Source organism: Gobio gobio, assembly GCF_949357685.1.
Source record: "Gobio gobio genome assembly, chromosome: 11".
Classification (NCBI taxonomy): domain Eukaryota; kingdom Metazoa; phylum Chordata; class Actinopteri; order Cypriniformes; family Gobionidae; genus Gobio; species Gobio gobio.
The window spans coordinates 34,509,303-34,581,391 of record NC_137104.1 but is presented as its reverse complement, the minus strand read 5'-3'; the positions used below and the strand labels follow the sequence as shown (position 1 = coordinate 34,581,391).

At 39.3% G+C, this 72,089-nt stretch overlaps 1 protein-coding gene across 1 annotated transcript; it reads left to right on the top strand.

Moving 5' to 3' along the window:
* The first annotated feature begins 22,268 nt into the window (after window positions 1-22,268).
* Window positions 22,269-68,001, top strand: topaz1 (testis and ovary specific TOPAZ 1). The gene is made up of 9 exons (XM_079828979.1): window positions 22,269-22,379; window positions 22,490-22,556; window positions 22,717-22,888; window positions 48,363-48,463; window positions 48,550-48,715; window positions 48,800-48,952; window positions 57,791-57,994; window positions 63,209-63,386; window positions 66,986-68,001. The coding sequence occupies exons 1-9, from the start codon at window positions 22,309-22,311 to the stop codon at window positions 67,194-67,196; spliced, it is 1,323 nt and encodes a 440-aa protein (XP_079685105.1). The 5' UTR covers window positions 22,269-22,308; the 3' UTR covers window positions 67,197-68,001.
* Window positions 68,002-72,089: the final 4,088 nt, after the last annotated feature.

The window sequence follows — 72,089 nt, the reverse complement described above, 5'->3', positions numbered from 1 at the left end:
CTAATAATTCTGCACTCCCTGTATATGTTGCTCACATATTATGGTAGTCCAGTTTGTGCTGAATACAGTGTAATTACACTTTTGCCATTAATGTGTTTATAAGCAGTCCTTAAACCAGGTACTGGTTGCTTTGGCACTGTGTGCAGGTGCCAAGTCCTGTTGGAAAATGAAATCTGCATCTCCATAAAGTTGGTAAACAGCAGGAAGCATGAAGTGCTCTAAAACTTCCTGGTATACGGCTGCGTTGACCTTGGACCTCAGAAAACACAGTGGACCAACCACTACTCACAGTACTGATCCATGAAAATGTGCTAAATTAAAAACATTTAAAAATTTGAATATTAAACTGAGATGTTCTAACAGAACAAATTCTTCAGAAAATAATTTAAACATTAAAATATTACAGGTCAAATTTGTTTCTTTACCTATAACCTAGAAACATGCGTACATTTCATAGGTTATACTATGCAAGTCCCTATGCAACAAGGATGTATTAGCTTACATGAACTATAAGCAATTATGCAATATACATTGAATATTGTATGTATTAATAGGAGCAATACAATTGTACCTTGATCATTCATGTTAGTTCATAGTTCATTTACCAAGGTTAACAGATAAAAATAAAAATTCAAACTCAATTTAATTTTGAAATTAACATACTATGGATGAACAATACTTCCACAGCATTTATTTCCTTAGTTAATGTTACAAATGTTACCATTTCATATCCAAACAGTCTGCTTTTTTAGAAGGAGATTATCTAATAATAATAAAAAAAGCGCTTCTGCTTTATGTTTCTGTCGGTGGCATGATGATACAGTTTGCCTTCTCACATCACTAATTTTATATATGCAACATTTGGGTCGGACTTGCGTGTGTTTTTATCACATTGTTTTAACTGCTTGAGGCACTGCTAATGTTAGCGTCCTCTCAGTTGACAAACATACACACTGCTGTTCTTTACCTGTTAATGCAGCATCTACTCAAGAAAATTACTTTATAATGATTTGGCAACAAGTATTGTAGTGTTCTGTATTCATACCGTTTCGTTGTCATGTTTAAACGCGCATCTGATGTGCCAGCGCTCTCCATGCAGCGAGCATGAAGCCTCACGTGTAGGGCTGCAACAAACGATTATTTGATCGATTAATTAACTAATCATCGATTATTGTCATCAGTGGCTAATCAGTAAAGTTTTGAACGATTATTCAGCTTTCCCAATTAGTTAAAACATTGAGTTATACATATTCTAACTATAATATATACAAAAGAAAATCAGTTCAACTTTTGAAATGGATGTTTTAATGAACTTTGAGCCAAGTTCTCAGAACTCAAATCACACACAAATGCTCTCTGAGCATTGTTTAAATATTCTGTTCTCTTTCAATTGAAAAAATTAGCTGCATTACAGACAAAAAAATATATATTTTTGAATGTAAACATCTCTTGGCAGCAGTATTAAAGGCATAGCTCACCCAAAAATGAAAATTCTGAAAATGAATAATTTACTCGCCCTCAAGTTGTTCCAAACCTGTATTTGTTCTGCTGAACACAAAGGAAGATTTTGAAGAATGTTTGTAACCAAGCTAGGGATGAAACGATTACCGGTTTCACGATAAACCACGATCAAATTTAGTGACGGTTAGTAATATTGTATAAAATTGTATTATCATTAAAACCGCGTGTGATTATCACGGTTGTGAAAACTCGCGGTAAATCCTGTGTAGTCAGCGTCAGTCTGACGCAACGCACCGCTGTTTTTTGAATGAGAATTAATGGCAGAAGGCAGTGACAGCACTCGGGGGATTGTTCAGATTTCTAAAAGGACCAAATCTGAGGTGTAGTCATATTTTGGCTTTTACAAAAGTCCTGAGGGAAACTTAATCTAAGATGGTCACCCTGTCTGCAGAACATGCCAGAAGAAAGTCAAACTACGAACCCAAGGCAAGTGGACTTTAACCTCAATACCAAAACTACGTCTGGCAAATTATAACGTGAAGCGAACGAACAAATTCAGACAAGACTAGGGTGACATTTAAGGGATAATCAGGGCTTGACATTAACAACCGCCATTTGCGGGTGTAACTTAACGTTATTTCGGCTGCACACTAGCAAATCTGACTGTTGAACTTATTATAGTCTTCTCAAAAGCCACCTGTTATAATCGCGTTGCGCATTATAACCACTCACACGTGTTTCTATTGAGTTTATGAATGCTATGTCTCATAATCAGGCGTTCAGAGCGCGCGCTGCTTTCACTCGCTGAAATCTACACACAAAGCAGAGATAAACGTGCGATGTACGCAAGAGATTCACTCATCATACAGTGGTTGACTGTTTTTGTTTTTGTTATACACGTTTCAAACTTCAATAGCATTTGAAGAGAATGACAGTCATAAAACTGACTGTAAAGTGATCATTTAGTGTCAGGTATGATGCACACATTTTGATATTTAATCAAATAAACTGTCAAATCATATGGAAATATGGATATGCATTATTTCACTAGGATACTGTTTGGGCTCTAACACAAAATATGCTAGATTTAAATGCATCATTGCTGAACACTGATGAGAATATTGCTTGAGAATATATTTACAGAGATAATATTAGAGATTATATTTACGACAAATTATTATTATTTATGCGTTGTGTTGCTATTGACGACGGCCATTAAGAAATCCCACAGAATCTAGCTTAAAAAAGTGCATAGAGCTGCTTGATTTATTTGTTGTTTGTTGATTTTCAAATATAAAACTTGTTGAAATGTTTTAAGTGTGTGCATCTGTTCTTTTTGAACACTTTCATCTCGTTTGAACAAAACCGTGATAATATTGATAACCGTGATAATTTGGGTCACTATAATCGTGATGTTAAATTTCCATACCGTTTCATCCCTAAACCAAGCAGATTACCATAGTAGGGGGAAAATACTATGGTAGTCAATGGTTGCTCCATCTGCTTTGTTACAAACATTCTTCAAAATATCTTATTTTGTGTTCAGCAGAATAAAGATCCTCATACAGGTTTGGAACAACTTGAGGGTGAGTAAATGATGAAAGAATTTTCATTTTTGGGTGAACGATCCCTTTAAGAGCTTCATTTGGAAAACAATAATAGGCCCACTGCTTTTCTTAGAACTGAAAAAGAAAAAGAGGACATTTACTTCAGGACACAAAGAATGGTAAAATATTAATCTGCAACTTTGCAGACAAAATTACATATTAATCTCTTGCATGACAATTGAGCTGACAGATTCTCATTCACCTTTTAATTAACCGTATGGAAAAGTAACTGACATGATATTCTTCCTAACATCGCCTTTTGTAAGTCTTCATGCATATGGAACAAAATACAGGCAAGTGATGAGACTATAATACCTAATAGTGTTATAATAATAAAAACAGTCCTGACTCCAAGCTCGATCAAACTTTATTCTATGCTAAATAAATCATCACATTACTGTAATTATATTATTATTTTTAATATCATTACAATTATTATTAGTATTGCATTCTCTAATAAAGAGATTTGCCGCTAGTTAGTTGTTTCCTCTTTAAGTGCTCTAACATGCACGTTGTGCTCCCGTGAAAAGTTTCACCACATCTCAGTCAGCTCCCTAGTTCAGTAGACAGGGCGCTGATCAGGACAATAGTCAATGGGCTAACTCCCTGATCAGTGCCCTGTCTACTGAACTAGAGAGCTGATTGAGACGCAGCCTTAGTTTGAAGTTTTGTGAAACTTTCCCACATCTTGCTAGTTGGGATTTGTTTGCACTCCGTCATTCCGTCCGTTTTCTTTTACCGCAATAGCGTTTGTAAGGGCTGCATTACACTCTAGCGCTACAGCGCCGTAGCGGTCAAATCGCGATATTGCAGGCCCTTACGTTAGGTCACGTGAGATCAAACGACTACTCGACAGCAAAGATATTTGTCGACAATTTTTTATTGTCGACGTTGCCGACAATGTCGACAAATCGTTTCAGCCCTACTCACGTGTGAAAGTTTTTATTTGGCCTCTAGAGGCCGCTCTCATGCTATATAAATGCCAACAGACCCTTCTCTGAGCTCTCGTACTGTGTAATGACAGCACACCCTTCTCAGCCGCTCCAGCAACAGACACAACCGGAAAAACTATCGGTGTGGATTTTTGCTGATAACCGATTGCTCCACCAATCAACTATCGGTGCCGATTAATCGGCAAAACCGATGAATCGGTCGACCTCTAGTTTTGAGTTAATTAGCTGATTAGAGTGTGGCACCAGGTGTCTTCAATATTGAACCGTTTCACAATATTAAAATTTTCTGAGATACTGAATTTGGGATTTTCCTTAGTTGTCAGTTATAATCAACAAAATTAAAGGGGTGGTAAAACACATTCTTTTGAAGGCTTGGCTGTGTTTGTGGGGTGCACTGTAGCATGTGTTCATGCTTCGTTTAAAAAAAAATTGCCTTATTTTTCATATATTTGATCTTTATTCTACACTGCTCTGTCCCTCCTTGTAAAACGGTCTGATGCTTTCCGGGTTGTATGAAGCCAGTCCCTCAAAAATACGCAGTGGGCTCAGATTGGTTAGCTGGCCCAGTGTGTTGTGATTCGCTAACCGCAGTGCACGTCGGAAGCGTCACGCCCCTTACCGGAGGCTGTTCAGTATTAGAAACAACGGCGTCAATAAAACCATATGAGCTCGAATCAGACCCAGAACATTTGAGTGAAGATGATCGAGCAGAACCTGCTCAGTCCTCGAGAGTAAAGACTGCGGATCTATAATGATCGCTACTGAATGGCACTTTAACTTTTGTATTTTTAGAACGATTATAGCCAAATATCTGTCGCAAGAACTAACGTTAACCCAAAACGAACACTAAGCACTGGCTTTAACTAGTAAGTTAGCCAAATCACACACAGAAGCATGTTTAGCAAGCCTGTAGATAAACAATACATAAAAGCTCTAATCAAAGAATCATTTACACTAATGCCAGGTTCGCTGTTGAGATTTTAACGTTAATGTTTGTAACGTTAGGTGTTCGTCGGATAACGTTAAGTATGAATGAGCATTTAACAGACTGGTTTGCAGAACAGCGTTGTCATCTGTTTACTTCCTTGCTACAACCTATTACAGGAAAACACATCGATGAAAAATAAATCAGACTTACAGGTTGTGGCCCGTAAACAGCTTCTGTTTGTAAATCCAGCTTTCAGGACAAGCCGTTGTGCATATCCTGTATTGAACTCGCGAAGTTTGTGGAAGTTTGTGTTGTCCTCCGTGAAATGTGCAGCGCGCGCGTCGTGCATCCACGCACCGGCAGTGTTTTTTTTCACGCAGCTGACGTTGTGCAAATCTGGCATTGAAATCGCGAAGACGGTGGATGTTTTCCTCTGTTAGATGTGCTGCAGGGAGCCCTGCGCGCGCCTGATTCCCCGCTGACTCAAACACACGTGCATATAACATGCTGTATGTTAAACGCTCTGCAACGCACCCCCGTCCCAAGGAAGGCTGAACAGAGCAAGTACCCCAGACCTGCAATCCGGATGAAAATAACAGCGTTTCCTCTGCATCGCGGCAACAACACTCCAGCCTACTAACCACAACAGCGCCGCGATACAAAATGGCCTCACCCCCCCCCCCCCCCCTTATTTAATATTCTCGGAGGAGGGGTTTATGTAAATATTGAGCCTGTTGATGTCACCAACCCTGGAGGAATGTGTGTAGTCGCCTACTGGCCGTTTGCTGTAGTCCTTAGAAACTGATTTCTTTAAAAGCAAATATCTCCCTTTGCTTTAAACTTTGAACGTTGTAACTTTGCAGATGTTGTTTATGCTCAAGCAGCAACATTACACGCTAGCTAAAGTTAGAATAGTGAAATCGTTGTTTACCACCCCTTTAAAAGAAATAAACATTTAAAATATATCAGTCTCTGTGTAATGAATGAATATAATATACAAGTTTAACTTTTTGCATGGAATTAGTGAAATAAATCAACTTTTTGATGATATTCTAATTAAATGACCAGCACCTGTATTTTGTAGAAACGTTTAAAGTTATCTGGATAACTGTCAGCTTTTACCATCAGGTAGGAATGTCATATTGAGGAAATTTGCCTAACTAATATAAATGTAAAGCAAAATAAAAAAATTAATAAAATATAAAACTGAACAAAGATACAAAAAAAAGTGTTTTAAGATTTTCAGGTAGGTCTAATATTCAGGTACAGAAACTAATAATTTTTTATTCCCAACCCTAGTGTTTTATGGAAGGGATTTCACAGCATTCAAGCTGAACACCAACACTGCTATGCTTTTTGCCACTCAGTAGGTGTTTAGGACATGATGTCATGTGCATACCGTCTATACTTCTCTTTTTATGCTGTCAAACAGATAAATAATCCAAGGTTGACTAAATGGCTTTTCTGTCTGTCTTTTCTATGTGAAGTGGAAGTGTTTATGGGATATTACAATAAATGTTCTCCCAGCGTGAGTTTCAGCCAGGAGACTGTCAATTCTCTGCTTTCGTCTCTCCTTAATATGTGTTTGCTGAGAGAATTTGAGGCAGTCATTTACTTGCTTCTCAGACACAAGAGGCTGGTGAGTGTGGTTGTTTGTGGTCAGTTCCTTTTGTGGAATAAGTTTTTATGTGTGTACTCAACCAGAATGTGTGTTTTACCGCTGTGGGTACATTGAATAATTCATTCAAACAGAACATTAAATTAATTCAAACAGAACAGTAAATGTCAAAATTGTGTTTGATCTGTGTTTACAGTAGGGCTGAACCAGAATATTTGAATATTCGTTCGATGGGTTGGTATTTCATTTTCAATTTTGGGATTCGAATATTCATTTTTTTTGGTTGTTTTTTTTTCGGCCACCTGGCATCGGCACACCTGGCAGGTCCGTGTACTTTTTCGTTCATTCGATTTTCCTAATGGAAACGGGGTATTAAAAAACAAAAAACTGCTCCTTTTTTCATTTTTTAAACAAAACGAAAAACAAGAATTCAGTTTGATTTTTCGTTCAGAGGTGGAAAATTAATAAACGGCTTGAATATTCGATTTCTAGACGTGGGCGGGAATTAATACGCCCCGTTCTGCTGATTGGTTAGCCGAAGATCAAATTGTTCCTTCATCAGTTCTTCCTCAGTTCAGCACAGCAGAATAATAGTCCTGTGCTGCTACGGATTCTTAACACGTTTATTGCAGCTACATTTAATCTTTTATTCATAAAACAATCAGACTAACGAATGGCTCGACACAACCCTTCCTGGGGCAGAGCCTAGACAGCGCTTTCTCTTGTGTAGATATAAATTCACATACATTTCGCATCAGCTGGGTATGGCAAGATATATGATAGCTGTCATAGCCTACCCTGGTTGCCCAGTAAAAATAAATAAATTAAGTTTTAAATTAATTTAATTAGTTGAAAATGTAATAAACACTATTAAAAATAAATAGATTAAGATATAAATTAATATCAATAGTTGTAAATTAAATATTTTAAACTTTAGACTTGGGTATATTGGGCCTATTCACGCAAGAACTGTCATTCTGACTAACTGAAAACCGGAGAACAACAGTTCACACAGTTTCAATAGCCTAAATTGCAATGGGTTAATTAAACTGAATTAACTAAATAAGCATATAAACGCCAACAGTCAAGCAAAGACCAGTAGGCCTATTGAAATATTTTACGGTCTATGATTGAAATGTTCAGGAGATACGCAGCAGTTATAGCTACCTTTTGGTTTTGAGTTTATTTCATTAATAGTGAGAATTAATTGATGTCAAACAAAACAGCGCATGTCATTTTCTCTAACAAGTAAACTTCCAAAGCACATCATGTGCGTTCTCTCCGCGCTGTCCTGTGTCCCGTAGCTTTCACGCAGATTGTGAGAGTTGGTCATCCAAACAAAACAGGCCAAATATGTAGCTAATAACAGTTATTCAGGCCTATTAATGTGGTGGGGGCAATGAACACAATGTTTTTTGTCTGTGTGCACAAAAAAACGTATTGTATTCATTGCCTCCATCCTATGATTTTTATAATCGACCGTCGCTATTTGCCAGAAAATAAGTCGCACCTGAGTGTCATGTTGAGAGAGACGTGCATGTCGCATCGTTGTTAAAACTGCATTTTATTATTAGCCTACATTCAGAATTAGTATAAAAAACAGGTAAATAAAATACAACAACACTAGGTTATGTGCGTTCTACTTGCCCAACAGATCAATTGCAACCATTGACCATTGTACAAAAGACCAAGCAGAATATTTTGTTACAATGTTTTTATTGAACATTATTACTAAAGTTTTATTTTGATAATAATGTACGCGTGAGTCGCCGGCGCCAACGTGAATTTTTTTTCCTCAGCAGAGGAAATAACTTAATTTATCATCATAGGCCACTGATGAGTAGGACATCATAATCATCATCGTAAAATGTATACTTTTATTTGTGGACATTCAAAATGACTACAATATGTCATGCCTTTGAAAAATAAAGAAAACAGGATGCGCTGTGTGCGGGTCTCGGTCTCCTTGAACATCTTCTGGCGCACACCACAACATTACCCAAAATACAACGAATACTTGACGAACCTACTTTTAAAAGTTTAGATTATTTTACCTTAACTGCATTATTTAAGTCACTTTGGAATAAATCACAGCAGGTTTCATGATAATCTATATTTTAATTGTTATTGCATACTCTGAATTGTACCACAATGTCAAAATTTCTGTTTTGTACTTTGTAATTGAACTAATAAAAAAATAAAAATCACGATAATAAAAAAACGTGACGGAAAATACTGTATGATAAAGCAAATTCGCGGACCCCCTGGCACTTTGCGCAGGACTAAAGCCACTGGTCTACACAGAATAAATTCCTGTCTAGGCTCTGCCCCGGGACGTGTTGTGTCGAGCCATTCGTTAGTCTGGTGGTTTGATGAGAAAAATATGAAGTAGCTGCAATAAACACGTTAAGAATCCGTACAGCTGTAGAAGCTGTAGAATGCGGAACTGAGGAAGAACCGATGACGGAATAGTTTGATCTTCGGCTGACCAATCAGCAGAAAGGGGCGTATAATTCCCGCCCACTTGTAGAAATCGAATATTCAAACTATTTATTAATTTTTCTACCTCTGAACGAAAAACGAAAAATCAAGCCGAAATCTCATTTTTCGTTTTTCTGAAAAAATAGCCTCATATATCCTGCCAGACCCAGCTGATGCGAAGGGTATGTGAATTTATATCTACACAGGAGAAAGCCCTGTCTAGGCTCTGCCCGGGAAGGGTTGTGTCGAGCCATTCATTAATCTGATTGTTTTATGAATAAAAGATGAAATTTAGCTGCAATAAACGCGTTAAGAATCCGTAGAAGCGCAGGACTATTATTCTGCTGTGCGGGACTGAGGAAGAACTGATGATGGAACAATTTGATCTTCGGCTGACCAATCAGCAGAAAGGGGCGTATAATTCCCGCCCACGTCTAGAAATTGAATATTCAAGCCGTTTATTAATTTTCCACCTCTGAGCGAAAAACGAAAAATAAAGCTGAATTCTTGATTTTTGTTTTGTTTAAAAAACTAAAAAGGAGTCGTTTTTTTGTTTTTTAATACCCGTTTCTATAAGGAAAATCGAATGAACGAAAAAGTACACGGACCCAAATCTTTCTTTTGTGCAGCTTAACATGTTTCACAAAAAAAAAAAAAAATTCAGAAATATGAAACTAATCTGCTCCCAGCCTGTTTTATTTAGATGCGTGGAGTTAAACCTGTGTGGTGAAGCTGCGCTAGACAGCAAAGAGCAGATGTAAAGCACAGACCAATGTTCAGTCAAGTGTAAATACAGCAGTCATAACCTTTCTTTAAAATATGTTCAGTTTTGGACAAGGGATGGTCATTGCAAATACTGTCATGAAAATCAGCTGAGGGTGGGCACCGATGATGGTGAATTAAAATTTTACTGTAACTGTAATCATAGCCACGAGCGAGAGTGAGACAGATGAGCAAGATGATTGACAGGAAAATAATGGTGGCAAAAGCGCAAGATACCTTTTGTTAATAAAAAAGAATATATATATACACTCACCTAAAGGATTATTAGGAACACCATACTAATACTGTGTTTGACCCCCTTTCGCCTTCAGAACTGCCTTAATTCTACGTGGCATTGATTCAACAAGGTGCTGAAAGCATTCTTTAGAAATGTTGGCCCATATTGATAGGATAGCATCTTGCAGTTGATGGAGATTTGTGGGATGCACATCCAGGGCATGAAGCTCCCGTTCCACCACATCCCAAAGATGCTCTATTGGGTTGAGATCTGGTGACTGTGGGGGCCATTTTAGTACAGTGAACTCATTGTCATGTTCAAGAAACCAATTTGAAATGATTCGACCTTTGTGACATGGTGCATTATCCTGCTGGAAGTAGCCATCAGAGGATGGGTACATGGTGGTCAAGGGATGGACATGGTCAGAAACAATGCTCAGGTAGGCCGTGGCATTTAAAGGTCCCATGGCATGAAATTTTCATTTTATGAGGTTTTTCAACATTAATATGAGTTCCCCTAGCCTGAATATTATCCCCAAGTGGCTAGAAATTTTGATCGGTGTAAAACCGAGTTCTGGGTGTCTTTCTCTGCCTTTGAGAAAATGACAGGCCAGACTAGCCAATCCTGAAGTCTCCTGTTATGAAGTCAAAACAGGAACGGTTACCTCCCTTTCCTCCACCCAGAGAATTTAGCACGCCCATGCGAGCGCCATATTTGTTTGTCCTCGAGAGATCATGGCTTGTGAACGAGTGAATGCTGGCAGTTTCTCAGTGTTTGGATGTATAAATGAAAACAGAAGTTTTTTTTCTGTTCCTTCTGATCTGTGATCAGTGATTTTTGATGTGTAGCTAATTATTTATTATTCGTGCACACGCTGCGGCTTCTCTCTCTCCCGACAGAACGGTGTTTTCGTGTTTTCTATCTTGTGAGTCAGTGTTTTTTTACGTCCTCGTCGTGTCTATCTGTTCTAAAATATGCATATAGTAGTGAGTTTCTGGTCAACATCGGCAGAGTCACATCTCTTTAGAGATAAACCTCACACACGCCGAAGCTCGGGCTGCACTGGCCGGTCGGCCTTCAACATCACCGACCCCCAGTACTGCATCTGGCCCACAGCGGAGGCACCAAACGCGGCGTGAGATTAAGCAGAAGGGGGTAAGCGTGAGCGTATCTGGGCTAGGCTAGCCAGCTTTCCCCACAATAAACTGGATTACATTCGGTTACTGCTGTTGTGTCTTTGTTTGCGCTGTGTACTCAATGCGCGTCACTGACGCTTTTCATATGATAGGAACATATCTAAATATAATGCTATAATCAACACTTACTCGTTCATATCGACAGCTGTAATGGTACATTGCGTGTGTTACAACGTTGGTAGAATAATGATGAAGACGGACTCGGTGTGACTGGGACTCGTGTTTATTCAGAACTCTCAGATACAAAGAAAATGAACTCGCGCTGCCAGCGCTCTCACAACTCAGTAATTACTATAAATAACTTTGTTAGCAATCGATCCGTCTCTGGTACATTAGTGATGTCCGGTTCGCGAACGAATCTTTCTTTTGAACCGGTTCTTTTTAGTGAACCGAATCAGTTCACCAAATCGGACTGAATCGTTCTAAACGGTTCGCGTCTCCAGTCAGCTCTGATCCATAATTTACTAGAGTTACTAACTTTCTGACATGAGTGACAGCCCCTCCGACTAGAAATAAACAAATAACCTGAAGTATATGCTAGTAACTACAACAGTTCACTGAACTGAGACGATGAACTGATGAGAAGTGAACTCCGGTCCATCCGTCTCTCTTGCAGGCTCGTGCCTGCTTGTGCCTCGTAGACCTAGTTAAACCACGCCCCCTCCGCTACAAGATCTGATACTCATTCAAATGCAAAGATGTCAGCCGATCACAACAGTGGGCGTTTTTACTGAAGTCTCACAGCAGACACGCCCCTTGAAACAGAGCATTCAGCCAGAGGGCAAACATCGGTATAGAAAAAATGCCTTTTATTTCTAAATTATGACATTTTATGATGTAAAAATCATACTAACAATATAAGTACACATCAGGACACATTATAAAATAATAGAAAAATGCCATGCCATGGGACCTTTAAACGATGCCCAATTGGCATTAAGGGGCCTAAAGTGTGCCAAGAAAACATCCCCCACACCATTACACCACCACCACCAGCCTGCACAGTGGTAACAAGGCATGATGGATCCATGTTCTCATTCGGTTTACGCCAAATTCTGACTCTACCATCTGAATGTCTCAACAGAAATCGAGACTCATCAGACCAGGCAACATTTTTCCAGTCTTCAACTGTCTAATTTTGGTGAGCTCGTGCAAATTGTAGCCTCTTTTTCCTATTTGTAGTGGAGATGAGTGGTACCGATGGGTCTTCTGCTGTTGTAGCCCATCCGCCTCAAGGTTGTGCGTGTTGTGGCTTCACAAATGCTTTGCTGGATACCTCGGTTGTAACGAGTGGTTATTTCAGTCAAAGTTGCTCTTCTATCAGCTTGAATCAGTCGGCCCATTCTCCTCTGACCTCTAGCATCAACAATGCATTTTCACCCACAGGACTGCCGCATACTGGATGTTTTTCCCTTTTCACACCATTCTTTGTAAACCCTAGAAATGGTTGTGCGTGAAAATCCCAGTAACTGAGCAGATTGTGAAATATATCATTTTTTTAGATTGTGATAGCATAATACCGTCTGGCACCAACAACCATGCCACGCTCCAAATTGCTTAAATCACCTTTCTTTCCCATTCTGACATTCAGTTTGGAGTTCAGGAGATTGTCTTGACCAGGACCACACCCCTAAATGCATTGAAGCAACTGCCATGTGATTGGTTGATTAGATAATTGCATTAATGAGAAATGGAACAGGTGTTCCTAATAATCCTTTAGGTGTGTGTGTGTGTGTGTGTGTGTGTGTGTGTGTGTGTGTGTGTGTGTGTGTGTGTGTGTGTGTGTGTGTGTGTGTGTGTGTGTGTGTGTGTGTGTGTGTGTGTGTGTGTGTGTGTGTGTATGTATATGTATATATATATATGTATGTATATGTATATATGTATGTATATGTGTATATGTATATGTGTATATGTATATGTGTATATGTATATATATATATATATATATATATATATATATATATATATATATATATATATATATATATATATATATATATATATATATATATATATATATATATATATATATATATATATATACAGTGAGGAAAATACGTATTTGAACACCCTGCTATTTTGCAAGTTCTCCCACTTAGAAATCATGGAGGGGTCTGAAATTGTCATCATAGGTGCATGTCCACTGTGAGAGACATAATCTAAAAAAAAAAAATCCAGAAATCACAATGTATGATTTTTTTTATATTTATTTATTTATTATTTATTTATATGATACAGCTGCAAATAAGTATTTGAACACCTGATAAAATCAATGTTAATATTTGGTACAGTAGCCTTTGTTTGCAATTACAGAGGTCAAACGTTTCCTGTAGTTTTTCACCAGGTTTGCACACACTGCAGGAGGGATTTTGGCCCATTCCTCCACACAGATCTTCTCTAGATCAGTCAGGTTTCTGGCCTGTCGCTGAGAAACACGGAGTTTGAGCTCCCTCCAAAGATTCTCTATTGGGTTTAGGTCTGGAGACTGGCTAGGCCACGCCAGAACCTTGATATGCTTCTATACGGGCCTGGCAGGGCTCCAGACTGCGACTAAAACGGTCGCATTTGCGACCAAAAAAATTAATTTGCGAGTGATATTTTTGCTGAGATCGCCATTGGCGACCAGTCTTGTTGTGTGTTGACATAATAAAATGAGACGACGCGCAGCAAAGTTACAGAGGAAAAAACCTCGCTGAGTCGGAGCGCCAAAATACGCGTCAGAAACAGATGTCAAAACGGAAAATATCATGCTTTTTCAAAGCCCTCATCTCTATTAAGCAACAACACTGACGGCTGTGCCAGCCGGAGAGAGATAGAAAGAGACAGAGACGTGTCAATGAATGAATATCCAAGTACCCTACTCTACTTGTAAAAGTGCAGGAAGGCTGTGTGGACGCCAACTAATCCATAACAATTCTCGTTTTTAATTGATACTGATACTTATTCTCAATATATTTTACTCTTGTTAAACTTTTCTGTTACTGCCTTAACTTCACAGGAATACGCAAAACGTATCACCGCCCTGCCCGACGGACTATTTTAAATAGTGAATAAAATTCCTTTCTTGCTTTGCATTGTTGACTCTCTTAACTTGTTGTCTGAAGGAAAAATTGTTGTCTGAAGGAAAAATAAGATCACGGATGTTTTTGATCATGCTTATTTGTCCGCAGTGAAGTTTAGCGGATGTATGTGTGTGCGTGGATATTTTTGAATGTGTTTGTGATGAGCGGATCATAACATTGTAAATAATTACGGGTGGATGAGAGATAAATAATTAATGTGTTGATATTATTAAAGACACGGAACTCTCATTTCACTGTAAAACGCAACGAACGTGCGTCACTCAGGGAAAACAAATCAAGGATAAGATATGCTTAGAGCACCTCCTAGTGGACAGTATATATAACGCAAAGGAAAAATCCTACATGAGATCTTGCTTGAAAATGTAACAGTTTTACCTAAAAAATATACACTTAAAACTTAATAGAAATGATTCTGATAAGAATTGTCCAATATAGGGATTGGAAATATCAACATGTTTAAAACTTTTTTTCTTCAGGTTCTAATTTGCCAAATTTACCAAATTAACAAAAGGAAGGAAATAAAGTAAAGTAAAATGTGGGAGCGTTTTAGTGAAGTAGTTTAACAAGACAACTCAAGTGTTGGGTTGCCTATGTGATGTGTAACAGCTGTGAAGCGCTCTATATATATGACAATAAATTAATAAAGCCTATAGTGGAGAAAACTGCGAAAATCGCTCTGTGTGTGGTGTTGTTAAAATGTTACGAGGCGCATAGATTTAAGTTGTTTCAGTTCTACACAGGCAAAAAAGACAACACAATTTTTTTTTTACTTAACCTGTTGTCTTAATGAGAAAGAATGGAAGAAGCCAAAAATGAAATTCAGCACCGCCCATATAATTTCACATGAAAAATTAAAATGCGTTTATTCTTTTGTGGCACTTGAAAAAAATATTTGGCGCCTAAGTTTTTCCCTTATAGGAGCCAATGGCTCCTTAATTGATATTTTTGTCTGGAGCCCTGCCTGGACATGTGCTGGTTTAAGCAGGGGAACCTTCCGTGCCATGCATGATTTCAAACCATGACGTTTTAGTGTATTACCAACAGTAACCTTGGAAACGGTGGTCCCAGCTCTTTTCATGTCATTGACCAGCTCCTCCCGTGTAGTTCTGGGCAGATTTCTCACCTTTCTTAGGATCATTGAGACCCCACGAGGTGAGATCTTGCATGGAGCCCCAGTCCGTGGGACATTGACAGTCATGTTTAGCTTCTTCCATTTTCTAATAATTGCTTCAACAGTGGACCTTTTTTCACCAAGCTGCTTGGCAATTTCCCCGTAGCCCTTTCCAGCCTTGTGGAGGTGTACAATTTTGTCTCAAGTGTCTAGCTAATTCTAGCTGATAGACAGGTGTTCAAATACTTATTTGCATCTGTATCATACAAATAAATAGTTAAAAAAGCATACATTGTGATTTCTGGATGTTTTTTTTTTTTAGATTATGTCTCTCACAGTGGACATGCACCTACGATGACAATTTCAGACCCCTACATGATTTCTAAGTGGGAGAACTTGCAAAATAGCAGGGTGTTCAAATACTTATTTTCCTCACTGTGTATATATATATATATATATATATATATATATAAAGTATTTTTATAACTATTTATTTGTATAATTTATTTGATACAGCTGCAAATAAGTATTTGAACACCTGTCTATCAGCTAGAATTCTGACCCTCAAAGACCTGTTAGTCTGCCTTTAAAATGTCCACCTCCACTCCATTTATTATCCTAAATTAGATGCTGTTTGAGGTCGTTAGCTGCATAAAGACACCTGTCCACCCTATACAATCAGTAAGAATCCAACTACTAACATGGCCAAGACCAAAGAGCTGTCCAAAGACACTAGAGACAAAATTGTACACCTCCACAAGGCTGGAAAGGGCTACGGAGAAATTGCCAAGCAGCTTGGTGAAAAAAGGTCCACTGTTGGAGCAATCATTAGAAAATGGAAGAAGCTAAACATGACTGTCAATCTCCCACGGACTGGGGCTCCATGCAAGATCTCACCTCGTGGGGTCTCAATGATCCTAAGAAAGGTGAGAAATCAGCCCAGAACTACACGGAAGGAGCTGGTCAATGACCTGAAAAGAGCTGGGACCACCGTTTCCAAGGTTACTGTTGGTAATACACTAAGACGTAATGGTTTGAAATCATGCATGGCACGGAAGGTTCCCCTGCTTAAACCAGCACATGTCCAGGCCCGTCTGAAGTTTGCCAATGACCATTTGGATGATCCAGAGGAGTCATGGGAGAAAGTCATGTTGTCAGATGAGACCAAAATAGAACTTTATGGTCATAATTCCACTAAACGTGTTTGGAGGAAGAAGAATGATGAGTACCATCCCAAGAACACCATCCCTACTGTGAAGCATGGGGGTGGTAGCATCATGCTTTGGGGGTGTTTTTCTGCACATGGGACAGGGCGACTGCACTGTATTAAGGAGAGGATGACCGGGGCCATGTATTGCGAGATTTTGGGGAACAACCTCCTTCCCTCAGTTAGAGCATTGAAGATGGGTCGAGGCTGGGTCTTCCAACATGACAATGACCCGAAGCACACAGCCAGGATAACCAAGGAGTGGCTCTGTAAGAAGCATATCATGGTTCTGGCGTGGCCTAGCCTGTCTCCAGACCTAAACCCAATAGAGAATCTTTGGAGGGAGCTCAAACTCTGTGTTTCTCAGCGACAGGCCAGAAACCTTACTGATCTAGAGAAGATCTGTGTGGAGGAGTGGGCCAAAATCCCTCCTGCAGTGTGTGCAAACCTGGTGAAAAACTACAGGAAACGTTTGACCTCTGTAATTGCAAACAAAGGCTACTGTACCAAATATTAACATTGATTTTCTCAGGTGTTCAAATACTTATTTGCAGCTGTATCATACAAATAAATAGTTTTAAAAAATCATACATTGTGATTTCTGGATTTTTTTTTTTAGATTATGTCTCTCACAGTGGACATGCACCTACAATGACACACTGTATATATATATATATATATACACACTGTATATATATATATATATATACACACTGTATATATATATATATATATATATATATAATATACAGTGATATAATTTTTTTTAAAAATGTTTAACAAAAGTTATCTTGCGCTTTTGCCTCCACTATCCTCCTGTCAATCATCTCGCTCATCTGTCTCACTCTTGCTCGTGGCTATGATTACAGTTACAGTCAAATTTAAATTCACCATCATCGGTGCCCACCCTCAGCTGATTTTCATGACAGAATTTGCAATGACCATCCCTTGTCCAAAACTGAGCGTATTGTAAAGAAATGTTATGACTGCTGTATTTACACTTGACTGAACATTGCTCTTCGCTGTCTAGCACAGCTTCACTACATAGGTTTAACTCCACACATCTAAATAAAACAGGCTGGGTACAGATTAATTTCATATTTCTGATATAATTTTTTTTTGTGAAACGTGTTAAGCTGCACAGAAGAAAGCCCGATCTAGGTTTTGCCCTGTACAGTTTAAGAAGCGGTAGCCACTGCTCTAGAGGACTATTATTTTGTTGAACAGACCTGGGGAACGACAGATGACATCACACGCTCCAATTTGCTTGACCAATCTAGTAATTAAATAAACTAATTAAACTACTTTATGTTCAGCTAATTGTCAGACTCTTACATGTCTGCATCTTGAGATATTGCAGAATTCAAGCAAAAATTTTGTTAAAAAAAAGCAGCTTTCCCACCGCAGGAACTTTCCCCAGGAACTAGGGACTTTGGGGTGGTTCTCCGTGTGTTTCGACCGCAGGAACCAGGGTCTAAATGAAGTTCCGGGTAAATAATTCCTCCTCTGAAATTCCCTGCTCGCAAGGTAGTACTTTTTCAAAGTTCAGGAACTTTCGGGGGTGGGACTTGGGCGCTGAAATGCTGATTGGTTGAGCTCACGCAGCATTTTATTTCAACCAGAATTTTAAAAGTATTTTGCGAGGTTCGTTCTGCGTTCAGTAAATATCAGTCTGGCTCTTTCTGTCCGATGGCGCGCGTTACTCTCAGCCATCTCACGGTGAATGTTCGTAATAGCTGATAATAACATGCGTTGTCTTATTTTAAATCTAGCTTTACGAGCTTTCAGAATACACTTTAGTATCAGTGCTCGTCTCTTTTCCGCCGTTTTGTTAATTACCTCTTTAGTAAACCAATACATAGCCAGCAAAAGCAGCGCTGCTTGAATCTCCTCGATACTTGTTATTGTTGCAGACAGTGTCGCGCAAAAATGATTACTGGCCGTCGCTGACTGGGAGGAGCAGTCGCGCGCAGTTCTACATCACCTGACTAATTTGCCTAATCTTCACGGTACTTTAGATTGCAGTGGAAACGCAGACAGTAGCAGGTCTGGGGGGAAAAATGTTCCTGGAAAAAAAGTTCCTGGTTCAAATTGTTCCGGGTAATTTCAGTGGAAACGTGACTAAAGTAAATGAGGAGCACGTTCAAACTGTTTATCTAATCAGCGCGAAAGGAGGTGTATGTATACACAGCCGAGAGCTGACTCACCTAGTTACCTTGACCGTTTTCTGCATCCCTCCGCCACCCACGGGGCAGAACTCTGGGTTTGGGCTAAATTCCGAGCTCGGAGACCTCGATCCCCTTAGACAGCACATCAAATACGCGTATATTTATTTAATTTATTCAATAATTTGTAAATGTGAACTTGTGAAACAACTGCCACAGGTAATCAGGCATTATTTATTTATTTATTAAAGATTTTTTTCTGCGTTTTATCGTAAATTAAAACCTATAAATCAAAATGTTAATTGCAGTTATAACGAAAAGGTTACTTTCATGTTACTGTACGTTAATGTGTGACCTGTTAAAATATTTATAGTTTTTATAGTTTTGTTTATTTTATGGCTTACTACACAGCTACTACACTGTTTCTGACGAAGATGCAGATTTTGAGGAACAACCAATTGTTTTGAGATTGGAAATGGACGCTTCTGAGTGTTAAGTTTAGTCTTTATTTTCAGTGAGACCTGCAAAACGTAACGTCAGTACTATAACTTCAGCCCACATGTGAACTAGAGATGTTCCGATACCCTTTTTCCCTTTCCTTCCCGATACCGATTCCGATACCTGGGCTCAGGGTATCGGCCGATACCGAGTACTGATCCGATACCTGGGTTGTATCTGTATATACAGCTGTAAATACTACTAGCCCTGTATGAATTGCTAGAATTATTTTATGGTGTGTTTCAGACTTATCCCTTAATAAAACATCAAGAGATACATACAGTGAAATACTGTATTTATTACAGTATTTTTATGATCTGACATGCATTTTACAGTAATATTATTTATTTTTATTATATTTTTTTATTAAATCTAACACTGCAAATTGAAAAAGGTATTTTAGTTGTACAATATAACTGTATAAAAAACAGTGCAACAAATAAATGTAGGAATATTAAAAATATATATATTAATCAGAAAATAATCTCTATACAAAACAAAACAAGTGAAAAATAAGCAACCATCTAGGCATTATTAGTAGTAGTAGAGACATATTATTATTACATAGAGACGTAGCTAAATCTACTGTACAGCAGTAGCCTAATATATTCTGTCAATTTAAAATGTTTTAAACCGAACTTTTATTTTGACGGGTAGCCGTGAAGATATTTCAGTGTCTGTGTTCCTTATATGAAAGTTTTCCCAAAATAAAACGGTAAATTCTCATGAAGTGACAGTTAATGCGTTAGTGTCCTCATATAGTGACCATAGACTGTGAATATGGACATAGAGAAACTGGGGGAGATTGCCGCTTGATAGTGACACACGGCAGAGATTACAAAGACAGCGAGCGTCACGCATGCACGCAGAGACGAAATACTGCTAAACAGCCAGTAAACAACGGACATAGCCTACTGCCAACGCGTTTTCATTTCTTCTTCGCTGCTCTAAACAGGGGTTCCTTGTGGCAAAACAGCACAACTTCCTGTGTTTGCAATGCATTCTGAGCACCAAGGAAGAACCGCGCAGTGGTTAGGCAAAGCTCGCGGTCATAACTAGGTCTTGTTTAAGAAAATGGTATCGGATCGGTACATGGGTTCAAGTACTCGCCAATACCGATGCCAGATTTTTTTTGTGGTATCTGTGATATTTCCGATACTAGTATCGGAATCGGAACAACTCTAATGTTGAACTGGTATATAACATCAACTTTACACGTTAACACATAACATCAGCAGTCACAACTTTGTTTTTAGCATTGCAAAAATGTATTTAATTTTAATGCGTCACCGTATGATTTTACAATGATAGCTTCTTCACTTTGAGGCACGAACTCTAAATAGCGAACTGGGTAGCGTGTAAATATGTTGTTTGTACAGTACAGTAAAGTTTTTTTAAACAAATTGACTAGATGCCTTGTCAAATGACTATTGTTTCAACTTAAGTGGTGGAGAAGGTGACGTTAGCTAGAAGGATCGAGTGAGCTATAAGCATCTAAACTATCGTAGTTAGCTCCTGAGTTATTTGTTGTTGATGAAATATAAGCTAAATTATAATTCTATCTGACAAAAGGGATTGCCATATGTATCTACGGTTGTATTTTGTAGATTTATATGACAAAACATTTTTCACGCACAAGATTTACATATGAAGGAGGAAGCAATGGTGTTTGAGACTCACTGTACGTGATGTCCATGTACTGAACTCTTGTTATTCAACTATGCCAAGGTTAATTCAATTTTTCATTCTAGGGCACCTTTAATTTACAAGGAAAATGTCACAATTCCAGACTTAAAGGGTTAATTCACCCAAAAATGAAAATTCTGTAATTAATTACTTACCCTCATGTCGTTCGACACCCGTAAGACCTCCGTTCATCTTCGGAACACAAATGAAGATATTTTAGCTGAAATCCGATGGCTCGGAAAGGCCTCCATTGGCACAATGCACTTTACACTCCCAAGACCTATAAAAGGTACTAAAGACGTCACTGCGACTCGCTGATTCATAACGCTTCGAAGCTTCATGATGCATTGTTTTGAAATCGGTCATCACTATATAAGTCGTTATTTAGTTTTTTTTTGCGCACAAAAACTATTATCGCTGCTTTATAAAGTTATTGTAGAACCTGCACTGTCGTGAGATGGATTGTAATGACGTCTTTAGTACCTTTTATAGGTCTTGAGAGTGTAAAGTGCATTGTGCCAATGGAGGCCTTTCCGAGCCATCGGATTTCAGCTAAAATATCTTCATTTGTGTTCCGAGGATGAACGGAGGTCTTACGGGTGTCGAACGACATGAGGGTAAGTAATTAATGACAGAATTGTCATTTTTGGGTGAACTAACCCTTTAATGAGCAATGTTGTAAACTGTCCCTTTGCGCCACCTGGTGGTGATTTTTGCTAACAAATGTCACACGTGACCTGGTTGTATTTAACACTGGCCTTGCAGCGTTGGTAATATGCATTTTGGTTGACTACCTACTGTATATATAATGCATAAGTATATACTTTGTTTTTCTTATGTCTTATATATTTTCTTGTGTCAGCCTCCACCTGAGATTATATTGGCTGTTTTTAAACTTGTGAGGGAAAGAGGTCTGATCAACACTGTGCCTGAGCTCATTCTCCTCACCTCAAAGGTAATGCTCACATTCATAGCATTAGATCACGGGTGCCTAGTCCTGTTCCTGGAGATCTACCTATCTGCAGAGTTCAGATCCAACCCTGAACTAGTCTGTAATTATCAAGTGCTCCTGATGATCTGGTTCAGTTGTGTTTGATTGGGGTTGGAGCTAAAGTCTGCAGGAAGGTAGATCTGCAAGAACAGGATTAGGCACCCCTGCATTAGGTCATTATATAATATTATGGAGATAAGTGATGGTGTGTATGCGCGCTGCAATTACAATTTCAGATAAGCCATAATGCTACATTTAATGTGTGTTTATTTGTCTAGATTGTTGAGGCAGGCTGTGTATTCACTGTGGATCAGTGTGAGGTCATGCAGAGTCATCTCCAAATGATGCAGGTTCCTAGACAGCAGATGGACATTTTCCTTGCTGTTAAATGCAGGTATGCTCCCTCCCACAGTAGAACAGTTAATAGTTAGTAGTTTTATCATGTTACATTACCGAAAACCCATCATATGATGTCACAGAAACACACGTTGTTTATGTTTGTAGAGCTCTGGCGACTAACCCTCACACCTCTGAGCTGTCAGATCTGGCCCAGGCTGTTGTTAGAGTTGAGGTAAGATCACTCTTTTCCATTGTACTTATTTACACTTTTACATTTGCTCGCTCTTGTTTTGTTACTTTTTCTTTTTTCCATTGTTATTTCTTTATGATACCATGTGTTGTTTTTATTATCATTCATTTGTGGAGAGGTTTACATATATGTGTGTGTCTAGATGCTGAAGCATCAGAATGACTGGGCTGGACTGGCACTAGTATTCTGTGGTGTTTGTGTGGGTTCACACAGTCCCACGGAGCTTCTCAGGTTTTGCTGCTGTGTTACCATGGCGCTGCTGAAAGAGCCCAAAGACAAACTCGCCCTACCATATGAGCTATTCGCTGAATCAGGTACACACATACCCAATTTAATTGATTTTAAAAATGTTGTTTTACGCACACTACCGTTGAAAAGTTTGGGTTTAGGAAGATTTGTTTGATCAAGGCTGCATTTATTTGGTCGACAGTAAACCCAGTAATATTGTGAAATTATACAATTTAAAATAACAATTTACAATTTAAAATAAAATAATTCTATTTTAATATATTTTAAAATACTGAACTTTCAGCCGCCATTACTCCAGTCTTCATTAGTCCTCACATGATCCTTCACAAATAATTTTAAAGGCTGATATGCTGCTCAAAAATATTTCTTATCAATGTTGAAAATAGTTTTGCTGCTTAATATTTTTGTGGAAATGTGATGTACTTTTTTCAGGGTTCAGTACAGCAATTATTTAAAATGCAACGGGCACCATTTATGCCCATTTGCAGGTTCATAACTGTTTACTGAGTCTATTAGAATGTTTACAGCATTTCAAGTTAAAAAAACTAATTATTTTTCTTATAATTTTCATTGTTGCAGCACCTGTTTTCATCCTCTGTCTGAACTAGGGCTGTTGATAACAATTGTTTTAGTAATTGGTCGATTATTTTGGTGATTAATTGAGTAATCAGATTTTTTTGTGGTAATAAAAACAGACCTAAGTGAACAATGGCCTTTAAATGACTCAAAATACATACACCAATCAGGCATAACATTATGACGTGAAGTGAGCAAGGCAAGGCAAGTTTATTTGTATAGCACATTTCATACACAGTGGCAATTCAAAGTGCTTTACACAGAAATGAAATAAAAATATTCGTAAGAGAATTAAAACAGTTATAATAGGAATGAAAAGAAATAAAAAATAAAGATGAAAACCCCTATCTGTGGTGGAAGAAAATGGAGAGTCAGGTTTACTTTGGGACTTCCCCATATTGGCTGCCTGCTTCTGTGGGTTTTAACCAGCTCACAGCACGGCCTCCTCGCCCACGTGATGTCGCAAACAAAATTTCAATCACGTTGCATTTACCACAGAATCAGTCATCCAGTATGGTTTATCAACCCCACTTATTTATTGCTCCCCGTCTCTCAACATCTTCCACCCAGATAGCCTTAACAAAATAAAAATATTGAAAGATAAAAATAAAGTGTATAATTAAAAATAAAGATAAAAACAGGGTTAAATTGAAACCTATAAATTAAAATGCAAGCAGTTCGGACAAAGCACGTACAGTGGCACAGTGCTCATTCAGTAAACGCACAGCTAAACAGATGTGTTTTGAGTCTGGATTTGAAAGTGAGATCTGATTTGTTCAGGAAGCTGGTTCCAGCTACGGCTGGCATAATAGCTAAAAGCAGACTCTCCTTGCTTTGAGTGAACCCTTGGTATTTCTAACTGGCTTGATCCTGATGATCTGAGTGATCTGTTGGGTTTGTATTTGATCTGCATATCTGCAATATATTGAGGTCCTAGGTCATTGAGTGATTTATATACAAGTAATAGCACTTTAAAATCGATCCTAAATGTAATTGGAAGCCAGTATAAAGACCTGAGGACTGGTGTGATATGGTCATATTTTCTGGTTCTGCTCAGAATCCTGGCAGCAGCGTTCTGTATGAGCTGCAGCTGTCTAATGGTCTTTTTGGGAAGGCCGGTGAGGAGACCATTACAATAGTCCACCCTACTGTTGATAAAAGCATTAACGAGTTTCTTGTTTCTTGAGAAGTCTTGTCTGGAAACAAAGCATCTAATTCTTGCAATATTTTTCAGATGATAGTAAGCTGATTTAGTTATTGCTTTGACATGACTACTGAAACTCAGGTCTGACTTCAAAATCACACCAAGATTCCTGACTTGATTTTTTGATTTCAAACCTTTAGCCTCAAGATATGTGTTCACCTTGAGAATTTCATCTTTGTTTCCAAATGTAGTGATTTCAGTTTTGTCTTTGTTTAACTGAAGAAAGTTTTGGCACATCCAACTGTTAACTTCATCAATGCATTTACATAGAGAGTCAATGGGGCTGTAGTCATTAGGTGATAGGGCTAAGTAGATCTGGGTGTCGTCAGCATAGCTGTGGTAAGCCATTTTGTTATTTTTCATTTTTTGGCTCAGTGGCAGCATATACAGGTTGAATAGGAGTGGTGCAATAATTGACCCTTGTGGGACTCCGCATGTCATGGATGTCCACTCAGACTTATGGTCACCTATACTCACATAATAACCTCTCCCTTCTAAGTATGACCTGAACCATTTGAGGACCATTCCAGAAAGCCCAACCCAATTTTCTAGCCTGTCAAGAAGTATGTTGTGGTCAACAGTGTCGAATGCAGCACTGAGGTCGAGTAGTACCAGAATTGATGTTTTGCCTGTATCTGTATTGAGGCGAATATCATTTATTATCTTTATGAGCGCCGTCTCTGTGCTGTGATGCGGTCGGAAACCAGATTGAAAATTGTCAAAGTATCCGTTTGAGCTTAAAGGTCCCATGGCATGGCATTTTTCTATTATTTTATAATGTTTCCTGAGGTGTACTTATATTGTTAGTATGATTTTTACATCATAAAATGTCATAATTTAGAAATAAAAGGCATTTTTTCTATACTGCTGTTTGCCCTGTGGCTGACTGCCCTGCTTCAAGAGGCGTGTCTGCTGTGAGACTTCAGTAAAAACGCCCACTGTTGTGATTGGCTGACATCTTTGCATTTTAAATGAGCAGAGGGGGCGTGGTTTAACGAGGCACGAGCAGGCACGAGTCTGCCAGAGACGGATGGACCTGTGTTCACTTCTCATCAGTTCTCTCAGCATGTCTCAGTTCAGGGTGAACTGTTGTAGTTACTAGCATATACTTCAGGTTATTAGTTTATTTCTAGTCGGAGGGACTGTCACTCATGTCAGAAAGTTAGTAACTTTAGTAAATTATGGATCAGCGCTGACTCGAGACGCGAACCGTTTAGAACGATTCAGTCCGATTTGGTGAACTGGTTCGGTTCACTAAAAAGAACCGATTCAAAAGTGATTCGTTCGCGAACCGGACATCACGGAGACGGAGCGATTGCTAACAAAGTTATTTATAGTAACTACTGAGTTATGAGAGCACTGTCTGTCAGCGCGAGTTTATTGTGTTTATCTGAGAGTTCTGAATAAACACGAGTCCCAGTCACGCCGAGTCCGTCTTCATCATTATTCTACCAACTTTGTAACACATGCAATGTACCATTACAGCGAGATGAACGAGTTAGTAAGTGTTGAGTATAGCATTATTTCTAGATATGTTCCAATCATATGATAAGCGTCAGTGACGCACATTGAGTAACGTTACACAGCGCAAACAAAGACACAACAGCAGTAATCGAATGTAATCCAGTTTATTGTGGGGAAAGCTGGCTAGCCTAGCCCAGATACGCTCACGCTTACCCTCCTTCTGCTTAATCTCACGCCGCGTTTGGTGCCTCCGCTGTGGGCCAGATGCAGTACTGGGGGTCGGGGATATTGAAGGCCGAGCTTCGGCGTGTGTGAGGTTTATCTCTAAAGACGTGACTCTGCTGATGTTGAGCAGAAACGACTGTATGCACATTTAAGAACAGATAGACGCGACGAGGACGTACAAAAACACTGACTCACAAGATAGAAAACACCTTTCTGTCGGGAGAGAGAGAAGCCGCAGCGTGTGCACGAATAATAAATAATTAGCTACACATAAGAAATCAATGATCACAGATCAGAAGGAACTGAAGAAAGACTTCTGTTTTCATTTGTACATCCAAACACTGAGAAACTGCCAGCGTTCACTCGTTCACAAGTAATGATCTCTGGAGCGTTTGCATGGGCGTGCGAGATTCTCTAGGCGGAGGAAAGGGGGGTAACCGTTCCTGCTTGGACGTCAAACCAGGAGACTTCAGGATTGGCTCGTCTGGCCTGTCATTTTCTCAAAGGCAGAGAAAGACACCCAGAACTCGATTTTACACCGATCAACATTTCTATCCACTTGGGGACAATATTCAGGCTAGGGGAACTCATATTAATGTTGAAATACCTCATAAAATGAAAATTTCATGCCATGGGACCTTTAAGAATTTGTTCAGCTGACTGAAAACAACTTTTTCAATTATCTTGCCTATGAAGGGGAGATTTGAGATTGGTCTGTAGTTGCTCAATATGGAGTTATCCAGATTTCTCTTTTTCAGGAGAGGCTTAACTACTGCGGTTTTAAGGGAGTTTGGAAAAGTCCCAGAAAGAAGTGAGGCGTTTACCACTTCTAGGAGATCTGCTTCTAAACAGTTAAACACACTTTTGAAAAAAGAAGTGGGGAGTGTGTCAAGGGCGCAGGTTGATGTTTTAAGGTGCTGTACCGTTTCTTCTAAAATTTTACCATCAATTGCTTCAAAATCAGCCATAGTAACTTTCTGAGGTTGTGGTCTGATCTGACTCACCCCAGAGCAACTCAAGGATGTGCTGATCGCATTTCTCAGGGTTCCCGCGGGGTCTTAAAAAGTCTTAAAATGTCTAAAATGTTATTTTTTAAATTTAAGGCCTTAAAACGTCTTAAAAACGGCCAGATTTTCACCCAAGGTCTTAAATTTAATTTAGTTAGGTCTTAAAAAAAGTGTTATCCTCGTTCATTTCCAGAAATGCTGGCTGCAGAAAGTTATTAACGTTACACTGTAGCAAAAAAGTATCGAATCGCGAAAGCGGAGCTCTAGAGTCTTTGCTGCGCCGTCCTCAGAGCGTTCGTTCGGTGTGTTGTAGTTCTTTGTGGGGTGTTGGTACACGTACTCGGTGATAAAACTACAAATCTCGTGATAAATGCAATAGGCCTTTATCACAGAGGAATTGAATACCGGAAGTGCGCGTCGAAGCAGTGTGCTGATTCTTCCGGTTATGCATGTTTTCAATGTGCTGTGAACACCTAGCTGAACAAACGACCATTAAAATAAGCATCTGGAGGATGATTTAAAAATCCGGACATTTTCCGAGACAGGAGAAGAGATAAACTGATCATTACTCTGTACAGGATTTTCCAAACTCTGTTGAACTTGTCGTTTTTTAATCCGACATAAGCAGAGGGTCGTAAACATACGTGATTATTTCACCACACGGTGTCAGTGCACGTCTAAATAGTGTCCGCGATTAAGTGTGTGTGAGACCTGACGAATAAGATCTGAATGAACATATTGATTTGTATTAATATTTTAGTCATTGTTCTGTCACTTTTCAGTGACAATCATTTCACTGTAGCCTACAGTATATGTAATTCACACATTTATGCCAAAATTCACTCATGCTGTTAACGTATTACTGTTTAAGATTAATTAAATGCTTAACATTGTTTACTTTCTTTAAGGCAGTTACCGCGCATTCATTCATCTATTTATTACAAGAAAATGAACCATGGTTTTTATTACAAATAAAATAAAACATGGTTATTGTAGTTTATCATGGTATTTTTTAGTAAAACTAATACAAATTGTAGTCAATCCACGAAAAAAAAACATGGTTACTACATTCTTACTATAATAAAACCATGGTTAACTTTCGTAAGGGTGTTTATCAGTCAAATTAATTAAAACATGTAACAACAGGTATGAAATATGATTAGTAAGAGAAACACTGTTAATGAGAAGACAATCACTGGACTGCAGCAGGTTAGAAATTTATTTATTATTCAGAATGCAAAAAAAAAAAATAACTTTCCTTTCCTCTTTTCCTCCTCTTTCCCGCCCTACTCTAGCCTGTGCTACACTGAGAAATGTACACGGACCAAGTATTTCAGGCACTTGCTGCGCTCACTCGACTCTTCACGACCAATCGCTTATTGTACCCCCAAGTTGTAAGTCGCTTTGGATAAAAGCGTCTGCTAAATGCATAAATGTAAATGTAAATGAATGCACATTTGGATGGGAACATTTCAGCAGGCTGACGATATGAGACGTAAACATCCACAGTTTGGAAATGCATAGGCCTACAACACACAAACATCCCACCATATCAGTCTCACCCATGCTCTCCTCTATTCTTTTAGTGTCAGGAAATGTTCAAATCTGAGGTAAGGATGTCATTATTTAGTATTAGAGCACGGGATCGCTGCAGCTACACCCGCGTTTTGATTGAGTCGCGATGGGACCGGAAGTAGAGGTGCACTGCTTCACTTACCGGAAATAGGAAGTGTGATAAAGGCCTATTACCTGCCCGCAAAATACGTCTACATTTAATAACGTTGTATTTTTCTGGACAGAATGAGGCAGACATGCATTGTTTTATATTATTCTATACAGTGATAAAGTCTGCACTCAATCAGCACTGCATACCTTATTATTATGACAATAGTGAAGGCTTGAAGAACTCAAATACACCATAGCTTGATGCAGTCGTGTTTATTGTCTTCGTTTCATCAGTCAAAGCGTTTCTATCTTCAGTTTATCCTACACCGCTAGCTTCACATTAGGGCTAAGGATTACTTCTCTGAGGGAAATGTGGAGTTTCTGCTCGAGGGCGCCCTCTGGCTTCCAGTATGAATGAAAGTTTGGGTAACAAATATGAAAAATAATACTTCTCTCTAAATAAATTTATATGACAACCCATATGTTTTTCTCCAATGTACAGTTTTTCCCCCACAGTGGATGCATAAGAGGCTCATATTTCATATTAAATACATAGACTTTAAGAAATTTATATCACATATAAAAAGCACAGAATTTCTTTATTTTATTTTATTTTTTACAATAAATCTTTAGACCTTTCTAATGATTTTTAGTCATAGGCTGTCTGCATATTAACAGGTAACCCAGCAGGTTTTTTTTGTAAAATAAGTTTTCTGTAAAATATAAATGTTATTTTATTAGTATTATTATTATATTGTTATATTTATTCTTAAATACTCTATTTTTAATTTTTTAATAATTAAAATGTTATTGTAATAGTAGTATTTCTAATTTTGTTAAATATTTATATTTATTGAATATAATCATTATTATTAGTCTCGTTAATATATAAACATTAATATATAAAATGTTATATGCAAACACTTTTCATTTGTAAAAAAAAAAACAAAACAAAAAATTTGCATTTTAACCAGAATAATCGCAATTAGATATCTTCCCCAAATCGTGCATCCCTAGTTTAGGGATGAAACGATTACCGGTTTCACGATAAACCACGATAAAATTTAGTGACGGTTAGTAATATCGTATAAAATTTTATTATCATTAAAACCGCGTGTGATTATCACGGTTGTGAAAACTCGCGGTAAATCTTGTCCAGTCAGCGTCGGTCTGGCGCACCGCTGTTTTCTGAATGAGGAGAAATGGCAGAAAGCTGTGACAGCACTCGGGGGATTGTTCTGCCTTCTAAAAGGACCAAATCTGAGGCGTGGTCATATTTTGGCTTTTACAAAAGTCCTGAGGGAAACTTAATCTAAGATGGTCACCCTGTCTGCAAACATGCCAGAAGAAAGTCGCTGTAATAGGGAAAACACTTCAAAACTACGAACGCAAGGCAAGTGGACTTTGACCTCAATACCAAACCTACATCTGGGAAATAATAACGTGAAGCGAACGAACAAATTCAGACAAGACTAGGGTGACATTTAAGGGATAAAAATCAGGGTTTGACATTAACAACCGCCATTTGCGGGTGTAACGTTATTTCGGCTGCACACTAGCCACTCTGGCTGTTGAACTTATAATAGTCTTCTCAAAAGCCATCTGTTATAATCGCGTTGCGCATTATAAGCACTTACACGTGCTTCTATTGAGTTTATGAATGCAATGTCTCATAATCAGAGGCGTTCAGATTAGCGGAGTTTTGTTCAGAGCGCGCGCCGCTCTCACACGCTGAAATCTGCACTCAAAGCAGAGATAAACGTGCGATGTACGCAGGAGATTCACTCATCATACAGTGGATGACTGTTTTTGTTCTATTTCAGCAGCGAAAATGGTTTTAAAAAAACACAGCAGAACCACAGCGCATCTGATATGACTGGCATAACGCAGGCGAATTTAGGGACCGTCTGTAAAGTTACACACAACATTGGTAACGTTATACACGTTTCAAACTTCAATAGCACTTGAAGAGAATGACAGTCATAAAAAGACTGTAAAGTGTTCATCTAGGTGTCAGGTATGATGCACACATTTTGATATTTAATAAAATAAACTGTCAAATCATATGGAAATATGGATATGCATTATTTCACTAGGATACTGTTTGGGCTCTAACACAAAATATGCTAGATTTAAATGTGTCTGATAGAACACTGATGAGAATATTGCTTGGGAATATATTTACAGTGATAATATTAGAGATTATATTTACGACAAATTATTATTATTTATGTATTATGCGTTGCTATTGATGACGGCCATTATAAGGAAGGAAATCCCACAGAATCTAGCTTAAAAAAGTGCGTAGAGCTGCTTTAGTTATTTGTTGTTTGTTGAATTTCAAATATAAAACTTGTTGAAATGTTTTAAGTGTGTGCATCTGTTCTTTTTGAACACTTTCATTTCATTTGAACAAAACCGTGATAATATTGATAACCGTGATAATTTGGGTCACTATAATCGTGATGTTAAATTTCCATACCGTTTCATCCCTACCCTAGTTTATCCTATCTCCTTAGTGCATCCCCTGTTCAATCTCTATTAGGCTATTAATATGCTGTTTTGTAATCTATTCTATTTGAGGGCAAGTTTGTTTTAGCCTATTTTCATTTTGGGCCTAAGGTTTTGGGCATTTGGCACGTTGTTGGCTGTGGAGGGTTACTAATGTCATTGCTTTATTGCTTTTTTTATTGTTTCTTTGATTTAAATAATTTTGGTAATGTGTCGTATAGGTCTTAAATTTCAATCTTTATGGTCTTAAAATGTCTTAAAAAGGTCTTAAATTTGACTTTCTGAAACCTGCAAGAACCCTGATTTCTGATATTATTGATTTTTTCGGAGAAGAAGAAAGCAAACTCACTACATTTGCTCTCTGAGAGCATTTCACTCGGAATGTGACTCGGGGGGATTTGTTAGTCTCTCTACAATAGCAAAAAGAGTGCGCGTGTTGTTTATGTTTCTGTTTATAATATTTGAAAAGAAGGTCTGTCTAGCTTTTTTTAGTTCCACATTGAAGGCACGAAGACTTTATAGATCTTATAATGGACTACAAGTTTTGTCTTTCGCCACATGCTTTTAGATTTCCTGCATTGTCTTTTCATTAATTGCACTGCTGTTGAGTTTCTCCAAGGTGCTTTTTGTTTGCCACTCTTTTTTCTGACTTTCACAGAAGCAATATCATCAATTACACCCTTAATTTTTGAGTTAAAAGAGTCAAGGAGAAAATCAACAGTCTGCAGATATGCTTGGTGTTAGAGATATAGCCTTCATAAACACCACACTAGTGTTCTCATTTAAGCATCTCTTTTTGACAGAGACAGATCTAGTTTCAATGGCAGGAGAGCTTGATATATCAAAGAAAATACAGAAATGATCAGACAGTGCCACATCCTTAATAACTATCGATGAAATGTTTAGACCCTTACTGATAAGTAAATCTAGAGTGCGTCCACGATCATGTGTGGGTCCGTGAACATGTTGTGTCAAATCAAAAGTGTTAAGAACAGTCATGATATCTTTTGTTGTACTGGATTCAGCATTGTCAATGTGAATGTTAAAATCCCCAGCAATAGCAAAACAGTCATACTCAGATGAGATTGCTGATAACAGCTCTGTAAAGTCATCAATAAAGGCCGGAGAATATTTTGGAGGACTACAAATAATGATAAGCAGGATGCGTGGTGCACCTTTTAGCACAATGCCCAGATATTCTAGAGACAAATAGTCACCAAATGATACTTGCTTACATTGATAGACATCTTTAAAAAGAGCAGCAAACCCCCCACCCCCCACCCCTCCTGACTGCTCTGCAGACACTCATAAAAGTAAAGTTAGGAGGGGCTGTTTCATTGAGGATTGTTGCACTGCTGCTGTCTTCTAGCCACGTTTCATTTAGAAGCAAAAAATCTAGGTTGTTTGTGGATATTAAGTCGTTGACTAGAAATTATTTGTTTTTAAGTGAACGGATGTTTAAAAGTGCTAACTTAACAGTATTAATTAAAAAAAAATTCCCACAGTAATCTTAGTTTGACAAGTAACAGGCAGCAGATTAGATGGGTTTGCCATACGGCCTGAGAAGGCCTTAGACTTTCTATCACGTAATAGAACAGAAATAGAGAAAGAGACAGGCACGCTGGTTCCCACTTGTTTTGTAAACATTTGATAAGGTTGCTGTTGACATTGCGAGGACCCAGAACATATCACTGAGAGCTGGTATCAGTTGTTTTTGGTGCAGATGGAGGAGGGTGTAGGGAGGGTCACAGGGGCAGAGCGAGCTGGGCCCACAGTCTTTGGTGGTTGTGGGGCTTGACGCTCTTTGGTTGATATCTGGGGGCTCGCAGCGATCGAGTGTGATTGTCTGGTTTCAGTATAAACAAAATCCATTTACTCTGTGAAGCTCAGAATAACACTGATATCTCTTCATCACAGCACCTGTTAGTGGATGGGATATTAGGCAGCAAGTGAACATTTTGTCCTCATAGTTGCTGTGTTAGAAGCAGGAAAAATGGGCAAGCATAAGTGTAAAGAGGTTCAGATGAGCGTTTAGAAAGGAAGAAGGCAGGGTCGGCGAAATGCTGGAACTCGTGGTTCTTTATTTTCAACTCCGTTACAAACGTAAACTGGCGCCTTGCGCACTCATATACATATCACTCAAAACTTGTATTCTTCTCTGTGTAACAACAGCTTTCTCTCAGTCCACGATCTCAGCACAGCTCCCACGAGTCCTCAGTGCCCCTCTCTCCCTCCACACTGCTCCAGCGTGGCTTTTAAGCGGTCTCTCCGCGCCAATCACTGCAATCAGACACAGGTGTTTATCATCATGCACTTGACCTACTTTCTTACCGCTCGTCTCCCGGCCTCCTCCGTCCGTGCAGACCTCGTGAAACCACGCCCCCTTCGCCACATACCCCTACCGCCCGTCTCAGGCCGGGGAGCCATCCGGCCTGCAGCCCCACCCCCCATTTCTGGAGAGAAAGTCAGCCACAGCCATCTGCGCCCCCGGCCTGTGGACCACCTTGAACTTAAAAGGCTGTAACGCGAGATACCAACGGGTGATCCGTGCGTTGGTATCCTTCATGCGGTGGAGCCAGTGCAAAGGGGCGTGGTCCGAACAGAGGGTGAATTCCCATCCCAGGAGATAATAGCGGAGAATGAGGACGGCCCACCGGATTGCCAAGCATTCCCTCTCAATGGTGCTGTACCTTGTTTCTCTCTTTGAAAGCTTCCCACTCACGTACAGCACTGGCCGCTCCTCGCCCTCTTTCTCCTGGGACAGGACTGCCCCCAACCCCCTGTCCGAGGCGTTAAAGCCTGCTGGCACGACTCTGTCCACTGGACCGTATCTGGGGCTTCCTTTTTAGTGAGGTCAGTCAGCGGGCTGGTGAGGTCCGAATATTTAGGTACAAACCTTCTATAATATCCCGCCAGCCACAGGAACTGCCTCACCTCCTTGTTGGTCTTTGGGCGTGGACAGGTCGCAATGGCTGCTGTCTTACAAATTTGGGGACGCACCTGTCCATGCCCTAAGTGGAATCCCAGATACTTGACTTCCAAGCCCACACTTCTTTGGATTGGCCGTCAGCCCTGCCCCCCTCAGCGAGTTCAGTACCGCCCGCACATGCTGCATATGCCGCTGCCAATCATTACTATAGATGATTATATCATCCAAGTATGCAGCGGCATATGCAGTGTGCGGTCGAAGGACACGGTCCATCAGTCGCTGAAAGGTGGCGGGTGCCCCGAACAATCCTAAAGGAAGCGTGAAAAATTGGTGCAATCCGAACGGCGTTGTGAAAGCTGTCTTTTCTTTGGATAATGGGGTTAAGGGGATCTGCCAATATCCTTTCGTTAAATCCAGTGTTGAATAAAAGCGAGCCGCACCTAGCCGATCAAGCAACTTGTCAATCCTTTGGATACGCGTTGAATTTCGACACAGCATTCACCTTGCGGTAATTCACACAGAACCGAACCGAGCCGTCCGTTTTAGGTACTAAGTACCTAACTATAGGGCTCGCCCAGTCACTACGGGATTCTTCTATTACACCCAAGTCTAGCATAGCCTCTAATTCCGTCTGAACTACCTTTTTCTTATGTTCCGGTAATCTATACGGCCGGCTGCGAACTACCACGCCCGGCTCTGTCTCAATCTGGTGTCGTATGAGATTCGTTTGACCGGGTAGGGGCGAAAACACGTCTGCAAATTCTGCTTGCAACTGGGCAATGTCAGTGAGCTGGGCAGGTGGGAGGTGATCTCCCCCTGAGGCCAGGGCGATCGGTTGGCATTTGATGCTCGCTTCTGGCCCGAGGTCATCCTCTGATGATACCACCGTGGCCAGCATCACTGACTCCGCCTCGTTCCCTTTTTTAAGGAGATTGAGGTGGTATATCTGATGTGCCCCGTTCCTATGCGTTCTAACTACCTCATAATTGAGATGTCCCACTCGCCGTGTAACCTCAAACGGTCCTTGCCACTTGGCGAGTAATTTTGAACTAGACGTGGGTAGCAATACAAGTACCTTCTTGTCCGGTGTAAATTCTTGCAGTCTGGTTCGTCTGTTGTACAACCGGCTTTTTGTGTCCTAAGCCTGTAGCAAATTATCCATTGATAGCCGCCCCAAAGTGTGGAGTTTTGCTCTCAGGTCCAGGACATCCTGATTTTCATTTTTGCTCTCCGATGGTCCGTCCTCCCAAGCTTCCCGCATGACGTCAAGGACCCCTCGGGGGTTGCCGCCCATACAGGAGCTCAAAGGGGGAAAACCCCGTGGAGGCTTGGGGGACCTCTCTTACAGCGAACAACAGAGGTTCCAGCCACTTGTCCCAATTATTGGCGTCTTCGTGTACGAATTTACGAATCATTGTCTTTAACGTGCGATTAAATCGTTCTACCAGACCGTCTGTTTGTGGGTGGTTAACGCTGGTACGAACCGACTTAATGCCCAATAATTCGTAAAGTTCACTTATGGTGTGAGACATAAATGCCGTGCCCTGATCGGTGAGAATCTGTTTCGGGATTCCCACCCGGGAGATTAAACGAAACAGCGCGTCCGCCACACTTTTTGCCGAAATGTTGCGGAGGGCTACTGCTTCGGGGTATCGTGTTGCATAATCCACTATGACTAATGCAAAACGATGCCCCCGTGCGGATTGTTCTAATGGCCCGATGAGGTCCATACCTATTCTTTCGAAGGGAACCTGCACAAGAGGTAGAGGGCACAATGGCGCTTTTGGATCGGCCGGTGGGTTTATCAGCTGACATTCACGACAAGCGGCACACCATCTGCGCACATTCTCGTGAATGCCCGGCCAGAAAAATCTAGCCATTAAACGATTCAATGTGCCAGTTTGACCCAAATGACCGGCCATGGGATTACAATGAGCCGCCTGGAAAAGCATTTCCCGACGGCTCTTTGGTACCAATAACTGGGTTGTATCCTGTTTTGTCTGAGCATCCTGGGTTGCTCGATACAACCTGTCTTTGATTACTGCAAAATAAGGATAAGATAGCGGTCGCGCCGATTGGAGTAGCCGTCCGTCGAGGGTGCGGACCTCCTCGAAAGCGTTTTAGAGCAATTCGTCCTGGGACTGTTCCAGAGGAAAGTCATCACTCTCGGAAAGGATTAGCCTCTCTATCGCGCTCCGTTCCTCTGATCCAGCCCCAGACGGTCCCGGATTGGCTTCCCCTAGCTGCGCAACCGCGCTCGCTCCCTGCTTTCTTTTCTCCCAGGAGACACCCGCACAAATATATCCCAACAAATCCGTGAACACTGGCCAATTTGTCCCTAAAATCAGCGGGTGCCTGAGGTGGGAACTAACCGCTACCTCCACACTATGTTTTATCTCGCGAAATTGAATCACAACCGGTACCAATGGGTACTTCACCATATCCTCGTGCACAAACCTCACCGTAACCAAGCGGCCATTATCCAATGCCTCGGGTTGAATCGGGCTTTGATGAATAGAGTTCTGGTTACAACCTGAATCCACCAAAGCCTGATATGTACCCCCCTTTAACCCCCTCGAGTCGGCGGTCGCACCGACGCGATCGGCTCTCTTTTTTTCTTATCAGTGCCAAAGAGACTCAAATAACTCTGTCGTTTTTTTTATCATTCATGCAAGTGTTATACATCATTATATTCTGTTAAGTTTCAATTTTTTTTGTGTACAGCCACAATACAAACAAATTGTTGTGCTTTTTGTAAAATAAGGGAAACAAACATGATTCGCGATCTTCAGCCTCTCTCTCAATGATGTCTAATCTGATTCTCTTTAGAAAACGACCTGTAGCTTTGTTAAACCTTGACACAGAAACATGAGACCTATGTCTAAAGAAACTATGAAATGTCAGGTTTTTAAATCATGTAGATCAAAACGAAAACAAATATTCTGTGTTTATGTAATCTGTGTGAAAAGTGGGAGATATTAGTCAACTCATTACCCGCTAATGTGTCCACGCCCACAGACCGCGCGCTACAAGCAATCAATGCGTCGACGCCCACACACACATCAACTCATGCAAACAACTAGTGAAGCTATGGGTCAGATACATCGCTTTGAGTAATAATCCTGGAATAATTCTCCTCAGGGAAAGCTGATTCTGTAAGGTAGGCTAAGTTTAAAAGGCTCAGTTAGCATCTGTGAATATTAAATGCAAAAAGACTGTTTAATTATAAATCCTGATGCAACATGACGCAAGACTGTTTAGACATGATTTATTTGGCCTGTTTTCGTTTTGTATAAGTTGTATCTTAATTTTAATCAATGTTTTTAAACCGAATTTTGTATAAGAAGTCAATATAACAGACAATAGCCTTAACGCTGCATTGCACGCCTCTCATAAATGAACTTAAGATGGAAATTATATTTGAGTATTAATTGCCTTTTTTACAATGAATTTCGTTTTGTATAAATTGTATCTTAATATTAATCAATGTTTTTAAACCGAATTTTGCTTCATATTGATGTTTAAATATTATACCCTATGTTTTAGTTTTTTTGTTTGTTTTTTAGAAAGTTAATTGCTATCTTTTAAACTGAATTTCGTTTTGTATAAATGGTATCTTAATTTTAATCAATGTTTTTAATATATTTGATATAATATAACAGGCTGGTATAAACATATTTTAGTATGTTTGATACCAATATAGCAGACAATAGCCTTAGCGCTGGCTCATGCATTTCACGTGTTTTTGACTAAAGCTGGTAATGATATTTGAGTATTTTGTGTATTTGATCGTTTACAAATGATTCAGAAAATATTTGCCATTGAAATGACTGGGAAAAAGTGTCCCAATCAACCTAAAGTCACCAGATACTATTTGAAATCATAATTGCATTGTATTGCATTGTTGTTTTAAATCCCAAATATTTTACCTATAACATTCATCATTACCAATTGTCACAATATTACTTTTTTTTTTTAGCTCTCCAAAAACATTTCTGTTTGAAATCTTGTTTCTTTTTTGGCAGATAATTTAGCTTGCTTTAAGTAAAAACTTTAAGTAAAAAACTTAAAAAACTTTTTTTTTTTACTGTTACTGTACTTATCTAGTAAACCTAAAATCTAATAGGCCTACCTAAAGCTCATTTATTATGCAGCTCATTATTAGCCTACTTGCATAAGTACTGAGTAAAGAAAAAGTGTTTTACAAAATGTAAATGAATATATTGTTTTATGTGAGTAGGCTCAATGATTCTCACATCAGTTTAAAGCAAAAACTCTAAACAAAAACACCCAATAATCAAAGGGCTTGTGAACACATATCTATTGTGTGTTTTGAAGCCTTAATTAATTTTTTTTATTTATTTTTCAAAAATTATGCATAAACATTATTCTCTCAAAAATACAAGCATGTATATACATGTTGCTCACATATTATGGTAGCCCAGTTTGTGCTGAATACAGTGTAATTACACTTTTGCCATTAATGTGTTTATAAGCAACTGAAAAATGCACAAATGTCAGAGCATGTCAAAACTTCTAAAGGGCCCCAAAATAGCTCAGACTCATAGGGGTTAATACTAATCAATAATCGATCAAGGGCGGCTTGCTTGTCCCCGCAGCACCAACAAGCCGGCCCAGGCTTTCCCGCCACCCTAGTGGCAGGAAGCGGGACAAGAGATTGGCGCGGAGAGAGCGGTGGAACGTGGTCGGAGGTCTGACCCGCCCCCAACGATCCGTCCGCCCGGGATGGGGTTCCCGGTCCCGTGGGTCCTTCGCTGCCCCTCCAACGGGGCATTGGCCTCGGCGGCATTCCCCGGCGGTACCTGGAAAAAAGGAACAGGCGAAGAAGGAATGGGGAAAGAGGAAGAAAGAGAGACTGCTGGGAGGGGTTCGCCGACCCCGTGGCACGCCACCATCTGCTCCTCCGCCAGTCGAATGGCCGAGTCCAGCAACGTGGGGTGGTGGCACTGGACCCACTGCGCAGTCTTCTTGGGCAGTCGTGCTACAAACTGCTCCAGTACCACCTGGTCTATGATTTCCTCCACTTCGCGTCCCTCAACCACAAGCCATCTGTGGCACGCGTCCCTTAGCTGTTGGGCCATCACGAAGGGTCAGCCACCTTCCCCCAGACCCAGCGTCCGGAACCGCTGGCGATGTTGCTCGGGGGACAGGCCGACCCGCTGGAGGATGGCCCTCTTCAGGTCTTGATAGACCAGGAGGTTCTGGACTGGTAGCTGTTGCGCCGCCAGTTGTGCCTCTCCTGTCAGCAAAGGAATGAGACATACTGGCCAGTGCTCTTGTGGCCATCCACAGGTCTCCGCGGTCCTCTCAAAAAGATCCAGGAACGCCTCAGGATCGTCCTGAGCGCTCATCTTCATCAGGGGCATGTGGGTGGGCGGCGCTGGATCAGCAGATGGTCCCTCGGTCCGAACCCCCCGGTCCAGACAGCTCCGGAACAGCTTGTGGTCCTCTTGTTGGGCACTGACGAGGGCACGGAAGCGTTGCTCCTGATCCTCCCTCATCTCGACCAGTGCCTGATGGTGTTCTTGGTGTAGTCCCGTGAGCGACTGGATGATCTCCGCAAACGGCGAGGCTGACGGGGTTTGCATGATGGCGGCGGCTGCTTCTTCCTTTCCCGGGTTTTGGCACCAGTGTAAAGAGGTTCAGATGGGCGTTTGGAAAGGAAGAAGGCAGGGACGGCGAAATGCTGGAACTCGTGGGTCTTTATTTTCAACTCGGTTACAAACGTAAACTGGCGCCTTGCGCACTCATATACATATCTCTCAAAACTTGTATTCTTCTCTGTGTAACAACAGCTTTCTCTCAGTCCACGACCTCAGCACAGCTCCCACGAGTCCTCAGCGCCCCTCTCTACCTCCACACTGCTCCAGCGTGGCTTTTAAGCTGTCTCTTCGCGCCAATCACTGCAATCAGACACAGGTGTTTATCATCATACACTTGACCTACTCGTCTCCCGGCCTCCTCCGTCCGTGCAGACCTCGTGAAACCACGCCCCCTTCGCCACATTAAGGATTTGAGCGAGTTTGACAAGGGTCAAATTGTGATGGCTACACATCAGAGCATCTCCAAAACTGCAGCTCTTGTGGGGTGTTCCGGGTCTGCAGTGGTCAGTATCTATCAAAAGTGGTCCAAGGAAGGAACAGTGGTGAACCGGCGACCAGGGTCATGGGTGGCCAAGTAACCTACTGGAGGTCATTTTGTAGGGCTCTGGCAGTGCTCCTCCTGTTCCTCCTCGCACAAAGGAGCAGATACCGGTCCTGCTGCTGGGTTGTTGCCCCCTGTCCAGCTCTCCTCGTGTAACAGCCTTTCTCCCGCTATCTCCTCCATGCTATTGCAACTGTGCTGTGAGACACACCAACCCTCCTTACCACGGCACACACACACACACACACACACACACATGTATATATATATATTAGGGCTGGGCAAATTAACGTGTTTACGCCGGCAATTATTTTTTTCAGTGTAACTCATTAAAAATATTTAACCCAATTAACGCAGCGTCCGTTTTTATATAAATTTTTGCCCAGCGTTACAGTATATGATCACGCTCTTATTCATGTTAATGCTTTTTAAACAATCTAAGCGCGACAAGACACAAGAGAACACGCTGTAGGCTATGTCAGTGTCCTGTCTGTGTGGGTGCGTCTCATGTCAGCTAATCGAGGGACACCAGGGTTTTTCCTGGGTCAAAAATGTTCTTCGGTGGTGGTTGACACACACACACACACACACCCTACCCACGTGATCTGCGAGCACAATACTGACAATACATTTAAAAAAATGCTAGTACTTTTGATAATCTTATTTTGATATCTCATATTATGTATGATCTGTATGTATGTATGATACATCAATGTTTATTTCTTTTGTTCCTCATTTTTTACACTATTTACAGATAATTGTTTTGGTATATATTCATATAATCAGCTAGCTAATAACAACTTTGTTCTGGTTTCACCTCACTCCAGTCTAAATGATTGTAGGCTATTTATTTTACTACACATTGTCAACAGAAATAAGCTGAAATGCTGTTGATAATTAAAAATAATTCTTACTAGTATCCACTTTTGCTAAATTGGGTAAGCACACTTGTGTTCTCATTTCAGATGCATGCGTTCTAAGTAAATTAATAAACTAATTCGTTAGTTCAGTGTTGGACAGATCAGTTGTTCTAACCCAGTGTTTCCCAACCTTTTTTCAGTCATGGCACCCTTTGAAAATGTTTGCATACTTTATGCTAGGGGTGTAAAGGTACAGATTGCTCATGGTTCAGTTTGTATCATGGTTTCGGTACGGTTCAGTATTTGCTATGTTCAGGGAAAAAAGGACTACTGTCAAATAAAAATAAAGAAAATAATAAGAACAAATTATTTAAATACAAGCAGTAGCAAAAATAAATACTATTGAGCAAAGATACTAATAAAATAAACTTTTTTTCAGGTATGTCTAACATTAGTTTTCAGGTACAGAAATTGATCAAATGTAAAATAACATTGCATATTTGAGTGTATAAATTAAACATTAATCCTATTAAACTTACAAAAGCATTTCAATCAAGAGCAGTGAGTGATGTCCTTCTCTTTTGTTGTTTGACATTAAACAGACAGCAGTAAAGACTACTGCCCCTTTAAGACCTAATGCTCGGATATGCGTTGTCTTTCTCGACTGTATAAAGTTTACTTAAAGGTCCCATGGCATTAAATTTTCATTTTATGAGGTTTTTCAACATTAATATGAGTTCCCCTAGCCTGAATATTGTCCCCAAGTGGATAGAAATGTTGATCGGTGTAAAACCGAGTTCTGCCTGTCTTTCTCTGCCTTTGAGAAAATGACAGGCCAGACTAGCCAATCCTGAAGTCTCCTGGTTTGACGTCCAAGCAGGAGGTAACGGTTACCTCCCTTTCCTCCGCCCAGAGAATGTGGCACGCCCATGCTTGTGAACGAGTGAACGCTGGCAGTTTCTCAGTGTTTGGATGTACAAATGAAAACAGAAGTCTTTTTTCAGTTCCTTCTGATCTGTGATCAGTGATTTCTGATGTGTAGCTAATTATTTTTTATTCGTGCACACGCAGCTCTCTCTCTCCAGACAGAACGGTGTTTTCTATCTTGTGAGTCAGTGTTTTTGTACGTCCTCGTCGTGTCTATCGATTCTACAATGTGCATACAGTCATGAGTTTCTGCTCAACATCGGCAGAGTCAGATCTTTAGAGATAAACTTCACACACGCCGAAGCTCGGGCTGCACTGGCCGGTGGCCTTCAACATCCCTGACCCCCAGTACTGCATCTGGCCCACAGCGGAGGCACCAAACGCGGCGTGAGATTAAGCAGAAGGGGGGTAAGCGTGAGCATATCCGGGCTAGCCAGCCTAGCCCCACAATAAACTGGATTACATTCGATTGTGCTGTTGTGTCTTTGTTTGCGCTGTGTACTCAACGCGCATCACTGACGCTTTTATTTTATTTTAAAAATAATGCTATTATCAACACTTACTTTTAACTCGTTCATCTCGACAGCTGTAATGGTACTTTGCATGTGTTACAAAGTTGGTAATAATGATGAAGACGGACTCGGTGTGACTGGGACTCGTGTTTATTCAGAACTCTCAGATACAAACACAATAAACTCGCGCTGACTGACAGCGCTCTCATAACTCAGTAGTTACTATAAATAATTTTGTTAGCGATCGCTGAGCTCCGTCTCTGGTACATTAGTGATGTCCGGTTCGCGAACGATCTTTCTTTTGAACCAGTTCTTTTTAGTGAACCGAATCAGTTCACCAAATCGGACTGAATCGTTCTAAACGTTTTGCGTCTCCAGTCAGCGCTGATCCATAATTTACTAAAGTTACTAACTTTCTGACATGAGTGACAGTCCCTCTGACTAGAAATAGACTAATAACCTAAAGTATATGCTGTAACTACAACAGTTCAGACATGCTGAGATCTGATGTGAAATGAACTCAGGTCCATCCATCTCTCTGGCAGCAGCTCGTGCCTGCTCCTGCCTCGTAGACCTCGTTAAACCACGCCCCCTCCGCTCATTTAAAATGCAAAGATGTCAGCCAATCACAACAGTGGGCGTTATTACTGAAGTCTCACAGCAGACACGCCTCTTGAAGCAGGGCATTCAGCCACAGGGCAAACAGCAGTATAGAAAAAATGCCTTTTATTTCTAAATTATGACATTTTATGATGTAAAAGTCATACTAACAATATAAGTACACCTCAGGAAACATTATAAAATAATAGAAAAATGCCATGCCATGGGACCTTTAAGGCATATACAGACTATGTCTGCTAGAATACTCATCAAGATGGACATTTTGACATACTTTTTGTGTGAGTTTGTCCGTTCAAGAGCAAGACTTGAAAGAGAACTCAATATTTGCGCGCTGTGAGACGTGTGCGCGCTCTCGGATAAGTGCACAGAGACACATTTTCTCACAGCGCGCTCGACTTCTCATTCGCGTCTTATGGCACTACTACACTACACCCGGGTGATGACGGCGGAAATTACTGGTCATATTAGAACATACGGCAGCACTCACAGGCATTGAACAAAGTTTACAAAGAGAGAATTATTTGAAGGACTTTTACACGGCACCCCTGCTCTCGTCAGACGTGTTTCCCGGTTGGGAAACACTGTACTAACCAGTCGTTAAAATGATTCGGTTCAAAGGAGTCATTAGGTCGCGAATCGGACATTAGCAGACGCGTTGTGTGTGAATCCCATCTGTTAGAACATCGCGAAAGATTTCAACACACAGAAAACACTTCATAACTGAATATAATTTGTTTCCCGTTTATTGAAAGTATGCGTTATGTCAGCTGGTCAAAAAAGAGTAAACGTTTTTTTGAGCGCAATTCACACCCAGCGGTAATTCTAGGATGTGTCACGTGCAACATGGTTTCGGTCTTCCGACCTTTTGATTTGGATTAATATGTGAAATATGAGATAGCTAACAGCTAACACAGTGGTTATTTTAAAGACAGAGAGAGTGTGCGCGGGGGAGGAGCTCTGATCATTCTCTCTGTCACGCAGTCACAAGCACAGCATCTATTCTACATCATTCATAAATCACAATAACTCATCAAATTAGGCTTTGGCGGGACAAAAATTCGTTTTGGCAAGCGCCAAAAAATTTTCAATGCAGGAAAAACCCTGGACACTCTAACACACACACTCGACGCATAGACAGACTCGCGTCAGTCTTGTGCATACATCGAGGTATCTTTTGCTCTTGAACAAACAATAACAACAACACCACTGAGAATTTTCCCAAATGGCAGTTGTGTCGAGTATTCTCATATTAGGAGTATAGTATAGGAGTATAACGTATAGGAATGAAAATTTCATTTGATGAGGTTTTGTAACATTAAAATGAGTTCCCCTAGCCTGTATATGGTCCCCAAGTGGCTAGAAATTTTGATGGGTGTAAACCGAGTTCTGGCTGTCTTTCTCTACCTTTGAGAAAATGACAGCTCAGACGAGCTGATCTGGAATTTTCCTGTTATGACATCATACCAGGAAAGGTTACCTCCCCTTCCTCTGCTTTGCCCGCCCAGAGCATTTGGAGAAAATGGATTCAGTTTATGTCAGCACAGGCTTTACAAACAGACTTAACAATATGGATTCGACAGCACTGCGACAAACAGTGAGTAACAGTGTTCATTAATGCCTGGTCTGTGATCAGTGATTTCTGATGTGTAGCTAATCATTCAAGTGCACTCAGACTTTCTTTCTAGATTGTTTAATGTTCGCCGTCTTGATGCCCTAAGCGTAATGCATCAGTGAATCAAGCCAGTGACTACGATCGTTTCTTTTAGTAGCATGAAACAAATCCCTTATGTAAGTGATTAAACTACAGAGAGCGATCCAAGAACACTCTTTATAATGTTCGTGTGACAGAGGGCTCTTTCACGATCACGGTAGCACTACATTTTACACGCACATTTGATCCATTATCCACCTGGTTTATTGTTTCCTACCCTTGGGTGCACATGAGGGTAGCACATTTGATCCATTATCCACCTGGTTTATTGTTTCCTACCCTTGGGTGCACATGAGGGTCAGGTTAACGCTTCAGTAGCATACATAACACACATATTCACACCATTATCGCATCTTTTTCCAAATCCCCTTTATAAACACACACAGACAATAGATAAATTAATCCATAGATGTTTATTGGACTTATCTGCATATTATGTTTTGTCTTTGGTCGTGGTCTGTTTGTGTTGTGGTTAGTCCAGGTTACCGGAGGCAAATGGCAATCATTCTGTCAATCACACGTTGCGAGTGTATCTGCACACTTGCCCAAACTGCCGTTATAATGAATGACACTGTTATGCTGCACAAAGCTCTTACTGTATTCCTGTCGATGTTGTGTTTGCTGTTAGTTGTGGTGAAAGCATTTTTGTGAGAGAAAACGTGTTGCAAAGACAAGATCACTGCATTCATTCATTCATTCATTCATACTAACGATATAAGTACACCTCAGGAAACATTATAAAATAATAGAAAAATGCCATGCCATGGGACCTTTAAATAACATCTTAAATGAACTTAGAGTTGTGAGGAAATGAGATGCGCTGGACAGCGCGTCAGATCTGCGTCATGTTCGTCAGCGGCCGATCTTAAAGTGACCACAGCACTGATGATGCCTGTCATTAATGTTCATCAAAGAACAATGGGAACAGAGAAAATTGTAGCTTTAATGATGATTAATCTATATTTCATTTATTATTTATGCAGTTAAGAACGGTTTTTGATAACTATTACATTCCTGTACATGTCTAACAGGGAAGGCCATGGGTAAATATAACATAACAATAAATGTTGAAATTGGACGTCATTTAATGTTTCATAGAGACATTAGTATCAGTTATACTGGCCTTCATTGATAAAAAAAAATGCCATTACAACAAATATTTAAAATATGCTGTCTTTAAATCGTTTCTACATTAATTTGGAGAGTAACTGAAATTAATACAATATTAAAAACTCGCGATTAATTACAGAAAAAAAATCGATTGTTTTTTTTAATCGATTTCCAGCACCAATATATACATAATATACAAGTCTTAAGCACGTTAGCATTTAGAAAAAATATGTTAAGCCAGTTATTTATACATTTTACTGTATTGTGTCAGTAGGAAATGTCAGTTTACATTTCCAAACATTCCTTTTGTCATTAATTGCAATAATCCAGTGAGATTTTTGTATGCACAAGGAGTCTGACAACAGCTGGTATGCTCAAAATGGATATCTGATCTCACCATCATTGCGTCTACTTGAAGAAACAGAAAAAAACTTGGAGACATTGCCGCAGTTCTTCTGGATTTAGTCCAAGAGGCTAGCCTGGATGCCAGCCGAATTTAGCCCCGCCCACAATTTTTTTTGCTCGGGCAATTCGGTCTGGACTTGCTCCATAGAGGAGTAATTATGCCCGAACAGAAACTGTTCGGACCAATGAAATTGTCAGGGCGGGCTTTAGACGATGATGGACAGATGATAAACAGTAACGTAATCAACCACGTCATCGAAGGCTCTTGGGTTGAATTTGCTCTTATCCTAAACGGAGAACTTGTTCGTATATGCATTCACCTTCACTATTTCTCTCAGAAACGATGATCGTGTTGGTAAGTACTCTGTGTATCCTTAAATAATTTTATTACTGGCAAAGATCATTTACACTCATCTTTTTCTTGTAACGTTACTTAATCCAGCGTGCGTGCAGACAGGGTTTCCAAGTGTTTTTGCAATGTCACGCACAATTGCTACTCAAAACTATAGCCCAAAACAATAACTTTCCGGGGTGTTCTCCGGTTAAAAAATGGCGTTTGGTTGGCAAAATATGTTATTTTGGCAAGGTTGCCTGCTAAAATTCGCATTCCTGGGTTTATATAATCACATAATTGGGGTCGCTTCAACCATGGAAAAAAACACGGACTTGGCAACACAGTGCAGTTGAGTTCTGTTGACATTTGACAACTAACGTTACGCGTCGCTCCGTTGCTCTGATTGGTTGTGGGTCTATCCAATTGAGGTCTTTCCTGGCTCGGTTGAAAAACGCCCCATAATCAAAGCTCAATGGAGCGGTACCAGACTCAAATTCTGACTAGAATTGAGTATGGCCACGCCAGGCTACCAAGAGGCTTAACCCCTAGGAGTCTGTGGCATTTTTGGGTCCCTTTTAGAAGTTTTGACATGCTCTGACATTTGTATTTTTTCAGTTGCTTATAAACATATGAATGGTAAAAGTATCATTTCATCGTATTCATCGCAAACTGGGCTATGTGAGCAACATGTATGTGCATGCTTGTATTTTTGAGAGAATAATGTTAATGCATGGTTATTGAAAGAAAAATTGTCGTGCCTAGAGTTATTGCTTCATAATGATGTAAAAATCATTGTGCCACCTCATTCACATCAAACAATATATTGATTTAAATTTTGTGAAACACTTTTTGTTTACAGCTGCATAATGAATGAGCCTTTGAGTTAGGTATGTGAGAGGGAACTATAAAAAAGAATATGAGGAAAAAACTGGACAAAATAAATTATTTAGAATATAGTTAACAATTTAAATTTGAGAGCCAAAATGCACATTGAGTACATGATTATACCTGGAAATAAATCCTACTCCAAGATGCATCCCATACCTGGCATTTCTGATAAGAAAAAAAGCGAGGTGAAGGCGCCGGTAACTTTGCCAACCCCTGGGGGTTAAGCCAGGTTTAGACCTTAGTTCAATTAGGATATTTAAGTAGCTTTTATGAACATGCCATAGAAAAAAAAATATTACTGGTGTACATCTTGAGACACGACAATGGCACTGACATATTTTAAGATATGTCAGTGCAAGTTGCTTTCAAACATTCTTGGACTAAAGACAAATTTTGGGTGGATTATCATGTCTTTATTCTGTCAGTGTGTCAGCAAGCCTCGTCTAATGAAATGATCAAAACCATCCTGGGGAGGATTGGAGTCTCTCTGATCTTCAGGTACCACAGGACACAAGAGTGGAATAAGGTGGGTGTGTATCCTGATTGTGGAAGCACGCTGTACAGTAATAAAGCTTTGACTGAATAATGTGTGCATGTCTTGCATGTTCTTAGGGAATGAAACTGGTCAGTGTGATGTTCAGACTGCACATTGAATTCATCACTCTGAAGGGAATTATGGGGAATGAACATGGGGTGTCTCGCTGTCAACTGGTCACTTTGGCAACAGAGCTCTTCCTTCACAGCGGGAGTATTGAGGGAGCTTTGAAAATGCTGAGAGGTAAAATGGAGATATGCAACTTTTGTTCATATTGATCTGAATCTGCAAATAAGGGATAACTTGTGTGTGTTTCTTTTCCTTCAGCTGATGGTTGGTTTGTGAGCTCAAGCATGTGGCCTTGTGAGCAGGCTGACATAGAAAGTCGAAAACATGTCCTGACTCTCTTAGCTGAGAAGACATCAAACAGAGACACCTTTGAGATTCTGACCAACTTACCTGGACTCAGACAACCGATAAGCAAGTTATTTCTTCTTTTATCTTCTCTCATTGTGGTGTAATGATACACTCATGATTAGATTAGATGCAAAACGCGATACTGAACTCCTGATATGATGCTATCATGATATTTTAAACCAAAATAAAGAAGAGGGTTTTTTACAATTATTATTACTACGCTATTATTAGGACCCATAAATATTCCCCCATTGCATTATACAGGGATGCAAACAGCGCACTTTTCGGCGCCTCCCGCTTTTTTTCACGGCAGTTTGGGTGACTTGTGTGAATCGTACAGATCCGAAGAGTTTTTTAAGGGAGGGGGAGGGGAGGGGGCTCTGAGAGGGTGTGATTATAATTTCACCAACAGTATTATGGATTACCTCCACCAATCAAGTAAATAGGAGCTAAGCAAAGCAGAACACTGTGCGCCTAAATAGCCGAATCTGCTCATGTGAACCACTAGTGTTTCTTTTTGCTGCATGTCTTTATCTGCCACTGCAACAAATCTCTACCTGAGACCAGAGTTCGGCACTGAGCAACTGGTGAGATCACTGGAGGTTAGGATATTTTTGGTTTATAATGTTATTATACACAGGGCAGTGTAGGGCTGGGCAATATATCGCATGACATTGTTAGGCGCATCTCGTCAGTAAAGCCGGTTCCTTGATTAGTAGTAAATCGCCATCACCTGCTTTCAGATAGAGCGGCATTTACTACACAGAGCCGTAGTTCACTGACAAGCTGAGCCATATCGCATTAATTATCGCAGGCGATACGTCCGTGATAATTAATGCGATATGGCTCAGCTTGTCAGTGAACTATGGCTCTGTGTAGTAAATGCAGAAAATCTGAAAGCAGGTGATGGCGATTTACTACTAATCAAGGAACCGGCTTTACTGACTTTACTGGCAATCGATTAATCACATCCAAAATAAAAATTTGCGTTTACATAATATATATGTTTGTACTGTGTATAATTATTGTGTGTATATATAAATACACATTCCTTTATGTGTATATTTATGAAATATTTGCATGTATATACTGTATATATTTATATAATTTCTTTCTTAAATATATACATGCATATATGTATGGAGTAAAGCAAGAAGAAGTGCTAGATGGTTCAATAAGAGTTTATGTTTCAGAATAATAAATGAAATAGAATATTCCAAATTAGTGTCTATGTTTCAGAATTTCATTTTACTCTGTGCCTATTAGGGTGGGCTGGGGATGGCAGGGGTATGTGACAATGTACAGTGAGGAAAATAAGTATTTCAACACCCTGCTATTTTGCAAGTTCTCCCACTTAGAAATCATGGAGGGGTCTGAAATTGTCATCGTAGGTGCATGTCCACTGTGAGAGACATAATCTAAATAAAAAAAATCCAGAAATCACAATGTATGATTTTTTTAAACTATTTATTTGTATGATACAGCTGCAAATAAGTATTTGAACACCTGATAAAATCAATGTTAATATTTGGTACAGTAGCCTTTGTTTGCAATTACAGAGGTCAAATGTTTCCTGTAGTTTTTCACCAGGTTTGCACACACTGCAGGAAGGATTTTGGCCCACTCCTCCACACAGATCTTCTCTAGATCAGTCAGGTTTCTGGCCTGTCGCTGAGAAACACAGAGTTTGAGCTCCCTCCAAAGATTCTCTATTGGGTTTAGGTCTGGAGACAGGCTAGGCCACGCCAGAACCTTGATATGCTTCTTACAGAGCCACTCCTTGGTTATCCTGGCTGTGTGCTTCGGGTCATTGTCATGTTGGAAGACCCAGCCTCGACCCATCTTCAATGCTCTAACTGAGGGAAGGAGGTTGTTCCCCAGAATCTTAAATACAAAAATACATGGCCCCGGTCATCCTCTCCTTAATACAGTGCAGTCGCCCTGTCCCATGTGCAGAAAAACACCCCCAAAGCATGATGATACCACCCCCATGCTTCACAGTAGGGATGGTGTTCTTGGGATGGTACTCATCATTCTTTATCCTCCAAACACGTTTAGTGGAATTATGACCAAAAAGTTCTATTTTGGTTTTTGTCTCATCTGACCACATGACTTTCTCCCATGACTCCTCTGGATCATCCAAATGGTCATTGGCAAACTTAAGACGGGCCTGGACATGTGCTGGTTTAAGCAGGGGAACCTTCCGTGCCATGCATGATTTCAAACCATGACATTTTAGTGTATTACCAACAGTAACCTTGGAAACGGTGGTCCCAGCTCTTTTCAGGTCATTGACCAGCTCCTCCCGTGTAGTTCTGGGCAGATTTCTCACCTTTCTTAGGATCATTGAGACCCCACGAGGTGAGATCTTGCATGTAGCCCCAGTCCATGGGAGATTGACAGTCATGTTTAGCTTCTTCCATTTTCTAATGATTGCTCCAACAGTGGACCTTTTTTCACCAAGCTGCTTGGCAATTTCCCCGTAGCCCTTTCCAGCCTTGTGGAGGTGTACAATTTTGTCTCTAGTGTCTTTGGACAGCTCTTTGGTCTTGGCCATGTTAGTAGTTGGATTCTTACTGATTGTATGGGGTGGACAGGTGTCTTTATGCAGCTAACGACCTCAAACAGGTGCATCTAATTTAGGATAATAAATGGAGTGAAGGGGGACATTTTAAAGGCAGACTAACAGGTCTTTGAGGGTCAGAATTCTAGCTGATAGACAGGTGTTCAAATACTTATTTGCAGCTGTATCATACAAATAAATAGTTAAAAAAAGCATACATTGTGATTTCTGGATTTTTTTTTTTAGATTATGTCTCTCACAGTGCACATGTACCTACGATGACAATTTCAGACCCCTCCATGATTTCTAAGTGGGAGAACTTGCAAAATAGCAGGGTGTTCAAATACTTATTTTCCTCACTGTATGTATCTGGATATTTGCCGCGGGGAGAGGGCTTCGATTACCTCTCTCTTTTTTGACCATACATGTGTTTGCATCCCTGATTATAATAAATTATATTCAACATTATATATAGTTTATTTGTGTAGTAATATCACTGAAACTCTTTAAACTTCTTTTTTTTCTCACACAATACCCGTGCATTCAATGCAGGCATTTGCTGGATCTCTTAGACAAGACGCGCACTGACAGACTCTCGTTGCTTGCCATGTCCCACCTATCCCGCTATTAATGCACTATACATGTAACAATAAACCATCTATAGCTCTTTGAATAGTCATACTACTAAAACTAAATGTGAAATGATTTACATGATTTTTGCACTTTGAGGAGTGCCGTTCCAGCGCATGCGCTTCAGATGATCAATTCAATCAGTCACATTTCTAATCGCAAGAAAGCATGTCAAAATGAATAATCCCAAACTGTAAATGTTAGTTAATCTGAGAATTTTTATTCTGCATTTATTCACTCTCATGTTGTTTTTGGGTGTCACGCAAGCATTTGAACATCCGTGTTTATTGGATTAGACTACTCGATTGATTATTTTTTACGATGACATTCATGACATTTTTTTTGTATCTTTAAAAGGGTTACTTCAGCGATTAGCATTAAGCTTTGTATCAGTAGAAACCCAGTAGTATATTCGAATGATCGTGCCTCATATTCCCCTAAGACGAGAGATGTATGTATTAGGGATGTCACGGTACCAAAATTCCAGTAGTCTGTACCAATACCATAAAAATTAAACGGTACTCGGTACCACAGCTAAATGTTTTTTTTATTTTATTTAACGATTTAAAAAATATATATTAAATGTATCAAGTTTATTATTTATGATAATCATTATAAGTAAATAATACAAACATTTTTAAAGGCTGTATGCTGTTTAAAAGTAAACATTGTTTATAAAAAAGATTAAGTGAAAAATAATCAACCATCTAGGCATAATTATTATTATTATTAGTAGAGACGTATTATTATTGCATATAGCTAAATATAGCTACAACAGTAGCCTGATATATTCTGTCAATTTCAATTTAAACCAAACTTTTATTTTGACGGGTTGCCGTGACCTTGATATGTGTTCAAGATATGACCGTTTTCTCAAATGAAACTGTAAATTCTCATGAAGGGACGGTTTAAGCATTTGTGTCCTCATATAATGACACGCGGCAGGGACTACAAAGACAGCGAGCGACTGTCACGCGCGTGTGCGCCCGTGCCTCTGCACCCCGTCACTCACACAGAGACACGGAGGAGTAATATTTAAATAGTATTTTGCAGTTTAATATTCACAGACACTAGTAAATATTCGGCTACAGTCTGGAGCACTGCGATAAACACGGAAACCACTGAACGCAACTGCGGGTATCGTATATTATTGGGGAGTCGGTACTACCGGTACTACAGAAATGCTGGTATTGTCACATTTTTGGAATTTCAGTACCGGCTTGGTACCAAAGTACCGGTACTTGCGACATCCCTAGTATGTATTTTATGCCTGGAAAAAAGCCTCAGATGACGCAAATATTGTCATTTTGCATCTTCTAAGTCTTTTTTGGCCAGAGGCTAGACTAGAGACTACCGCCAGTAGTTGGAGTTAGTTCCGCATGTTTTAAACCCGCCCGTAGGGGTGGGATCTCACTCACAGAATGTAAAATGAGCACGGCTGCTCTGGCATTGATAACGGAGCAGTCGGAGCAACGCAAGTGTTTTCAATGAATTCCTATGAAAGTTAAGCTTCCATAGGCATGAAATGAAAACACGCCAGACTAGACACGCACTGTGAATGACTGTGCGGCTGTGAATGAATGACAAATGCGACTGTGAATGAATGCCGGGCAGCCGTGCTCATTTTAGTTTCGGTTTGAATTAGCACCAATTCGGGGGCGGGTTGCTTGAATCGTGGGTTCATTAGCCTATTATTCTTAATGAAAAACACAACAAAAAAACAGTGCAATGACAAACTCACTTAAATAGGCGCTTTTACTTTTCGCTTTGAAACCAAATGTTCCGCGATCATCTTGTCTGTCATCTCTTCGCTCTGGTGATGAATGAAACCTGACTCCTGCTGCGTTTGTGCTGCGACTGTCGTTTGGCTCACGCTGTATTAGTCAGACACATTCAGTTTTTAATTGTAGTGTCTGTTCTCTAACTGAACTAAATGATTTGATTACAATAAAAATCAAAATGACGGGTGGGGTGGTGCCGCGGTGGGCAAGTGATGGGAGTTGCCTCGTTGGGCAGCGAAGCAAGTGCATTATCGGAGTTGTTGTCTTTCATCCATATGAGACAAAAATAAATTTTCTGGCTTTTCTCAGTCTATCGATTATTTTAGTAATCAAGTATTTTATTCCTTTCGATTAATCGAGTAATCGGATAAGAAGTACTTTTTCTTTATTAAAGAGCAGTACTAAATATACAAGAGAAAATAAGACGGGTATCTTAAAATTAAAGAAACACGCCAACTTTTTGGGACTTTAGCTTATTCACCGCATCCCCCAGAGTTAGATAAATTCATACATACCATTCTAATTTCCGTGCGTGCCATAACTCTGTCTGACGCACCCACCGCTAGCCTAGCTTAGCACAATGACTGGAGGTAAACGGCTCCAGCTAGCCTACAACTCAATAAGTGACAAAATAACGCCAATATTTTCCTATTTACATATTGTGATGTGTATAGTTAAATCATGTACTAAGACCGACGGAAAATTAAAAGTTGCGATTTTCTAGACCGATATGGCTAGGAACTACACTCACCTCAAGCAGTGGTTCCCAACCACGTTCCTGGAGGACCCCCAACAGTGCACATTTTGCATGTCTCCTCAATCAAACACACCTGATTCAGGTCATCAGCTCATTAGTAGCTACTCCAAGACCTGATGTGGGTGTGTCAGACAAAGGACACATCCAAAATGTGCACTGTTGGGGGTCCTCCAGGAACGTGGTTGGGAACCACTGACCTAAAGGATTATTAGGAACACCTGTTCAGTTTCTCATTAAAGTCCCTGTAAAGGCAATTCTGAGATTTGTTTCTAAACACATTATAAATGTTAGAAATGTATTGCTGAAACACATTACAAAGACTGTGAACTATGAAGTACTGAATTCAGAAGTTAGACCGTTAAACAGTTTTTCACCGTTGCTGTGTTCAGGATTTTCTGGGCGGGGCTAAAACGGTGGCTCGATGACGCACTGGAGCCACTGAGCCTGGCTCCTCCCCTAACACGATCATAACTAGAGCACATTCGCATCAGTTCGATCGCGAGTTACTGTTAGTACTGTTAGTTACTATAGTCAACAACTTACATAACAGCTTACAAAACAAAAACTATGAAGAGGTGGATTCATTTTGTGAACAGCAACCTTGATGAAGAGCTGAGGATCCCCACCGACACCTGCCTCTGCAGTGACTTTACACCGGATCGTTTTACAAACTTTCACCGGAGACAACTGGGATTCACTGATAATCCGCTGCAGAACCGACTATCCCCCGCCCCGGCCTTCATCCTCCCGTCCCGCCGACATCTGGTGCGTCGTGATCATAGACGGTCGTGATCAGTGAGTGTTGTCTTGTTTTGCTACGCCAGCTTTCCCGCGAGTGGGCGTGGTTTCGGCGCCGACAGCGGACACACCCCCAGCGTTTGAGAGCAGAGAATGCTGCTCATTTTTTCAGGTTTTTGATAAGCTATTTTATGTACTTCCCGGATTTTTTTATGATTCAAATTTGGCTGGGTGGTTAATAACACATTTATCTGTGGTGTGAGGAACTCAGAACACATGTTTAGTTTTGACTTTACAGGGACTTTAATGCAATTATCTAATCAACCAATCACATGGCAGTTGCTTCAATGCATTTAGGGGTGTGGTCTTGGTCAAGATAATCTCCTGAACTCCAAACTGAATGTCAGAATGGGAAAGAAAGGTGATTTTTAAGCAATTTTGAGTGTGGCATGGTTGTTGGTGCCAGACGGGCCGGTCTGAGTATTTCACAATCTGCTCAGTTACTGGGATTTTCACGCACAACCATTTATAGGGTTTACAAAGAATGGTGTGAAAAGGGAAAAACATCCAGTATGCGGCAGTCCTGTGGGCGAAAATGCCTTGTTGATGCTTGAGGTCAGAGGAGAATGGGCCGACTGATTCAAGCTGATAGAAGAGCAACTTTGACTGAAATAACCACTCGTTACAACTGAGGTATGCAGCAAAGCATTTGTGAAGCCACAACACGCACAACCTTGAGGCGGATGGGCTACAACAGCAGAAGACCCCACCGGGTACCACTCATCTCCACTACAAATAGGAAAAAGAGGCTACAATTTGCACAAGCTCACCAAAATTGGACAGTTGAAGACTGGAAAAATGTTGCCTGGTCTGATGAGTCTCGATTTCTGTTGAGACATTCAGATGGTAGAGTCAGAATTTGGCGTAAACCGAATGAGAACATGGATCCATCATGCCTTGTTACCACTGTGCAGGCTGGTGGTGGTGGTGTAATGGTGTGGGGGATGTTTTCTTGGCACACTTTAGGCCCCTTAATGCCAATTGGGCATCATTTAAATGCCACGACCTACCTGAGGATTGTTTCTGACCATGTCCATCCCTTTATGACCACCATGTACCCATCCTCTGATGGCTACTTCCAGCAGGATAATGCACCATGTCACAAAGCTCGAATCATTTCAAATTGGTTTCTTGAACATGACAATGAGTTCACTGTACTAAAAGATCTCAACCCAATAGAGCATCTTTGGGATGTGGTGGAACTGGAGCTTCGTGCCCTGGATGTGCATCCCACAAATCTCCATCAACTGCAATATGCTATCCTATCAATATGAGCCAACATTTCTAAAGAATGCTTTCAGTACCTTGTTGAATCAATGCCACGTAGAATTAAGGCAGTTCTGAAGGCGAAAGGGGGTCAAACACAGTATTAGTATGGTGTTCCTAATAATCCTTTAGGTGAGTGTATGTAATATAATACAGTATATAATATTGTTAGTAATATATATATATATATATATATATATATATATATATATATATATATATATATATATATATATATATATATATATATATATATATATATATATATACTGTATCTTTTGATCGATTTAATGCATCTTGCTAATGAAAAGTTTCATATAACAAGATTTTTTTTCAGAAAAATTAACTGAATCAGCAAGGATGCAATAAAATGTATATGGTGTGTGCTGACCTAAGAAACATTCATTGTAGTTTAGTCTATTAAGGTTAGGACTGTCAGTTAATTGTTATTTGAATTAAGTAGATTAATAGCCTGACAAACCAGACCCACATCAAGATGTTGGGTCTGAAAACTCACTATTGACAGGGCTCAATCCGAGGGGCGGGATAAATGGTTGTCTTTCAAATTCCCTCTGCACGCTATTGGATAGCACCATGAGCGCCACAACCAACCAGAGCGAAGAAGAAGGTGAAGCCGAGATAACTAGCTAATTAGTTGATAGACTTTCGCCGTATCCGGTAGGCAAAACTTTGAACATATCATCTTTTATTAAGAATTACTTCAGTGCCGTTCTTTTCTCAAAGAAAAGCTTAACTCCAAGTCTTCCAGAGTCGCGGCCAAAGCCGATTCAAAAGACCGTTGTTCGTCAGCTTTGTTTACGAGTAGCACGCAGAACCTCCGCAACTCTGCCGTGACGTGCCGTCATTATGTTAAGCCCGCCCACCGACTCTACACACGCTGTGATTGGCCTGACCAGAGTTTGGTTTTTCCAGCTCTCAGGTCTACCGAGAGTTGCTAGACTACACTTGCGGCAAAATAAATTTTCTGCCGCTAGGGTGCGTCTAGATTTCTAGGCTAGTAGATTAATGATATGATGATTAATTAACTGAATCTATTTGCATATATGAATATTTATCCTGACAATTCAACTTTTTCACATTTCCAGAAGGGGTGCAGATAAACGACTATACTGAAATGTTCAGTGCCCATCTGCGTCTCTGCATGATAAAGCAGACATTACCAGTTGCAGCAGATATTGTTGAGTTCATGCTAATACAGGGTATGGTGCCTGAAACTCTTCAGCTACAGAACCTCATCCATAAACTGGGCAAGCAGAACAACTGGAGTCGTGCCAGGGCCCTTTTTAAACGTGAGTCAGATAACTTCTCAATATTTCAAATTCAGCTGAACTTAAGTTTTTTAAGTCCTCAATATACTCACAGCAAAGTTTTTTTGGGGGGGGTAAAAAGAGGTTTGAGCAATCATCCTGACACCGCCCACACTGTTGGATATATGAATATGTAAATATGTGCTTCACGCTTTCCTCTCAATAACAAAATAAACATAGCAAAAATGACAGCAGTTAAGAAAAGATCTAAACATAGTGACGTGGATGTTTGCACAAGCTCTCCAATTCGGCACTCCGGTCAAGTAAAGTCACATCACATTTATTTACATAGCACTTTATGCAGTAGATTGCTTTAAACCAAACAGCTTTACAATATGAAGTATTAAAAAACTGCCAGTGTTACTTGCAGTTACACTTCAATTTCTATTATAAATCTGCCTCTCCAGTGTTTTTCAAGTCACATTCATTTATATAGCGCTTTTTACAATAGAGATTGTTTCAAAGCAGCTTTACAGTGATAATAGGAAATGAATGCAACTAAGATTGTTGCAGCAACTCTAGAAGAAAGCCATTGTCTAGCTTAACTAAGTTTTTGATTCATGAATTTCCGTTGTAACAATCATTTAGTTATTAACTAAAGGGGACACTTTCACAACAACATTTTCAACTGAAAACAGAAAACTTTTAATGCATTCTGGACATTCATTTATATGACAACAGCGTTTTGGTGGCCTGAGAAAGCAAACTTTGAAATGGGTTTCAAAGTGCAAGTTTTGAAAAAGAGTTTTAAAAACGATACCATTATCGTCGTACTGTAAATTTAAAAAATGTGAATCTGTGAAAACGGTGACAGCATGCACATGCACATTACGTGTTTAGTCTATAGGCATCTGCGTTTGAATGCATATGTGCGCGGGTGCGTAGTCTTTCTTGACATTTGCAATTATTGTGTGGCCTGTTTAATACAGCTTTTTTTGTCTTTTCCGCAGATCCGTGTGAACAGGAATCATTTTGATAACTTTTTAATCTCTACAGAGAGAACTTTTGTTGAGAAAATGTGTTGTGTCGATGAGGCCTTTGCAGGGGGTAGTCTAGTTATCACGGTCTCTGCTGACACTTGCGGGCTGCGTTGTGGTTGTGTCTAGGCGCAGGTCCACATCTGATCTGGATACTGCCCGGATCCAGCTGACTACTGTAAACCTCAGGATAAACAGAGAGACTAATATTAGAATAGATGCCATTCTTCTTATAATGTAACGAGTAGGGTTGGGAATCGTGAGAAATTTTCCGGTTCCGGTTCCGCCTAATGATTCCGGTTCCGATTCCGGTTCCATTAAAATGATTAAACAAATAGTGGTAAAGGAAAAAGGCACAATACGCAACTCAAACAATCCTTTTTGTGTTTATTACTTGCTCTCAAATTAATTTACAGGTTGGCAATGTCAAAAAAAAGTGCTGTATTGAACATATATTACAGTATTAATTAAGCCATTCTTGCAAAAAACATTTGAATTTATGGACATTAAAATTAAATGTTCAAATGAACACCCCTGAAATTGTCTTATTATTCAGAGACAGAGAGAGAAAATGTAATAAGTTATAAAATATATTTATTAGTTATATTTATTAATTAGTTGTATATTAATTTAATAGTAATTCAGTGAACTTGTAAATAATATATGGTAATTCAGCATTACATCTCTCTCTCTCTCTCTCTCTCTCTCTCTCTCTCTATATATATATATATATATATATATATATATATATATATATATATATATATTGATAGTCTATAGTTTATTACTATTGAAATAACATTTACCCGTGTATGAATTCCAATGGCAATGGGGACGTGCAAGGTGCAGCAGTCTTCCTTAAACAGTTGAAAACATTACATGTTTTGAAGTTGATTCCGTGCTGTTGCAAATGTTTTGTCAAATTGCTAGTGCAGCCTCCTTTGCATGTTATTAACTTTTCACATGTGATACATTTTGCTTCATCGTCATTCATTCTTTGGAAATGAATCCTGTGACTTTCTCTTCACCATGCGAAAATATCTGACGCAAAACCGTGAATGTGTAGCGCGAGGGCTTTCAGTGCTGAACTGCGTTAATTGGTTGCACTCCTGGAAGCGGCAGGCAACGTAATTAATATTCATGATGAGGTGAGCTGTCGCTCGCTATTAAAGGAATACGCTCCCAGCGCTTCGCACACACATTGCACCAGAACCGTTTTCGGAACCGAAACTTATTTCAAAGTTTCGAAATTAGTATTTTTCAAAAATCAGGATCGGTTCTGCATAAGAACCGGTTCTCGGTTCCCAACCCTAGTAACGAGTACATCAAGTGTAATGGGAAGTGTTCTCAGTTCCGGCTGACCTCATTTATGCAGCCTAACAATCATATAAAGATTGATAATGTGTTAAGTGTATGCCAGGTTAAAGAGATGTGTTTTTAGTCTAGATTTAAACTGACAGATTGTGTCTGCTTCCCGAACAATGCTAGGAAAACTGTTCCAGAGTTTAGGTTCTAAATAGGAAAAGGATCAACCGCCAGCAGATTTTAATACTCTATCAACTGGCCATAATTTTGAGATCGCAGTAGGGTTGGACCAGAATATTCGAATATTTGTCAGATGGGTTGGTATTTGAATTTCAATTTTGGGGTTTGAATATTCTTCTTTTTTTTCTTTTTTTTCACGCACACCTAGCATCCCCCTTCGAAACGATTCTCATTCGCACTTGCATATGTTTACACTATAAAATCTGGCGAAATACAATGCTTTTTTTTTTACAATTATCTTATCGCCTAGCCGTTTTTAATAGGATGGACAGTTGAATAGGAACCCAACCTCGTTATACTTAACCTCTTAACCGGATTGAGGGCGCATTCGTACTCAAGCTTTATTTGTTTAAATTAGCTCAAATGACTGTCAGATGTAAGTAATTACCATGACAATCTATACATCATTTAAAAGATCTAAGAGTCAAGCTTCCATTTTTTACCTCTGTTTTATTCTCAAAGTCTTATAGTGACAATAATTTGTTAATATGTGTCAGGAGTTATGAATATGAAAACCGCGTCGGTACCGTTTGATTGTAATATGAGCCTCAGCTGATCTCATTCATAAAAAAACTCCTCTATTCTCCTCACGAAGACTCGCGACAAATCAACATCCCTCAGGGCTTTTAGTTCAAAAGTGTGCAGATGAGGAGAAATATTGATAGATTCTCATATGTCTGTGTCAAATTTCTAAACAGAGGAGTATTTTTTATTCAATACTTCCTCAAAATGCGCAGATGCAGCCTAATCATGAGCAACGGAGTCTCTTATGTGATGTTTTCAATTCATACTGGCAGCCGGAGGGCGCTCTGTGCACATGTAGTCCATATATGGACAGACAGACGGAGAAGATACCATGTGCCATAATAGAAGTCCATAATAAAAGCTTCCTGAGATCGCGAAACATATCAAATAGAGACATTTGAAGATAATAAACACACAATCGCGACGATGTATGGTTTGTCTGTGTTCTTTATACCATGTTGGGTGTATTCATAATAGATTATATTTATAATGCAATGCTATTCGACATAGCTTTTATCAATATGCAGAATATTGTAAAATGATATATTTTCTGTCTGATTTTTTGATCCGAAGCCAAACGAGACCACAGAAGGTTATTTAAAACATCCCACTTGTGATATAAAGTAATTTTGGAGAACAAACATGGTTTTAATCTTTATTGTATTTTGATTGTGTGCTAAGCTAACATGCTAGCTAGCCAATGCACCTGCCACCTGGGCAAATACGTTATTTTTATTAATAATTTTGAATAGACTGAAATGAAAAACCAACTGAAATGTTTCTATTGTCAACAATGGCATTTGAGGCACTTTAGGCACTTTAGAAGGTGAAGTGAGAAGTTTGATCATAAATGAGGTTTGAATAGAACAGTTTGAATAGAGAGTCGTCAGTGATTACAATGAAGACAAAAGAATTAAGATTATAAGAGCCATAACCAGGCCAGAGAGGTGTGAAAGTGTTCTGGGGAGACTGAAACTGAATGGGCAGTTTGCACCTCAAAACAATAGAGACAATAAACTGAATGGTAGCTCAAGAGATGGCAATAAACATCAGTTAACATTTTAGAGAAATCTCAAAATAAAATCATAAGACATGATCTTGAAAAACATTTAATAAAATTCAGAGTTTTAGACTTATCATCTTCAGATTTGAAATATAACATGGTCAGACATGTGGCTTCAGCTGTAGTGCACTTCTAGATTGCTAAAATGCCGACTTCAATTTTATTTTCATTAAGATATTTCATACAAATATATTTCTAATAACTTTACAAAACTTTGAAGCTTATTATAGCTATTTTTGATTATGAAAATAATTATAATTTTGAATTTACAGTAAACTGCCAAGTGTCTGCTTTCAAATGACGCCATACTTATGATTTTAGTGCAAAGGAATCATTAACTGTAACGGTTTTAGTCTGATTATGCCATTTCTTAGGATTTTTTTAAAAGCGGGGGTGAAGGCTAACAGGTTAATAAATATATTTGCTTTAAGTGTTCTGCAACTGGAGTATATTCTCTGTCTAGAGCGCACAACTGCATGAGCTTATATGGAAGAAGTGTATGCCTGAGTTTGCATTTTGGGTTAAGCTGCGTTCGTTTGACATTGGGGAAAATAGAATAATAGAATCAAAATGTATCAGCCTTTTTACCCGTTAGGGATGTGACTGTGAGAAAAATTGTCCCTCACCGTCACATTACAGTGCTTGTGCACTGTGCAGCCATGAACGAATGACAGTGCAGCCGTGTGCATTTTACACTTTCGGGCATCTGACCGCGACGAACTCTACAGGAAATTAACCGGAGAAGATTTCCATGGGAAAAAAGGTGGAGTCTTAGAGCCTACCTATTACATCGTTGTCACAGATCAATGGTAGTTAAATCGTGTTTACCAGCCAGAGCGTAATTTTCCGGAAAATGTTTCAAACTCCCAAAATAAACACAAAACGAACATCATTTTGGCCTGATTTTGTACGAAATGACAACACACCACTTCGTTCTTCGATTTAGCTTGAAGTATATTGGGTCCTTAATGTTTTACTTGTTTGGTGGTCTAGCATTTGATGTTGCCCACCTGCTTTTATATACGACAGTGCTCAGCATGTCATTGATGCACTGCATATCCTGTATACTGTTTGTGTGTGTTCCAGGTGCTCGGTCAGTGGGGTTTTACACTGCAGTGGTGTGTGAAAGAGAAGGTCTGTTTTTGCCGTGTAGTCTCACTGAAATTGAGATGACGCTGGCCTTTGAGATGTTCATCACCTTTATTAATACCAACCTACTGGCCCCTGCTGGATCTTCCCAGCCACTTCTCATTACACTCAGACGGTAAGTGTGTGTGTGAGAGATAGAAACATCTTAAAGGTTCAAAGGCAAAACAACAGATTTGTTTTAGCTTGTAAGTAGGGTTTGGTATCGTTTAAGTATTAGCAATTTTGATTCCGATTCTGCTTACAGATTTTTATTGATTTCAATTCTAATAAGGTAAAAAAAAAATATTTAGATATCAAACATATATGAAATGTCTTTTTGCAAAACATTTGTTTGCAGATGAATAAACACTTAGACTTTTGCCTATAGTTTTAGCAATAATACCTCAGAGAAACAACTAGCCTAACTAATATCAATTTTAAACATTATTAAAGACAAGTAATCAGTCAGTAATAAGATCAGACTAAATTAACTAATTATCAATAGCACAAATAAAATTAACAGTGTTAAGTTTTTCAGGTAGGCCTAGTGTTCAGGTACAGAAATTGAAATTAAATGTAAAATAACACAGTATAGTCTTCATTTTATAAATAAAATATAGATGAATCCTTATTAAAGTTACAAAAGTTATTCAAGAGCAGTGAGTGATTTTCTCTTTTTCTTTTGTTCTTTGATTCAGATTGACAGCAGCCTAATATACCTTCTGCTGCCTGTCACTTTAAGAGCTAATGCACAGATCCAATATTACTAATACCACATGCGTTTTTCTTTCTCAACTGTTTACGTTCAATTGAGAGAAAACCAACCATGTTTACAAAGATATTTTGTTATGATTTTGTGTGTATTTGTCCGTTTAAGTGCAAGATGATGCGAAATAATTCAGTATTCACACACTATATGAGAGGCAGCTTTCTGGGCGCGTTTCAGATGTGTGTACAGAAAACAGTGGAAAAAAATTGTATATTATACCAAGTATCTGATTCCTGACCTAAAGTATCAGATTACAGAATTGGAATCCCAATCTCACTTGTAAGTAGGGTTGGGTACCGAAACCCGGTGCCAATATGGCACCGGTACTTATATAACCGGTATGTACCGGACCGAATCAGAACGCAGATTTCGGTTCCTCATTTCGGTGCCAAAATTCAAACGTGCTTTCGCGCTTTGGCTGGCACCGAGACAGACGCTCAGCGCTGGTCACATCACAACTCATGACAATTAATTTAGTGTTTTCAACCACATCATGTTTATTTCAGGTTTCAGACATTTAAATGCTCATAAGTAGGCTACTAGCAAAAAACACACACTGATGTCTATGAAAGCGGCAATGTATATTTTGACTAACGTTACGTTTTATTCACATCAGATACATGTAGGGATGAAACGATTACCGGTGTCACGATAAACCACGATACAATTTAGTGACGGTTAGTAATATCGTAAAAAATTTAATTATCATTAAAACCGCGTGTGATTATCACGATTGTGAAAACTCACGGTAAATCATGTCCAGTCAGCGTCAGTCTGGCGCAGCACCGCTGTTTTTTGAATGAGAAGAAATGGCAGAAGGCAGTGACAGGACTCAGATTGTTCAGACTTCTAAAAGGACAAAATCTGAGGCGTTGTCATTTTTTGGCTTTTACAAAAGTCCTGACGGAAAATTAATCGAAGATGGTCACCCTGTCTGCAGAACATGCCAGAAGAAAGTCGCTGTAATGGGGAACACTTCAAAACTACGAACGCAAGGCAAGTGGACTTTGACCTGAATACCAAAACTACGTCTGGGAAATAATAACGTGAAGCGAACGAACAAGTTCAGACAAGACTAGTGACATTTAAGGGATAATAATCAGGGCTTGACATAAACAACCGCCATTTGCGGGTGTAACTTAACGTTATTTCGGCTGCACACTAGCAAATCTGGCTGTTGAACTTATTATAGTCTTCTCAAAAGCCATCTGTTATAATCGCGTTGCGCATTATAACCACTCACACGTGTTTATCTTGAGTTTATGAATGCAATGTATGTCTCATAATCAGAGCGTTCAGATTAGCCGGAGTTTTGTTCGGAGCGTGCGTCACTCTCACTCGCTGAAATCTACACTAAAAGCAGAGATAAAAGCAGAGGTTGACTGTTTTTGTTCTATTTCAGCAGCGAAAATAGTTTCAAACAAACACAGCAGAACCACAGCGCATCTGATATGACTGGCATAACGCTGGCGAATTTAGGGACCGTCTCTAAAGTTACACACAACATTGGTAACGTTATACACGTTTGAAACTTCAATAGCATTTGAAGAGAATGACAGTCATAAAACTGACTGTAAAGTGATCATCTAGGTGTCAGGTGTGATGCACACATTTTGATATTTAATAAAATAAACTGTCAAATCATATGGAAATATGGATATGCATTATTTCACTAGGATACTGTTTGGGCTCTTACACAAAATATGCTAGATTTAAATGCATCATTGCTGAACACTGATGAGAATATTGCTTGAGAATATATTTACAGAGATAATATTAGAGATTATATTTACGACAAATTATTATTATTTATGCGTTATGTGTTGCTATTGACGACGGCCATTATAAGGAAGGAAATCCCACAGAATAGAATCTTGCTTAAAAAAAGTGCATAGAGCTGCTTTAGTTATTTGTTGTTTGTTGATTTTCAAATATAAAACTTGTTGAAATGTTTTAAGTGTGTGCATCTGTTCTTTTTTAACACTTTCATCTCGTTTGAACAAAACCGTGATAATATTGATAACCGTGATAATTTGGGTCACTATAATCGTGATGTTAAATTTCCATACCGTTTCATCCCTAGATACATGCACATTATATAGTAACTATATAGTTTACTCTATTCTTCTTCCAGTTCACTGGTCACTTACTTTCATGTATTTCGTGAGACGAGAATGCACTCAAGTGTTGTAAATCCGACAGATCCGATTCTGAGGCGCAAACTAACATGGCGCCGCCCATTGCGCTTTATAGATCAACTAACACACATTCACTCACACATCTGAATCAGATAGTTTGTGACACAGTTAAGAAGTTTGTGGATATTTTGAATAAAAAGAAAAAACTAAATAAACCCGATACAGCTGAGCTGTCAGCGCTATTGCGGCTGCTGTGTGTCATGTGAGAAACATGACGCGTTGCCATGGAAACATTAAGGCGATGCGTTCTAAAATATTTAGCCAGAGAATATCATCATATTTCAAAATAAAGCTGAAGCTCGAAGCTGGTTTGTAGCATACCAAGAATACAGACTAGGCCTATTGCTGTTATTACTGTAACTGTTATTTAGAGTTATATTAGGCCTGTTGTAGTTGGGTTAGGTGGCTTAGGTGGCTTTTACTGTGAATTTGTAAATAAGTCAATTATAATTTGTAAATAAGTAAATTGTGTTTTGTATTTATTTATATTCATACATTTAAGTATACATTACACTTTTAATAAATGGTTCAATTTAAATAAAAAATAAATAAATAAAAAGCCATTTAATGTCATCCACCTCGTTTTGTGACCTTTTTTTTTTTTTTTTTTTAAGTATCGGTTCAGGCACCGTTTAGGCACCAGAACCGTTTTAAAAGTATCGGTTTGGCACCGGAATCGAAAAAAACCCAAACGATACCCAACCCTACTTGTAAGTGCTTGAATATTGTTTGGTCATGATTTGTGAGCATGTAAGTTGTTTGGTTTAGGCATGCTGGTGTCGAGGATGTAACGGAGAGTGTGTACTTGGCGGCCGGTTGTCGTCTCCTCTCTGCAGCTCTCATACCAAACCCCAAATTGAGCATCCGCTACACAGCTGTTAATCAAAGCCAAGAGCAACTGTTTCAACTGGACCGTGGGTCTGCCCACAAATGGTTTTTACAGAATGATCGATGGGCACAAGAGATTTGGGCAAGCTAGCACACTCACACACATGCTTGTAAACAGTCCCAGATGTAACAAACGTCTCAAAGTCTGATCAAAGGTTAATTCATGTTTTGGACTGTTGAAACTGAGACTTTCTGAAACTGGTTGCAAAACTTTTTTGTGGTGGTTTATATATTTCGTTGTTTAAAACATTGTTGTAAAACAAGACTGTTTTGTTTCGAGTCTAAAAAAAGAAGAAAAAAGTTTCATAATATTTAGTTTCATGTTCTTAAAAATGTATAAACTCCTAGAACTTCCAAGAAATACAGAGATTTAAAATAGTGTTGCAATTGTGAATATTTCCATTATTTTCTACTCTAGACTTGACTAAACCGAGTTACATTTACTGTTACCATTTGTCTTGCCAATTAGAAATTGTCAAATACGTTTTGTGATTAGTGTAAAACCATATGACCGCGGTAGCTCTGAAAGGCACTTGTGTTCAATAATATGAAGGACATTCCATCATTGGATACGATTTTGTCTAGTTCTGTGATGTGCACGTTTAAGTTTGTTCAATTTAACTGAAAAATTATTACAAATAAATGGAAAATTCATACAATACCAATCTAAAGTCAGTTGCTTTTTGTTTTTTTACTATATTTTGCCCACATTTTTGCATGCAGACAAGTCAATGTTTTTTTTTTTTTTTTTTTTAAATCTTAAATGAGAATATGTTGCTGTAAAAGGCAAAGTATGACACTTTATTTGATGGAATTTAACCATGACCCATGCGTGTCTGTGTGGAACTTTTCTTTCTTTTTACTGTCAATACTATATTCACAATAAAAATGAGTGGTAAAAATGGGTGTCAAATATGTAAAGACAATAATGAAAAAAAAAATATTGTGTGAAAATGGAATGCGCATCCAACTTCATATTCACTCATTCGAACTCGAAAATAACATTTTTGAAGGAGTATTTCTTAAATCATATAATGACAGAAAGTCTCTCTTCCCCCAACTTTATTTTTTTTGTTGTCAGTTTCACATAATTCCAACCATTTATTTTTATTTGGCGAGATCTAATAATTGAACCTTGTCATTATTATGATGTACCTTTTTGTTTTTTGTTTTTACTTGTATGACAGCAATGGGCTTTCATTTAAAACTTAAAATTTATGACATTTTATTTTACTTCAAAATATTAATTGATTAATTCCATTTTTAGCTCTGTTCGAGAGTGGCACAAAAGAGAAGAGATTGTTGAATAAAGTCTTTATTTTTGTTTGGGTTTTTTTGCGCACAAAAAGTAAACTCGTCACTTCATAAAATTAAGGTTGAACCACTGTAGTCACATGGACTATTTTAACGATGTCTTTACTACCTTTCTGGGCCAAAGTGGTCGTTGTGTTGCTGTCTATGTGGAGTCAGAATGAAAGCTCTTGGATTTCATCAAAAATATCTTAATTTGTGTTCTAAAAAGGTCTTACGGGTTTGGAACGACATGAGAGTGAGTAATTAATGACAGAATTTTCATTTTTAGATGAACTAACCCTTTAACGGATAAACAGACATTTCAGTTTACCTGCAAACAATATACACTCAGCGGCCACTTTATTAGGTACACCTTGCTAGTACCGGGTTGGACAGCTTTTGCCTTCAGAACTGCCTTAATTCTTTGTGGCTTAGATTCAACAAGGTGCTGGAAACATTGCATAGAGATTTAGTATTGACATAAAAGCATCACGCAGTTGCTGCAGATTTGTTGGCTGCACATCCATGATGCGAATCTCCAGTTCCACCACATCCCAAAGGTGCTCTATTGGATTGCAATCTGGTGACTGTGGAGGCCATTTGAGGACAATGAACTCATTCTCATGTTCAAGAAACTAATTTGAGATGATTTTAGCTTTGTGACATTGCACATTATCCTGATGGAAGCATTTATTATATTTTTGATTTACCTTTATTTTACCAGTCTCAATTGAGATTAAAATCAAGAGATAGACCTGGCCAAGGTAGCAGCCATACAGTAAGACAACATTTTAAAGGTCCTGTTCTTCGTGATCCCATTTTTCAAACTTTAGTTAGTGTGTAATTTTGCTGTTAGAGCATAAATAATACCTGTAAAATTATAAAGCTCAAAGTTTAATGCCAAGCAAGATATTTTATTTAACAGAAGTTCCCTTTCAAAGCCTATAGCGAACGGTTTGGACTACATCCCTGTACTTCATGCTTTAATGACGTCAATTGAACAGTTTGTTGACTAACCTCCGCCCACAAGAATACGCAAAAAAGGGGCCGTGGTCTTGTTGCTCTCCCACGTGGAGAAGAGGAAGTGTTGCGTTTGTAGTGTGTTTGTCGCCAAGTCGTCGAGACGCTGTTATTTTCATCCCGGAGTCAAATCACCTTTGTTTGGCCTTCCCAGGGACGCTGTACTTAGAGATCAATGGGTACAATTTATGTTTAACTCGGTTCCCAAAAATTGTAATCCAAATTTAAAACTATGTGCAGCACATTTTGCTGAGGACAGCTTCCTCAATCTTAATCAGTTTATGCCGGATTCGCACAAAGATTATTCTTGAAAGATGGAGCAGTTCCTTCTTTGTCTGGAGAAGGCGTTGTTTATGGACCACAACCGGTAAGTGTATTTTATTATTTAAGTTGGTGCGTTTAACAGTTTCTGTAACTCATTACACAAAGGGCAAAGCTAAGGTAGGAATAAACAATGCACTTATTTTAAAAATTCAACAACACCATCGTTAATTCGACATACGGACAAAACCATATACCACCAGCTTTTATAACCGTTTGTAACATTTAACATTACAATTTGTAACAGCCAAACGTAAAAGTATGACAACTACTAAATAAACAGCTTACCATTGTGAAACATCCTGCAAAAGTCTTTCTTGAACAGGTTGTAATCGATTCTCTTTGATATTCTCCGGGTCTGATTCCGGCTCAAATTGATACGGTAATATAGACATGTTTACAATAACATTGAGCGCATGCATCTCCCTGTTATGGTAAGAGGCGTGACCTTTCCGGGCAATGTGCGCTAAGCTGCTGTCGAATCACAACACGGGAACCGCTGGCACAATCAGAACTCGTTACGTATTTCTGAAGGAGGGACTTCATAGAACAAGGAAATCATCAGGCTGTTTTTAGGACAGTGAAAACAGCAGTATACAGATAAGTAAATTGTGTGAAAAATACTGTTTTTTTACACGCGAAACATGAACACATGTTAAATTGCACACTGTAAACACAATCAAAGCTTCAAAAACAGGAAAAACGGGACCTTTAAAATAAAAGTAGTACACAATAGAACAGAAATATTAGAACATAGTATCACAGAACGCACTGCAGTACAAGCCAGAAAAAGCGTGCAAAATCATCATGGCTTGCAGTGTGTTACACAACTTGGCCATCAGACAGGGCATCCCTCTGCAGGAACCCCTCAGACCAGACGGCATGTCCGATGCAGTGCCCCTGCCACCCACTAATGCCGCTGCCATTCAGACAAGACCAGAGGATCATACAGACATTTTAGGTAAGGCCGAGCTCAGGAACAGAGATTTATTTCATATTGTGTTTTCCAGCTTGTTGGGAACAAATAACTGAAATCACAGTAGTCAGCGGTTTATGGTTTATTAGCAATTGTATTTGCGCAAGAGGCGATCTGTTTCAGAGACTCGTTTATTTGAATCAATACATTTGTGAGGTTGCTCAGTTCACCATTTAGGTCATTAATGGCTTTTGCTGTTTCCTCTTGATTTTGTAGCACCAATTTTCTGTGAATTAAATTTTAAGCTCACCATGACTGAAATACAGTCTGAAGCTCTTGCAGTGCCTGTGTTCTGGATGGAGCAAGTGTATAAATAATAGTATTGTCAGCATAAAAGTGTCATGTTTTTTTTGCTTGAATGTACTCACAAATAATTTAAATAAATATAAAACAAAATGGGTCCCAAAATAGAAACCTGGAGGACCCCTTTAAATATATCAAGAAAATCAGATTTGTCATCCACCACATAAACACTGAGTCCTATCTACCAAATATTTTCTAAACCATTTCCCTGTCCCTGGTCTGAAACCAGAAAAGTTTGTTTAGCAATTCATGGTCCACAGAATCAACCACATCATTGAATATAACAAATAAGGCTGTGCAGTGCTGTTTTCTGTCCAGGGGCCCGTTCTTCGTACCTCGCTTAATACATCTAAGATGATTTGACAGATCCCAGATCTTTTAATCGTGATAACTGATCTCTGGCTAATTTGGTTCTTCAAACGAATTTGCGGATTGGATTAAAATATCTGGATTAAATGATCTAAGATCACTGCGCGTTCTTGTGTTCCCTGAAGAGGGCAGATGCATCGATACTCGAAACCATGATCAGCAATGCAGCGATTGGCTGGCGTCAAGACAGCAACGTAATGACATCATATAATTAAAAAGCCACCTGGCAAAAAACTAGACAAATTACACACAAAAAAAACACGAATTTCTGGACCTTTATAAGGAAACAGCCAAACGACCAAACCAACATAAAAGTTATAATAGATAAATGATAAATGTTTTTTTTTTTGAACATGATTACCAATTATTTATATTCACGATTTTATACAGTATTTGTACACCCTTTACATTTTTATTTCAATGTTGTAATTTAATGTTTAATTCAATTTGAAGCAGATTTGTAACGTGACAGTTTTCAAGTTTCTTATGGGCCAAGATCAAATTATCCTCTCTTGCGCTGCATCAAGCCACTCCCATTATATCCGTGATCACTTAATGCACGGCTCAGATTAACTGTACAACATGTGTGTAAACCAATAAAAATAGAATTATATAAAGTAATTATTCCATCACAAATAAATCGCTCAATCAAGTGGCTGTCTATAGTATTATACATTATAGTGTCTATAATATTATACATTC

Excerpts from the sequence above, each read along its gene's own strand:
- topaz1 (XM_079828979.1), top strand. The coding sequence starts at position 22,309 with ATGCAGAGTCATCTCCAAATGATGCAGGTTCCTAGACAGCAGATGGAC. Across the intron at positions 22,380-22,489 it reads TTCCTTGCTGTTAAATGCAG|AGCTCTGGCGACTAACCCTC; the intron begins GTATGCTCCCTC and ends TTATGTTTGTAG. Across the intron at positions 48,464-48,549 it reads GGACACAAGAGTGGAATAAG|GGAATGAAACTGGTCAGTGT; the intron begins GTGGGTGTGTAT and ends GCATGTTCTTAG.